The 72089-nt window shown below is 39.8% G+C and overlaps 2 protein-coding genes across 2 annotated transcripts in view; both read right to left on the bottom strand.

Moving 5' to 3' along the window:
* Positions 1-4953: 4953 nt before the first annotated feature.
* Positions 4954-55800, bottom strand: mtnr1bb (melatonin receptor 1Bb). Its single transcript, XM_085363804.1, has 4 exons — positions 55593-55800; positions 7062-7180; positions 6606-6950; positions 4954-5376 (listed from the first exon to the last, which is right to left on the bottom strand). The coding sequence occupies exons 1-4, from the start codon at positions 55798-55800 to the stop codon at positions 4954-4956; spliced, it is 1095 nt and encodes a 364-aa protein (XP_085219930.1).
* A 14805-nt stretch (positions 55801-70605) lies between these two features.
* fat3b (FAT atypical cadherin 3b) overlaps positions 70606-72089 on the bottom strand; it is a 66472-nt gene continuing 64988 nt past the window's right edge. The window contains exon 52 of the mRNA XM_085364519.1: positions 70606-71363. Within this exon, the coding sequence (XP_085220645.1) occupies positions 70606-71363 (758 nt within the window). The remainder of the gene's footprint in view (positions 71364-72089) is intronic.

Here is a 72089-nt window from a genome sequence, read left to right on the forward strand (position 1 = left end):
GTGGGATAAGTGGGTGCACCACCTCCCCCTGTTTTACAACCCTGGGCCTAATGTCACCATTGATGAGCAGCTGATGTCATTTAGTTGTGAAACATGTTGCTTCACGTGTAAATGTGTTGTGTCTTTCCACTCACTTCACTTGATTATAACTGATTTATTTTTTTATAACATTTTATAAAACAAAAACAAAAAACGAGAAGCACATTAATTCATAAATGTGATCTAACAAAGGTAAAGGGAAAAAATTAACCATGTTTGCTGTTCATATGGCTTGTAATTGGGATGAAGTAAACATCTGTTGAGTAATTTAACATAAAATTGTTTGATAGAGTTAATTTGGAAAGCCAAAACTCTAGCGGGTCCACCAGACCCATGAACACTGGCTGAGTAACAAAAATATGAACACCACACAAGGGTTAATATAAGGACCTCTAGGAATAGCTGTGCATTCAAGATAGTTATCTGTTACCATGCCAATGTAAAAACTCATCTTACAATTTACATGATTTAAGAGGATTGATGAATCACCTTGCTGCCATGTGGTAAAGCCCGATGAGAAACTGCAGTATGGTGGCTGGTTTTAAAAGTAAAGCTGGTGAGGGTGTGCTGTAGGTGATGGAAAACAGCATTTTAATTACAGCAAACCATTAATTTATCAAGGAATGTGTAATATTTGGTGGCATGGAGAAATAGGCCCACACTGCGAGCGCAGGGAACATAAATGAACAAAGCTACATAATTTTGCCCTAGTGTATACAAGACAAAGACACAAAGGAAAAAAAAAAAAAGATAACACTTGTTCTTGTGTTTCAGCAATTTAGTCTCCTGCCTGAGGTCTGCATATGAACTTATGTGCAATGCTGCAGAGAAAACTTTCTATAGACAGCTGTCCTGAATACATAAAAAGAAGCAGTATGGAGGCAAACCAGGTTTGCTGAATGGGTTCATTATTAATAGACACTATGGCACTTGCCGTATAATATTTAAAAGTTTGACATGATTGTATTAACTATAAGGCAGTAGTTTTAAATTGAAGAAAAAACAAAAAGAAAAACTTTAGGGACTGAAGGTATTCTAAAAATGTCCCCCAGCAACATCATGATAAAGTGTATGTGCACATAACCCCCTTCACCTACATCCATTTCTTTGGTTTGAACTGAAGTCTTTAGCTCCCTCCAAGTGCATCTAAAACACTCTCCAGATTAGTTTTCTCTGTCAATACCAGCATCGCCTTTCTAGTTGTTGTTTTTACAACTTTCTCTTCCCTCCAGTGACCTGGGCACCACTTCTGCTTCCCTGATGGGGAAGTGACCTTCCCAATTCCTCTGTTCCCAAAGAAGCCGCACAGTCCCTCCATATGTTTTCCTTTCAAACACAAAATAATAAACCACTACTATTCTTCCCCGCCTTCCCTTTTCTGCACCACATATTTCAGTGTTTGCTTTGAAATATTCCCTCTCTGTCTGTTAGGTTTACACTTCTGTCTTTGTGGTATAACTTTGAGCTCGGCATCTGTGAGCGTCTGGCTTTGCACACGTCAGCCTGTATAGGAACACATGAATGTGCACCAACAGTGCATTTAAATGTCAGAGAAAAGCAGAAAAACAAATCTGTTACATTTTAATGCACATCTTAAAGTTTTTCCAGTCCTATTTGAATAATAGGAGTTTTTCTGTTCACCTTGGTGAACTGTCATCTCCCAGAGCTCCTTTAACCTGTGGCGTACCTCAGGGGTCCATACTAGGCCCCCTGTTGTTTATTCTGTACTTGCTCCCTCTGGGCGATGTGCTCCGTAAACATAATGTGTCCTTCCACATCTTTGCCGATGATATTCAGATCTACCTCCCTCTGAGGTTGAACTGCAATGTTTCTTTGCAGCCGCTACTCTCCTGCTTGTCTGACATTAAGACTTGGATGACTCTTAACTTCTTACACCTTAATGAAAGCAAAACTGAAGTCATTGTGTTTGGGCTTCCTAAAGATCCCAACTTCTCTCTTGACTTTTTGGGACCCCTAACCTCCGATTGCACTTCTTCCATTAAGAGTCTTGGTGTTATTTTTGACAATGCTTTTAAACTTGATAAACAAATCAGCTCTGTAGTTAAGGGATCTTTTTATCATTTGCGGATTTTAGCCAAAGTCAAGTCTTACCTTTGCAGGAACGATCTAGAAAGAGTGGTCCATGCTTTTATTACTTCATGGCTAGACTACTGCAATTCCCTCTATGCTGGCCTAGATCGTTCCTGTCTACATCGCCTTCAACTGGTGCAGAACGCTGCCGCTCGCCTGTTGACCGGTTCAAAAAAAAGAGAACACATCACTCCGGTTCTCTGCTCTCTCCACTGGCTCCCAGTTGCCTTTAGGATTGATTTTAAAATCTTATTGCTGGCTTTTAAGGTTTTAAATGGCACTGCACCTTCTTACCTGTCAGAACTCCTTAGTACTTATCGCCCCAGGAGATCTTTGAGGTCAGCCGACCTGATGCTTTTAGATGTTCCCAGGTATAAATTAAAGACAAAGGGAGAGAGGGCGTTTGCTGTGGCTGCACCCAGACTGTGGAACAGTTTACCTCCTCACGTCAGACTCTCCAAAAGCCTAGAAACTTTTAAAACCGCTCTTAAAACTCACCTCTTTTCATTGGCTTTTAGAAAGGTTTAATTTATTTGTTTTATATATTTTTATTTTATTTTTATCAGCGAGGTGTTATTACGAAATTGTGTTCTATTGTATTTTTATCTGTATTTACTGTACAGCACTTTGGTCAGCCTTGGTTGTTTTTAAATGTGCTCTATAAATAAACTTGACTTGACTTGACTTGACCATTCTTAGAATTTTTTAGTGATGCAATGTTCGTGTCAGTTACCTTAGAGGTTGTTTTAGATGCACTATAATGGGGTTAATGGGAAGAGATGATAAAAGTAATCCAATAATATAGTTATTATATGGGGTTGTTGAGTTTCAAATATACATAAAAAACACATTTTAATACATCTCTGATAACATCATAGCACAGGTAAAAACAACACTAACACTAATTTACAAAATATCCCTTTGAAATGTCTTCGGACTCCCTCGTAAGGTAGCTAATGAACTGCAAATGTTTTGGACAACAAAACATATCACAAGAAAAATGTTCAGTAGGCACCCTGAGATGGGAAAACGGATATGAACAGAACTTACTCGGACATCTACGATGTATAAAACACTGTTTACTGATAAGAGGCAATGAGTGTCATCCTCCTGTCAAATTTAATACAAGCAAGTGACCCGCTCCTTACATTTCACTAATGTACTCTCATTGCTTCTCTTTTTTTACTTTCCACAATGAAAGCATCGACGTGTATCCATGGTGAATTCAGCTTTTTTTTAAATAAAAAATTATCACGAACAGCATTAATAAACAAAGATACTAAATTACCTATTAAATGAAAAGCTAAAGCTTTGCATAAGTATTTCAGCATAAATAAACATATCACCACTACATCGTACTGCACAGCATATGATGTAGGAGGCAGAGGAACCTGAGCCCAGTCTAAACTGCTTGCTGCATTCGCAGGGCTTTAGCAGTGAAAGGAGAACAGCTTCATGAACTTGTTGTGTGTCTCAGTCTTTTTGTTATTATGCGGTCTAGAGAGCAGCAGTGCGGCAAATCAGAAATATACCATGACATCTTCTTGAAATATGGACCTGCTAAGGTTAGGAACTAGCTGAGTTAACTTAATACTGTTTTCAGATGCAACTTATGTTGGAGAACTTGGATTGGAGCGCACAGTGTGTTTTGAATTGCATAGGAAAGTGTCCACAGGGAACTGTCCATTTGCTGCACTTGGATATTTGATGAAACTGAATAAGTTATTGCATTGCACTTTTATTTCTGTAGATTCAGATGGATTTAATGCTGTGTGTACTGAGTTTCTACCTTAGCAAAAGTACAAAAGGTTCACTATAACATAATACCTGTAGTATCAAAACTGATTATGATGCAAAATGACCATTTCTGGTCACCTTATGTAATTTTTTTAAATAAGTTTTATTTCACATTTATAGAACTTATAGAAATTTCTCTAATTTACAAGTATATGTTTGGGTCTTTTCTTCGGTATTACAAGAAGCCTAGATAGCCATATCACACCAACTATAGCAGATATGAAGCATAGCTTATTTGTTGAGTGACTGATTGGTTGAGCAGCATCAGCAGACACACAGGTATCCTCCACAAGCTACATCATGTGCACTAAAATAAAACAGATATGTCAATTAGCACATATTACATGGTTTGATGCTAGTTTTTCTCTCAACTTGTTTTGTGCCATCCATCACCTGAATTAATTTGTCATGTTTATTACTAAGATTTTGTTTCCTGTTGTTCGCAGTGCAAGAAAGTCAAACCAGGCAGTATTAAGTATTATGCTACTGCAGCATTTAGGCTTAGCACTTTCACCATATAAAACTCTATCAAACTGATATTATACTGTATATTATCAACAGTGAGACATCATTTCCTCTTGTACTAATCTGACGTTCAGGTGAGGCGAGTTTTACGATTTGAGGCTTCTGAAGTTACTAAAGACAAGTGTGTGGTTACCATTGCCACCCAGTTTGGTGAATTATGTCTTAAAGTCTACAGCAGCAGACATTAAAGGATATCACATTTTAGTAATGTGTCATTCAGATTGTTAGAGTAATAACAACATGAAACTGCAATACATGGCTTAGCTGTCAGATATAATCTCTAAAGGGTTTGCTCCATTGACGCAAATCACAGTTATTAAAACCTATCACTGGTAAAAACTCTGAGTTTAAATGATAGAATTCTTCATATCTTGATAAACTACAAGAAAACAAAGCCATGTCTTTCAGTTTCATTCATTACTTAATACTCTTTAGCTGCACAACTACCTGGATGTAACACAAAACAGGAATTAGCATTTAATAGGCTCATGAATTCAGACTTCATTCTTTGTTTGTGCGATCTCTGACTGACTCGTTGTTATTGAGCGGCGGAGGCGGCGATTGCTTGCTCCTCATGCTCCTTCCGTCCGTGACGGCTCGTGAAGTCTCCGTCACGAAGAGCCGAGTCACCCAGACGGAGGTGACAATGCGTTTGTACTCATTCCTGAAATTTCGGTTCAGTAAGCCATAGATTATGGCGTTCAGACAGCTGTTGAAGTAGGCCATAAAGTAGCTGACTACAAAAAGCCACTCAGGGATACGAGGAGCCACGCGGGATGGATCAATCGCCACCGCCAAGCCAATCAGGTTAAGTGGAGCCCAGCAAATGGCAAACAACACAAATACCACAAACATGGTGATGAAATTCCGCAAGTCACTCGGTCTCAGGCGAGGGCTTTCTTCTGTCTTCACTTTACGACGCACCTGGACATGAAGAAAACATATTGGACATAATTGTAAATGATGTGAATGAAAAATTCTTTGCTGAGAATGCATTTTTATGAAGTGAGCTTTTTGAAGTGCAGACTTCCAGCTTTTATTCAAAGGGCTGTAACAAAAATATTGCATTAACAGATTAGTATTTACAGCCAATTTTATACAAGGTACCCCATTTTCAGAGGCTCAAAAGTAACTGGACAAACTAACATGATCTTAAAAGGAAGGATTATTTTTATTGCTCTATTGGGCTGAGATCAGGTGACCGACTTGGCCACTTAGAATATGCAATTTCTTTGCCAGACATCTCTATACCATACTGTGGTATGTTTCAGGTCATGAGCGCTTCCTTTCCTTCTCAATAGTATACATCTTATTATTATTCTGGCACAAGTTAACCTTTCTATGCAGATGTTTTGTGGCCGTCTAATCTAGCATTCTTGTTCTGGAGTGTAATAAGTAGTTTGCATTTTGCTGTAAACCCTCCGTATTTACATTTATGACAGTGTATTTTGATCACGGTTTGGAAGTGCTGCATCAAACTCTTTCTTGAGTCGGTTAGATATTATGAAGTTCTTCAATCATTCTATTTAAGTATGTGTCACATTGTTGATTTTTAACTGGTTTATTTATTTATTTTTATTTTTATTTATTTATTTATTTTTTTGGGGGGGGACTACAAAAATGGCTATGATTCATAAATAGTTGATGCAGTCCTTTTGTTAAACTATTTTGAATTCAAGCTGAAGGTCACATTTCAATCATATTTTGACTGTTTGATTTAAAGTCTAATGCAGTGGTTTACAGCAACAAAATTACAAAAATTTCGGCGCAGTATTTTTATTGACTGTACATTCACTAACCCACACAGAAACACAAATACGCACTAACCTTGTTTTTTGTAGCTTTAATTAAAAAAAAAAAAAAATTGCTCTAATCATTAATTGAAATTTAAATGTCAACCAAGGATTTTATGGACTGTGATGAGTCTTTCAGTACATGAAACTATTTATAATGTACACTCAGCAAGTAATGGGTCAATTATCCAGGGTTTAAACATAAAATCATCACATTTTTCTATTCTACTCTTGGTGTTTCTGTATTATTTACAGCTGGTATTGTATTTACTGGTTTTGTTGGTGGTATTGCTTTGTTCTAAAAGCTTTAATATAATTTTTGAGACTGTAAATATTAATGTAGAGAGCCTGGAAACTCACCTGAATAACAAGTACCCAAATGCGTAAATAACAAAAGGTAACCACAGCAATGGGAACCAGAAAGTGAACCACCACTACTGCCACTGTGTAGGAACTGCTGACATTCTGGGCGAAGGTGCAGGAGTAAACTCGCGGGTCATAACGCAGGGAACCAACGAAGAAATTCGGGACAATGGCCACTACGGTGAGCAGCCAAATTAAGGCAACAAACATCAAAGTGTTGCGATAGCTGTATAGCCGACTGTATGCGAATGAGTGGCAGATATAGCAGTATCTGTTCACCGCAATTCCAGTGATGTTGAAAATGGAACCGATGACACTGAGCCCCATAAGGAAACCACTGACCTGAACAGAAAGAAAGAGAGTGAAGTGTTTTTGTCAGACTGTGCTGGGAGTATGCTTATTGCTGCTGTAGTGGTGGTAAACTGAAACAAGCTGAAAGCTCTGTGGTCTTACCATGCATTGTGTGTTTCCCAGAGCCCATCCATCATGGAAAAGAGCGTAGAGAACCAGAGGGTAGGGGTAGAAGGCTACCACAAGGTCAGCAAATGCCAGACTCACCACAAACACATTACCTGTAGAGGAAGATATAAGGAGACGCTGTCATTTCTATGATATACATTTGCAGAAATGTGCTCTCCGATCATGTGTTGACTCGCATCACAAACACCATAACTGCTGCTCTCTTAGCACTAGCCTGACCCTCAAATGTGAGCATGATGAATTCAGCTGTCATCTTCTCTTTCTAAACGTTTGCCTGCAAATGCTCAGTCTTTAGTGTCAGTCACTGTACTGACAACTCTGCAGTACATCTAGAAAATGGAATAAAACCATTACCAAAACTATATATATCCTCATTTCCATTGTTGTCACTAGTCACTTAGGATGATCACCATGCAAAAGGACCCTTGTTGAAACTATTTTAATAATGGAGTTTTGTCTTGCACTGAACATTGTCCACCTTGACCAGTTACTGACTACTACATGGGATGCACTTTTCAGTGAACTAGGACCCTATCTCAGCAGGTCCAGCATGGTGTGCTTGTTGGCTGTGAAGACAGAGATTACAAACGGTTTCTACCCTCTGCCCACAGCTGATTGCCTCATCCCAGACAAAGTTTTATCACAAATGGCAGAGTCACTGTTTTGACAGAGTAGAAGGGCAGGAGTGTGGACACAGCTCTTGGGGCATCCAAGTCTTTTTTTGGCTTTTTTCTGGCTAGTCCCCTGCCCAATTCAAAGAATGGTACGGTCGCTATATCTCAATGATATAGCTACAGCCAGATTGGCGTCTCAGAATAGGTTGTGTGATTAATTCTAAGTCAAATATCTTTTGCTTGAAACAAAACATAAACAAACAAAAAGGAGAAAATGGAAACGATGAGAAAAATTGAAGAAGATTTGGAGGAGATTAAGGAGGAGGAGGTCTGGTGGAGATGAGCCCCCGGTGGAGGAGCAACAAACATTAGACCGTCAGGTAGTGGAGTTTTTTGCGAATAAAAAACTTCCCCTGCATAGCAACAACATCGCGGCGTGTTATACCCTCCCCAGAAAGAATGCCAGCGCACCTCCAGCAATAGTAGTAAAATTTGTGAATCGAAAACACAAAATTGAGCTACTGAGGCAGTCTAGACAACTGAAAGGGAGTGTGTGTTACTTTCGATTATAAAATGACACGAAAGGAGGAAGTGTGTGCGGACAGATATATAAGAATTAGAAATGATGATGCAATAAATGAGTTCAGGCAAGATCTTATGAAAGAAGATTGGAATGAGGTTTATGTAAATGACGTCAATGCTGCATACGAGACATTCTTAAATACTTATCTGGTTTTGTATGAAAATCACTGTCCACTGGTATTATATAAGCAGAAGAAAAAGAAAACTACTGGTAAACCATGGATAACAAAAGGATTAGAAAATGCATGTAAAAAGAAAAATAAACTGTATAGAGATTATATAAAACTTAGAACAAAGCCTGCTGAAATGAAATATAAAGTTTATAAAAAATAAGTTAGTATTAATGATCAGAAAGGCTAAGAAAGAGTATTATAATAAATTATTTTACAAAAACAAAAATAATGTTAAGGGTACGCGAAATATCTTAAAAACATATTGGGTAATAAATATACATCTTTAAATTTACCTTTAATAAGAAAAATAAGGTCATAAGTGATATGAATTAAGTGGTAAATTAATTTAATTCTTTTTTGTAAATATTTGGCCTAACCTGGCAAACGTAATTAGAAAACAGGATGATTCAGAATGGAGTGACGAATGGAAAGGAGATAGCAGAGTGGTACAGTCTATGTTTTTAGGGGAAATCACTGAAAAAGAAATCATAGCTATTGTAGCAAAATCTAAAAACAAGACATCGAGAGACTGTGATGGGTTAGACATGGTCATCGGAAAAAAGACTTTGGATTGTATAATCAAACCTCTCTGTTAAATTTTTAATCTCTCATTTTATACGGGTGTATTTCCTGACCGAATGAAAGTGGCAAAAGTTACTCCCCTTTATAAATCAGGAGACAGTCATAGTTTTAATAATTATAGACCAGTATCATTGCTATCACAGTTTTCTAAAGTGCTTGAAAAACTCTTTGCACAAAGATTTGATAGTTTCATTGAAAAACATCAACTGTTAAGCGAAAGTCAGTACGGATTTCGACGGAACAGATCAACAGCAATAGGATTAGTGAATACTATTGAAGACATTTCATCAGCAGCACATAATAATAAATATTCTATAGGGGTATTCATTGATTGAAAAAAAGCTTTTGACACTCTGCAACACTCCATGTTGATTTCTAAGTTAAGTACTTATGGTGTGAGAGGAATAGTATTGAACTGGTTAAGCAGTTATTTAGATAATAGGTTTCAGTATGTGCAGTGTTTAGGCAATTCATCTGATAGAATGAAAACAGAATGTGGGGTCCCTCAAGGTTCTGTTTTAGGACCAAAACTTTTTAATTTATATATAAATGACATTTGTGATGTGTCAAAAATGTTACATTTTGTTTTGTTTGCAGACGATACAAATTTTTATTGTTCCGGAGAAAACTTGAAAGAATTGGTTAAAATTATGGTTACTGAAATGAAAAAAATAAAAAAATGGTTTGATGTAAATAAGTTATCGCTGAAAGTTTATGATATTCGGAAACTGTGTAAAGGAGGAAAAGTATTAATTGAAAGAGTGACAGAATTCTGTTTTCTGGGTGTAATAGTGGATGACAAGTTAACATGGAAACCTCATATTGAACATAAAAAAAAAATTTGCTAAAAGTATTTATATCCTGGGTAATGTAAGATATATATTAGATTACAAGACAATGAGAATAATATATTTTTCATTGTTTCTACCCTATCTGAGTTATTGTGTTGAAGTATGGGGGAATACATACTTGACTAATATGAAACTATTATATTTATTACAGAAGAGAGCGCTTCGAATTATGCATAATGTTAAATATAGAGAACACACTAATAGTTTGTTTATAAAATCTAAATTATTAAAACTAGAAGATATAGTGAAATTACAGACATTAATTATTATGTTTAGTGCAAAAAATAAAACACTACCTCTTAAGTTACAAAGTTTATTTGTATTGTGTTCAGAAAATGGGGACGGCAGAAGGAAGTTTTATTTTAAGCATCGGTTTGCTCAAACCACACAAAGGCAAATGTGTCCAACAGTCATAGGCATAAGAAACTGGAATTCTCTCAATGATCATCTTAAGTGTTGTACAAATGTTTCTCAATTTAAAATCTGCTATAAGAATAAAATGATAAACCAGTATGAAGAAGTTGAAAATAATAGAATTTAATTGTAGAAAAAATGATCCTTTTAGTTTGATATTTAGTGGTATTGCTCATTGTTGAGTATATTGTTCTGTTGGTTTTGTTTTGTTATGTGCAGAATATTCTCAGAGTGTAATTTTGGTTGCCTACTTGTATTGTCACAGATAAGGGGCAGGTGTCAATAAGAATTTATTCTTCTTACTGCTCCTTTTCATGCATGGAAAGTGTTACTTTAATTGAAAGGAAGGTTGTGTATGGGAAATGAATTACTGCTGTACCATGTGTGAAGCAAAATAAATAAATGAAATGAAATGATGCACAAGAAAAAGACAATGCATTGATGTTACCCCAGCTGCTGATTTGAATTGTTTTCATCCATGTTTTTAGCTGGAAAGTTGTTGGGACATTCTTTGGCAGAAATATCTGCAAACAGATGTGAAACTGAATCTCAGCCCATGCGTGCAATCAGATCTAAATTAAATGTTAAAATAGTCTCTAAATCTGTAGTGGATTTGCTATTCAGAGCAGGGAATGTGTCAACACAGGCCCCTTTCAGTTGGAGGTCTTTTTACACGTAATTTTTTTGCTACGCTTTTAGAGTTGTGCCACGGTAGATTTGCAAACACCTGTGGCGATTTGCAAATGTGTGCTGAGATATTTTTTTTTCTCTTTTTTAAATCAGGGTTTTGTTTGCCCTGAGCTCAGACTCACAGGCTCCCGCTGTCAGACGGTGTACTGCTCTGCCTGCACATATCTAATCTAAAATGCAGTTCATTCCATACTATTCTCCATTTTGCGCTAAGCTTTAGGTATTGTTGATTATACTAAGTCTCCATGTTCATGTATGCATGTTAAGTTGGGATTAGTTCTCTCAACAGAATCCTCACTCCTGGATTCTTTAACAGCTCACTTAAAGTGCAGAGTTGTTTCATGCAAGCTCAACTTAATAACCATTTTCCATGAATAATCATCAGTTATACAAAAAGTGGGAACCAAAGACACTAGTAGGTGCATTACTTGGAGATGTTGTACTTATTTCAAAGACGTTTGCCCCCCAAAAAGAAACGAAAACAACACAAATGTCCAGATAAACATGGCAGAGCTTCACCAGGTCTTACTGTCTTTCACCTTCTACTTTTCATATTTTTGGCTCGCCCAGTATTTCATCTGCTGACACCTACAGAGGTGATTTGAAAGACAACTTTTGTGCTCATGAGGTGAAACAACTACTGATCATTCCCATTCCTTGTCAGTGGTGATGACAAAGGACAAAGGCCTCTTGCGTGGCAAATTCGCAGACATATCTCAAAGGGATTGTGGGAGCTTACTGTGTCTCATATAACTGTCAAACCATGTCAAAAGTACATGATGCACAGCACACCAGAAATGTATTTCTAGCTAAACCATGTACACATGGATTCTTTTGTGCGCTCCCATGTGGCTTCGGTGTGTGTCCATCAGCCCAGCGCTGTCACTGTGCACTTCAACTGACAAGGAGAAATAAGTTATTCAGCTTGGATGGACATCAATCATTTTGATATTCCAGTTATATCCCAACCAGCCCCGTGTGACCAGATTGTCACAGATGGCTTATAGACTTCAAATGTAAATGTCAATGATGAACACCACTTTTCTAAACATGCAGGGGATGTTTTCTTGCACAAAATGTCATCATCTTATAATTGAGATCACTTACCAGTGTTCCAGTCTGGGGTTGTTTTTATATTTGGACTTTAAATCGATTTTATATTACTTGAAAGATTAGCTGCAAATTAATATTAGTTTTAATTCAAGGAGTGCACAACAGAAACACAGATTGTTATACACTGGTTTTCACCAGGGAATTCCACAGTCACTGTAATCATTTCAGTCATTTAACACGATTAACACTTGTAACTGTTGTGTGTGCTGTGCGTATGTGACAGCATACATCAGTCACGAACCACAAATATAAGAAAAATGTCTATGGACAGCAAGATTTTTGTGGCAAATGCAGCATGACATCTTCAATTATGGACTGATAAGATTTTGTAATCTAATACTGTTCATTTCTTCTAGTGGATATAAATATAAATTGGATGTGCATATGTGTGACTCTTTTGTACAGTTCCCCAATGTTCTGACAAAGCACAAATTATCTGTGGATAGATTAATGTTCATTACTGACAGGTGTGTTTGTATAGGCGCGCATTTCCCACATTGCAGTGCCTAATTTAACTGTTAGAGTGATGCATAGAGCATGGATAAACATGCACACAGAGATTTACACTGATCAGGTCCAACATTAAAATCACTGACAGGTGAAATGAATACCATTTATCATTTCATTACTATGCAATATTCTGCCGGTAAACCTTTGGTCCTGCAATTGCTTTACTGTGATTGATTGTTGAAGTCCAACAGAAAAAGGCTCTCGTCAGTGGCCGTTATTGGCATGACAAAGCAAAAAGGAGATTTCAAGTTTCTTTCTGATGGAACTTCCTTTTTATGAGAAGCCATAGTGTCTAAAATCCCTGTAAACTAAGTTCTTTTTACTTTGGGTACATGCAAACATGACAGTTTTTCAACTTCAGAAAGGTCATGCATGCCTTATTTTATCTACTCTTTACTGTTGTAACAGTCTTTATTCAGCTGTCAGCCTGTCATTGATCGGTTCACTGCAGCTGGTCCAAAATATCGCAGCTCAGCTCTTAACTGGCACATGCAAGTGAGACAACACGTTCCTCCTCTCAGCTTCCATACAACTGGCTACCAGTCTGTTTTAGACCTGATTTTAAGATTTCAGTGTTTGTTTTTAAGATGCTGCATGGGTTGGCATCTTTTTGCATCTCTGATCTTTTTACTTTGCACACTCTCTGTAGATCACTGAGGTCTACAAAGCAAAAATTCGCAGTTGTCCCAATTTCAGATTAAACATAGGCATGATTGGGAAGTTTGCAGGAACTGCCGCTGAACTGTGGAATAAACTGCCTGCTCATGCCAGGACCCCCTAAACATTGGACCCTTTTAAAACCCATTTCATTTGGTTTTTAAACCAGAATGAGTTCTCATGCCTTTTTATTACCTCCACCCAGGAGGTTATGTATTTGGTAGCGTGTGATAGGGTGAAAGGTTTTGAATGAATTCTAATAAAACTTTGTAGTTGTGTAGAGTGGGGTCTTTTTAACAATCCATCTAAAATTTTGGCATACACCCAATAAGGCATTCAAGGTCAACTTAAAATAACATGTAGCATTTGACCTTTGACCTCACCTTCAAGGTTAACAGAGTGATCTGAAGGTGAAAGAACTAATAATGCTCTATAGAGCTATTTATTATGGCAATGGGTTTTTAGACTGACATGTTGGCATGGGATACGTTTTAAATTTACTTTACTTTAATTTTGTTGTCATTTTGTTATGTACATGACAGTAACAGGTTATAAATGCATAACAATATGAATATATTGTAAAGTGTTCCTGAATTAAATAGGAACTAAACAACGAAATGAATGCTACACATGCACTATATCCATATAAATTAAAAAAATTAAATTGTACCGAAAATTATGTCAAGTAATTAAAAGGTGCAAATAACAAAAGTCTGCAGTTTGCACCACAAACCTCTTGTTTATGCTGCTTTATTTGATTATTTATGCTTAAAAAAAATCTGTATTTTGTTTTATTGCATTCTTTTTGCTATACAATATTTCACCTACTGTTTATAATTGTCTTTATGAATCTTGAAACTTACTTTACAATTTGTGTTATTTCTACTCGGTCGTTGTTAATTTCCCTGCTACATATGTAACTGTCTGCCCCTCCTTCGTTAGCACCTGCTATCTGTCTGCTACAACTGTTCTCAGTCAGCCAGCATATATATAGCACACCTGTGGGATTGTCTTGAAAATCAAACCTTAGCAGTACTAGTGTTCCTTTGTGGTTTCCTTTGTGTTGCCATTTAATCTTCTCATGTAATAACTTTTGGAACTGTTTTATGAACTTTGACCCTGGTGTGCTCCTCACCTGTTTTGTTTGCCATGCTACCTGCACCTGCTCAACCACTGTTTTTGGAATAATGTTTTACATTTTAGACTATATCCAGGGCTCATGCGTCTTGTGTTTGGGTCCTCTCTCGTGTGAAACCATTTAAGATACTTAGGAATGGCCAAAGCCTGTGTTCATGAACTAATGGAACAAGTGAAATATATGTCTTATTAAGAATTACTAAAAATTCTTTATGCAACACTTGGAGTACCAAGTAAATGTAATAATTTTAATCACACTCATTATGACAACAGAATGTCAAACATTTAGTGGCCTATAAGTGTTTGAGGAAAAGTAATGAACCATCAAGTAATCAAGATTCAACCAAGTAGAAGTAGAAATAAAGCTGACTTTTTGCTAAATGTTTTTAAAGAAGTGTCTTTTCATATGGCTCGTCATTATTTCGAAGTTATCATCTTGTCCTCAAACATCAAACCAGCATTTTTGCAAGGTTTTTATTGCAGTCAGACATATAAATACATTTTATGATTAGTGTGGGAATTTCATTTTCAGTTTACTGTTGGACTGAATCACATCCAATACAGAAAATAGTTTTTATTTTGAATAGTGGTAGTTCAGCAACAATATGAATATGAACAATATGAATGCTTGAAATCGCAGTACGATTTCAAGCATTCATATTATTTTAATAAACGAGTTACATCATGGGACTGTTATGCTGAATGAAAAACATAATTATTTAAGTATGTTAACAACAGAAATGAATGTACTAGTTTGTTTCTTTTATACATACAGTAGCTAGCTCCTCTAAGACTAGATAAACAGCCACATGCTACGTGAGCACTGTGTTGGCATGGACATAGAAATTTGGATTTGGTTTTGTGAGAGAGCTGGCTGCTTCATTTCCTCTGTCATCAGATAGCAGCAACAAAGCAGCAAACAAGTGTCCCACATGTGTGAGCACACATGCTGAGAAGCCTGGGGGAATTTGTGAGAACCATCTGGTTGCTAAGCTATAGTGTCACGGCTGGCGGAGGGAGCCGTGTGGTGTGGAGGAAAAGGAGGACCCAAGATGCAGCAAACTGATGATACGAGTGATGTTTTATTTACAAAGGTGGTGGTGACAAAAACAGGCAACAAGGTATGAGTACTTTACAAACGGAAACCTAAACTGGGAGAAACTAAATAGCAAACCTGAGACCGTACAAAGGGGGTGCGGGGCAGAGGGACGCAGAGACAGGACACCATGGAACGCAGATGAATGCAGAGATACGCAGAAATACACGGATGAGTGCAGTGATACATGGATGAACGCAGACGAGCCGACGAGGAGCACAGGCAGACACCAACTATAAATACACACACCAGGTAATGAGGAAATGGCACACAGGAGGGGACACAGCTGGAACTTAATGGGCATAACGAGACACAGACCTACAAAGTAAAACAGGAAATCTAGAACCCGAACCGGACACAAGGGGGGAGGACACAGAATAACTAGAACAGAGGGAAATAGTCACAAAACACAAAACGCTGGGTCAACGACCCAGGACCATGACAGTACCCCCCCTCCAAGGGCTGGCTCCAGACAGCCCAAAACAAAAACAGACGACCAACCCAGGGCGGGCGGCGGGGGCCCAGGACGGAGGGACCAACACCGAACAAAACAAGCTCCAGCGGACCGAGGGAATTGTCCAAAACAAAAAACACACATGCTGGAGTACTAGGACAAAACACAGTTCAGGAGGCCGGCCCAGAGGCTCACAGCTCAGAAGTCCAGGACAGTTTATCTTCTGAGGCCGGCCACGTCGGCGACACAGCTCCGAAAGCCGACCGAGTGGAAGGCAGCGGTGGCGGAGCGGAGGCAGTTCAGGGGGCCGACCGTGCACACGGCAGCGGCGGCGACGAGGAAACCGTTCAGGCAGCCGACCGTGCGGACAGCAACGGCGGTGTCTAGGAGGTCGTCCATAGTGACGATGACGCTCCACCAGCGGCCTGGCAGATGACCGCCGATGTCGAGGCGGCAGTTTGGGACCCGAAGGTGGCGTGGCCGTCGCAGCACCAGACGAGACCGAAGCAGAGGCTGGACCAGACAAGGCAGCTGATGAGGATGCTGAAGCAGAGGCCGGACCAGGCGAAGCTGAAGCAGAAGCCGGACCAGGCGAAGCTGAAGCAGAAGCCGGACCAGGCGATGCTGACGAGGATGCTGGAGCCGGGCCAGGCGATGCTGAAGACACGAAGGCTGGAGCCGGACCAGGCGAGGATGAAGCAGAAGCAGAGGCTGGACCAGACGAGACTGAAGCAGAAGCAGAGGCTGGGCCAGGCGTGGGTGAAGACACAGAGGCCGCAGCTGGCGAGGATGGAGACACAGAGGCTGCAGCTGGTGGCGATGATGGGTCTTGGGGCTGGACGGGCTCCTCGGGCCCCCCAGCAGGCGAAGCAGGAGGCTGGACGGGCTCCTCGGGCCCCCCAGCGAAAACAGTCTCTGGACCAGTGGGCACCGGGGCCCCTGGAACACACAGGTCAGAACCAGCAGGCGCACGGGCCTCTGGCAGGCACGGGTCAGAACCAGCAGGCACACGGGCCTCTGGCAAACACAAGGCAGACTGCAGCTGCACAGAGCATTGACCCAGCTCGGGCAGCGACAGCCGGATACAGTCCTCAGCTGGCTTCTTAATCTCCAGGGGTCCAGAGTCGGCCGGGGGCTGGGACCCAGCCTCTGGGGAGGCCCTGGAGTGCGTCACAGTCTCTGGGCTGGCCAGCTGTTGCGGACTGACAACTGCGTTATGTGGTGTGTCTCTCTGCTTGACATGAACAGGTGAAATACAGTGCTTTTCCGGTTGGATGGACTCGACTTGTAATACAGGCGGAGCTGGTGAAGATGGTGGCTGAATAGGTGGCTGAGCTGATAATAAAGCTGATGAGTCTCTTGCCAACAGAGCTATTGACTGAGCTATGGATTGTAACCAAGTGTCTAATAGGTCTGGCTGTGACTGTAATGGAGGTGGCGATTGAGTGGCTAACAGAGCTAGTGGCTGCTGGGCAGCTGGCTCAACAAACACAGCCCCGGAATAAACAGTCATTCGAGCTGGCGAAACAGACGGAGTGTCTTTTCCACTCACCACAGCCGGCAGTTCCGAAGTCCTACTCTCCGGCTGTGGGGCGACGCGCCGGCGGCGCGATCGTCGCTTCCTCCCGGGCCGGGCAAAACCTCCGGCGGGCCGGGCTGGGTTGGGAAGCGGTAGCGGCTGGAGGGCGAAGGTGCAGCTCATGAAGGAGGAAGTCCCGTGCCAGCGGGTGAAGCGAGTCTAGCAGCCAGGAGTGTGCAGAGAGTAGCTGCTGTAGCCTGGCTTCTACAGCGCGGTGGAACTCTTCTTCCTCCTGCTCGAGCCACAGGTTTACCAACCTTGCGACCGTGTCGGTTACCTCCTCCCGAAACTCCTGGGTAGGTGCGAATGCTGCTGGGTCCATGTTGGTCGGCTCGTACTGTCACGGCTGGCGGAGGGAGCCGTGTGGTGTGGAGGAAAAGGAGGACCCAAGATGCAGCAAACTGATGATACGAGTGATGTTTTATTTACAAAAGGTGGTGGTGACAAAAACAGGCAACAAGGTATGAGTACTTTACAAACGGAAACCTAAACTGGGAGAAACTAAATAGCAAACCTGAGACCGTACAAAGGGGGTGCGGGGCAGAGGGACGCAGAGACAGGACACCATGGAACGCAGATGAATGCAGAGATACGCAGAAATACACGGATGAGTGCAGTGATACATGGATGAACGCCGACGAGGAGCACAGGCAGACACCAACTATAAATACACACACCAGGTAATGAGGAAATGGCACACAGGAGGGGACACAGCTGGAACTTAATGGGCATAACGAGACACAGACCTACAAAGTAAAACAGGAAATCTAGAACCCGAACCGGACACAAGGGGGGAGGACACAGAATAACTAGAACAGAGGGAAATAGTCACAAAACACAAAACGCTGGGTCAACGACCCAGGACCATGACATATAGATTATGATGATGATCACATTTCATCATTATTCACTGAAGAAACTCGCACTTAACTTGGTTTTCCTGTTTTGTGGTTTAGTGCAATGTAAAGAGCAATTACATTACACTAGGGCAATTCTTCAAATTTTAATATTGATCATGTATTTGTGTCCCCACAATTATATGAGCATGATTGAGCCATATTTGAAATGCATGCTCTCCCAGTTAAAACAGAAAGCAAAAGCAAACTGAGCGTTCTCTAAATCAGTGCCTCGCCAGATGCCTGCATACAACAGTCACAGCTGTTCCCTGCACACGGCAGCAGGAAGTTTTCTGGACTAGTACTGTACTATACTGCATATTTTGGTATCAATCCAATACCATGTAAACACAAGGCCAGTGGTGCTGATGACAATATCGTTACCAATACTTTTTACTTGTAAAGGCAGCTTATTTCTATTGTCCCTTATCTGTGTTTTTGCTGGGGTGAACCTGTAAAGCACTTAAATGTACTATACAAATAAAGTTGAAGTAATTTATGATATGAATCATCATCAATTTGAACATTTGTAATGACTATTAATCACTGTGATTTTTAATTTCCACGATAATCAGCGCAACAAAACACACCTTTCAGTTTTTCATGTGTTTTAAAGCAGGACTTTTTGGAGACCCTGAAATTTAATATGTCTGTCTCTGAAGCACTTTGGGTCATCTTGTGTTGTTTATATATAAAATGGACCTGGCAGTCAACACAAAAAGGTTCAGACATTTTTCTTTCTGCATGTTTGAGGTATATTTTTTTCATTTCCAAAAATTGATTTATTTAATACAATTCAGTGGGCTACATATTAAACGTAGAGAATAAAAACAGTATTGAAGTATCAATCCTATGTGCTATGTGCCAGTAGCGATCTGATACCAATACCAAAGTTGGTATCGAGACTATCGATATTTAGCTCGCACCACAAGAATCAAACATAGCAGAGGGTTAAAAACAAAAAACTACACAACAAAACTAACTTATTCAACTGCCTGGAAAAACACCACAAAACACAGTATTATGAATGCAAGAAGGCTTCGAAAAACAGAACAATGGTGGCTAACATGAAACGTCCAACATCAACTCAGACATCCATGAAAGCAAGCCTTTGTGCGTGTCAGTGTATCCATCCAGCTCACAAAGACACACTGAAATCATCAGCGCAATCACATTCCATTTGGCCAGAGATGCATGTCCATTAAACACGGTGAGTAAAATGGTCAACTTACTGGACAAAAGATGCGTTATCCCCCCAAGCAATTATTTTTCCAAACTGGCAAAACCTGTGCTGTATTCAAAACACTGAAGGGGAAATAGAGGGCTCTCACAGCTGTTTGAACACTTTGTTGTGAGTTTTAGTCACATCCATCATGCAGGTAGAATGAATGGAGGGAAAGATTTTATACAGTTTGTCTGCAAAGATTAATCTATGAGGATTCATTTACAATGCCCCTGTGATTTCATTTTGTGTCAGGCTTTGGTGCAAAATATACAAATATTTTTCATAATTCTTAGATTTCTACAGATGTGAATGTGTTACATCAGTGTCCTTTTTACACGACTGTTAGATTTGTATTGTTTATTGTCATTTATGCTTAAAAATATTTAACCATATATGCTTAGAGGTGTATAATTGATTGTGTAGTGATAGGATGTGTGATCCTTAATAGTCTGCAAAGGCTTTGTGTGCATTCCAGAGTGTTCTGGCATTCACACCTACATCCTGGGAGCATGGGAAGAGGTCGTACCTTGTCTTATTGTTTTATGGTAGGATAAACGTAGCTATGTCAGTTTTAGGCTAAGAGCCTTTTGTTTAGATGGACCCTGTGAAGACTCCTGGCACCAGCTTTGGGGAGTCTTCACAGGGTCACATCTTGACTTACGCAACGCACAGGCAAGGTACTCTTTGTGTGTATGAAGACGTCATATGTTAATGAACCTATGTATATTCATGTGAGCTCAATAAAAGGAGTGCTATGGGGAACCTGGCTGAGAGTCTGACGGAGGTCAAGTGGGTGGAACGACACTTGGCTCCAGACAGGTCTCCCTCATGCATGAGTAACACGAAGAAGTTTGCCTACTTGGTGTTCAATGCTTTTGCTGTGTAATTAAATTATCCTGAAAGTTCCAGCGAATAGGTTTAAGCTACAAACCTATCAACGACGGTGCAATAAAAACATTTTTTGTTTCTAAAATTAATGAATGATCATGACAAACAATCGTGACCTCAGTATAGGACTGTATTTGTGATTAGCATTTTTGCCATAATCATTGCATTACATTACATCGTCATTGGATTTTTCACATTTCCACAAGAAACACATATACACAGTCCGAAGTCATTATGATATATATGCACTGAAGAGGAAACACACAAGCATAAACATGTCAAAGAATTATTCTTATTATTACTTTGCTTTTTTAAATTTTTCTAATTTTTATGCTTAATGAGTGGAAAATATGTTGCTAAATTTAAATTTTCGGCCACACATGTGCATAATTACATATTGAGCTGTTGACAGAAATGTGATGCTCTTTGATAAAAAGAAATCATGAGCCTTAAATGACTATAACAAACAATATAGAATCAAAAATCATTTCATGCATTTTTCCTTAACGACTATATAAGAAATGCCTTTTGGAAGGAAATTGCAATGATTTTTTTTCTTTCATTTATCCTTTTTCCACATCATTCCTGTGGGAGGACATGCAAGGCTGTTTTGCCTTTTTTGCATTTAAAGTTGTTTTTAGTGAAGGAATGGGGACAAGGAATAGATGCCAATAGAAAGATGAGAGAATTGGAGGCTGAGTCCAGAAGGGAGTGATGTGGAAGCCGAAGTGGTCAGGTGTGATAAAAATTGCATTTTCATGAGGAAATGCTAAAAGTAAAAAGTGAGAAGTCAGCAAAGGTGGGTAAATAATGTAATTCCCACATGACGTGGACGTGTACCATCAGGTGCCCTGGTAAATCATATGTGAAAATTATGCAAGAGGAATAAGTATATTCTCTCGCTAAGTCTGCAGAGATGAATGAATAAATCGATTAGCAGAAAACATAAAATTAGGAAGATAGGAAAACATGAAAGAAAAATAAAGGTCACCAGAGAATAATATTGTTAGCAGTGAAGGGACCTAATTCGTTTTTATATTTATCTAATTATTCATTATTAGTTGTGTAAAATTACTGTGCCGTTTAATGTTTTAACAGACCAACCAGAAGCTGCCCTCCTAATTTCGTATTTTGCACAGTGCAATGTCAATAAAGCCTTTTTATTCTTCTTTTCCGAGGTAAAGATACGTTCACTAGGCCCTTTACCTTACGTAGTACTGGACTGGACACCATTCTTTACTTCACACACATTCAACAAGGTGTTGGAAACATGTCTCGCAGATGTTGGACCATATTGACATGATAGCGTCACACAGTTGCTTGAGATTTGTGGACATGATTTTCACTCATCCTACTAGATCCCAAAGGATGGTACACTGTTGCAATAAATGGATGAGCATGGTCAGCAACAATACTGTGGCATTTAAATGGTTTAAACAATTTATTTGCCTTTTCTTTTGCTTCTTCCTCTTCTATAAAAACACTCATGTAGATGCTTTTTTTTGTCAGTGGTGACACCTATTGTTGAGGAGAAAACCGCAGCAGTTATGTGCACCATTACAGCAATGTGGCTGTGTAGTAACGTATATCGGCTGTGCACGGAGCAGCGGGTATACACCACCACCACTACCACTAGCCTGAACCACTGATATGCGGCAGGAAGGATCCATGTTTTAATGCTGTTTACGTCAGACAGGGGCGTAATTTTCCAGGGGGGTTATGACCCCCCTCCAATAACCAGACCCAACCAATATAACCCCCCCAACAAAATTATGAATTATCTTGCATAAATAGGCTGTTGATTTTCTTTACTCATTTCAGTTATTAGCAGCAAAATAGTTGCATGTTTAATCATCTGGGAATTTACCCAGATTTATTTATTTATTTAGACAGAGATCTTAACACCCCCAATGTTCAGCACAGTTTCGCCAATAACGCCAGACCCTAAAATTCTGATGTTGTAGCAAAAATTTAAACACGCCAGACCAAGCAACTTTCTTCCAATCTTGTGTGGTAGCCCCACTATTTAGGTGTAGTTACCAGCCACACTTCTAACCTTAACAATCTTTCACTTTGTAACCAGCTTTTGCTGTTTAAAACTGCTAGTCCAATGGAAGCTAACAAGCTATTGCTGGTTACGTGGTGGAAAAATTGTGCTAATATCAACTCGCTATGCTGTACGGTAAAGTCAGTGGAACCACGCTAATGTGGTCCTCTGAACATACTGTATCATAACCTTCTCACCAAGATTAGTGCCGAAGGGGTGTCAAATTTTTAGCAATTTTGCAATGTAACAAGTTTTTTTTAAGAAGCATTATAGAGCTGTGTGGGTTATTCATACAACTTTTTATAATACCACTCTGGGGAGAGTTGCTGAAACAGTGCACAAGATGGATGAGTAATACCAGTTTTCTCATAATTTTATAGGCACGTTGTAGGCAAGCAATAAACAATCTTGTCATCACTACCATACATCATGCATCATCAGCGCATGTGCCAGAAGCTTAATCACTCTACTACTCTGCCTACTGCCTGGTCATACATATCAATTGCAGTCTGGATCCTTTTCTGTCACTCCTCCACTGTCTGCTCTTTATTTTATTAATTCACTTTGCTGCTCTTCGAATTTCTCAGCTAGCGAGTGTTACTTTTGAACGAAGTGACCCATTAATCATCTTTCATCGCTCTCAAGTAATCCTGGTTTTTATACCTTAAAAACGTGTTTTTCTCTGAGCTGAAGAAAAAACACACTTTAATTTCAACACACTCTCAAGGGAGCCAACAAAGTCTGGAATATCCCTGGATTATCAGAATCCCCACTTTCATCATGGCCACACGAAGGCAACTCAAAGGCTCCACAAAACTTCACACAGTCTATGATTCTAGACAGAATGTGCTGGTTTTTTGTCACCTCTTTGCTTTCTTTTGCCAATTCAATTGCCTTCATCCAGCTGTTCTACTTTGCAAAGCCTGCCAAAACAGCTTGTCCAGCTACTTGGACATGATATTGTCCAAGTAGCTACAATTACTATTGTGTCTTCTGCACTCTTCTTTTAAGTGTGATACACCTGTGGTGGTCCACCACAACTTTTCCGTAGGTCCGTGCATACGCTCTCCCATGATCTGTGGACTGCTGCTGAATATTATGGACGGTCGGGTCAGTGATGCACAAATTGTGGCCAGAGGGGTGAAATCCAAGCTCCAGTTGAAACTCTGCCTCAGACCCTCATGAGTGCAAAACTTTGGGTCTGTCCATAGACTCCCATTCGGCCGACATCCATACAAGGAAGATGATACATAATTATATTCTGCGTAAGAACTTAACGCATTATGTAATTATAATGTAAAAGTTTGACCACAAAATGGATCCTGGAAGGCACGTAGGCTGTATTAGCAAACTGTTCTTATTTGCAATGTGTGTCGCAGTTTTGTAGTTAATTGTATGTGATGGATTTTTTTCAATCGATATACATACACACTCAAACACACAGAGATACAGGATTGTGTCAGCCATGTCACAAGTCTAAAGTCGATTTAAAGCCAGTCTGAATACTACAATATAATGAAAATAACCCTAGAAGTGCCCTTTAAACACTTGGAATATTATTTATATTGCATAACTTCACAGACGACACACAAAGCTTGACTCTTTGACTCTGCCACCAAAGTTTAAATTACAGATGCCATGCATGAATACTGGTGATCACCTAAAGTTAGTTAAACTCTCAGAAGCTTACTGCAGCAGCAAGGACAAACACAGCCTACAGTACAATTCCTATTTTATCTGTGGCTTACCAAGTTTTCTACTCACATTTGGCTTGAGACACACGCACACACTTATTTGACCCTGCAGTTATTTCTGTCAAAAGTCAGCCTGCTTAAGTTAATTGGTATAAACATTCCTGAGGTCATATTTTAATTAGAAATGTGCAGCAATTTAACCAGTAAGATGTGACAAGTCCTCTTGATTTGACTATCCAAATTCACCTGGAAATTACTAGTGGACTCAAACACATCAAAGAGCAACACGCATATTTGGATGGGCAGTAGATCTATTAAAATATATATATATATATATATATATATATATATATATATATATATATATATATATATATATATATATATATATATATATATATATATATATATATAGGGGAATGCCGCATTATTTAAAACACCAAGCACAAAGATTAAAGTGTAAAAACCAGCGTACTTTTTAAAGACAAAGTCAAGCATTTAGGGGTTCAAAATCATCAGTCAGTGATGATGTCCTTCCCTGTCATTAGGGGACATGATGAAAAGTGTAGTCACTCGGGGATTTTACTGTGCAATTACATCACACTGCATCTACCTGACTAATAAAATGCAAGTGGCTACTTTGGTGGAGAGGTCTGTAGTTTCAATTACAGATAATAAAATGGTCCAGAAAGCCTAATTTTAATAGGAGATTCATAAGTTGGAAGCTTTACAGACAGTAAAAAACAGCACAGCACAGAAGTTTATAATTTTTTGAGACAGGATTATGTAACTCTGGAAAGTAATCATGATGACAGTTCTGCATAAGCAGCTCCTTGCTGGATAATGCCACTTTATGGTCCAGCCAGGGGTGAGCCTTTTAATTTTATTTATTAATTTTTTTACTTAGCAGCAGCCGGCTGGCATTCCAGTTGCACTGAGCAGGTGGCAAGTAGTTACTCTCATCACCACGAGAGGTTGCATATACTGTAAGGTAAATGTAAACATTTAAACAACGGTCATATAAAGCTTGCAGAGGACAACCTGAGTTCACATGTCTGCCTCCATCTTAAAAGAACAAGCTGAAATGCAGTTTCAGGCACTTGCACCTCTGATCCCCCACCCTGCCACAACATCACCTCTAGCTCAGCTACATTAGTGCTGCACTTCAAGCCTTTGGAGGTCAGCAAATATTCTTAAGCTGGTGTTAAGTTACTGTGAGAGCTGCAAAGTTGAAAACACTCACTTGTGGAAAGTGTGTAGGAACTGGCTACTGAATGTTTCAGTGAATATGATTCAGCTGCTGGTCGGCTGCTGCTTTGAACCCAGGTTTCCAAAGAAGCTCTGCTTTTAGCTGCCGCCCTCAGGTCTCTCTCTGTTTGCCTTTGTCGCCTCCTTTTAAATTGCACCAACGCGGATTGTTTACAGTGTAAACAATGTGCGACACTCAATACAAAGCCTCTTCAGAAAAATACATTAACCTTAAGTAACCACAGGCAATCATTGTTATGGTACAGAGTTACGAAAGTAGCGGAGCGATAGCTAATGCAACATGATGTAATAAGTAATACACAGCTTTCACAGTGGTGCATAAATAATTCTCAAAAACACTATGAAAAATGCCCAAATCTGAGAGCACATCACAAAAATCTGCATTTTTTTCCAAGTTGTTCCAGCTGGAGATATTCTGAGAATTCTGCTCCCCTATAGAAAGGTTCATCTGAACAGTATGGCCATTTTTTTTCTTCTGGAAAAGCCAGTGATGTGACATCCCTTTGCTTTTGCTTTTATGCCGTGTTTATGAATAACAAAATAATACAATGAATGCAAAACCAAACAAAACCCTCATACATTACACTAATTAAATGAGAAGCAATTAAATGCCTCGTAGCGCAACCCTGGTTTCGGGCAAACCACTACAACTGCTGAGTAAATCACCTTCATAATAATGAAGAACAACTTAAATCATGCTCAGTCAGGCACAAAGAAAGAAAGAAGGCACAGAGGGGAAAGGGTACTGAAAGAAATGAAATGCAATGATTATGTACGTTGACAAAATCGCTCATTAAAGAGGGGCTTGCTCACAGTTGTAGAATAACAGCAACAGCAGTGACATTGGTAATAGGAGTGGATTAAGTCTAACAGTGTGCAACATTTCAATAAAGCGATACTTTATCGTGAAAAATGTGAGCAGTGTTTTCTAAACATTTTTGTAGTTTTTTTGTATGATCTGTTTGCCTGAGCCCACAGATAATTTACATATTAAACTAGAATCAATAGTTCTACACAGGGTCACGGGGGGGTCACTCTTCTGGCCTTTCTGCTGTCATATAAGTTAGCAAATAACCAAACTTCTCCAAGTCATTCATCCTCTCAAGTGAGCATCAATACATGCAGCTGCACATTCATCAGAATACCACTCTTACATGTTGTTCCAGTGGACCTTATGGTGTGCATTAGCACACCTGTATAAACTGCTTAGACATGAGGAAATTGTACCTTTAGAATGCATACAATGAATTATTCAGTATGTCATCTGCTATCTGGCGTGTGGGGGGAAAGAGACACTTCTCTGGTATTAGGCTGTAACCAACTGGGATGTTTCTCCACACGCAACAGAAAATTGACGGAGCTATTCCCTGTAATAGAAAAGGTAGATGACCAAAGAGCTTATTCCAAAGTTCCTGCTCAATTATTATGACCACGCTGAAAAGAAATTCCACAGTATGATACATGTGATACACAACCCAGTAGTTTATACTATATTATATTGGCTGTGCTGAAGTTAGGAAGCAAAAGTACAGCAATTTCAATACGATGAAAGATGTCAGCGAGAGAATAATATGTGTAGCTGTAGCATATGGAACTGGTCAGCCAATAAGGAAAACCAAACACTTACAGGAAGGAGGCTCTATTCACACAATTTGTAAAAATTAATCAGAAAAGACTTAAATCTGATAGACTACAACTACAATGACTTTTTTTCAGTCTATGCAGCAAACATTATCCAGTTATCATGTGACAACTGAAAAACATGGCTCGCTTCCCGTACATGAAGTCATGGAATTACAAAGTAAAACCTCTCGGTTTTGAGGTCTGCACTGTATTATATTTATCAAATCAAATATCTCAGTGGCAAATATCACAGCACTGAACTGCTCCCCCGTCTGCAAGCACAATAATGAGAGTGAGTATACTAAATAGTGTCTGGCCTTTGCAAATAATTAGTGCTGCCAAGTGCATATGGCTGTTTTGTGTTCAGGCACGTGTTTTGAGCAGGTCTAGGCTTTGCCACCGCAGCGCTCGTGCTGCAAGAGACTTACCATATGGACAGCATTTGGGTTATGAGGTAATACAAAGCATGTCAGGTGGAGGGATGAGTTATGGGATGAGATTTAGAGCTGGTGGTTGTATTTCACGCTCGGATATTCAAAACTTCCAAGACCTTTCATGCAATGTATTTATTTGTGATTGTGTGTCATCATTGCACTCTGTGAATAGGTTTCTTGTGCATGAAACATTTAACTCAGCTTGACTTCTTGTTGCCCATTGCCTTGTTAAAAAATTCTATATTAGAGGTAGAAAGCCATGAACTCTGACCTTGGTTAAAAGCAAACTGCGTTTACATCACTGTTAAATTAAACAACATGAATTATTCCTTAACAGCATGATAAAGGACCTGCATATATGTGGTTTGTGACATATACATGTGTGTCATAGGTTATTGGATCAAGGGAAGAAACAAACACTGCTGTGTCACGGATGGATCACATGACATGAACTGTAAAGCAAAGATGCAATAATCGCTGTGCAGTTGTACTACCCTGTGTTACCCAGTGAATGCAATGTCTTTTGTCACATATTGTTAATGCCCTTTATGAGAGAAGGGGGGGTCGCCACAACAGAGCACCAGAATAACCAGAAAAGCTGCTGAATGTTGTGCCTTTGTTTAAAAAAAATAAAAATAACATGAACTATAAAAAAATACATTGTTGTAACAGAAATTGATGGACAGAAACTGAGACGATGCTTTGCCTGAACTGCTTAAGAGCAGGATAACGGCACGCGGACATTTAACACTGGTGAGACATATAGCCAGTAACCTGGTCGCAAACTAATAATCTGGAATTTAACTGGACACTGTGAAAGACAGAGAGCGAGGAGCAGAGCGAGAGAGGGAAATTAGAATTTCTTCTTTTAAAAAATGTGTGAAATCCAGCAGTTGAGATTTCGTATTGATCAGTCGCTGAAGGAACATCAGAAGTTTCAAGGACTTGGCACTGGAAAGTTTAAGTTCATCGATTACACAAGTCATGCACACCAACTTGCAAGGAAGGAAGCTGAAGTTTATCACTAGCTCACTCTAAAATCTCCACACTACTCTTACCTTTGTGATGTAGTGAAGGAGACCTGCACTTAGTTAGCATCAATCTGAGACTGAAGCAGGTCTTTGAGGCTCACCATGAATGTGAAATAAGAGGGTGCTTAAACGTACACTTAGACAAGCATCTTAAAAGCATCAGTATTTCACGACACACCTTTGTCCGTTTTTATTTGGTAATAGGAAGAGTGAACAAAGGTCTACATAAAATCTGTTCAAAATCCATATGAATTTGTTTGACTTCATTTTACTTTATGTAATGCATCATAAAACTGACTGCTGCTCCAAATGAGTCTGTTCTCACTAGGTGTGTATAATATAATTTAGGATTGGTCTTTTTTAGGCTTTAAGGCTCTCACACTGGAAGAAGATAAATGTGCTTCCATTCCAGTGGGGCTTTTGCCCAGGACTAGGAAGTGTACTGTATCCGATAAGACAAGAAAGCCCCGAGGAGGAGCCATATTTTCAGCAGCTGTAAGTGTGAGCTCATATTGTTTCTACCTACTGAATAAAAGTGTTTCTGGTTGACTTCTTTAGCACTTGACACTTATTTATTCTCTCAGTCTATTTTTTTCAGCAAAGTTTCAAAGCCTCCACGGTCTAACATTTTGATGCTTTTCTCTTTGTGCTTAGATTCGTGCATAGTCCAAAAAGAATTACAGGTCATGGTGAAATTCAAAGCAACACAGGTGATCTACATTATGTTTACTTGGGAACGGTAAATACTGCCAGTCAGCTCTGCCTGCTGGTTCCCGAACGTTCAGTCCTCATCAACTTTGCTGAAGGCCCTTCAGGCCCCCCAACAGCTAGGCTGCTATCTAAATCCAAGCTGCAGTATTATCAGCTGCATGCTTCTCCACCCCCACCCCCCCTATGTTGAATTATTTTTGCAGGAGTGTTATGGAAAGCGTATTACACTAAACAAAAACTACACCAACATAGAGTTCAAAGTTGACTTTAGTAAGAAAAAAGAAAATGCCTGTTAATTTTAGATGCTTTAAATGGAAACGTTGAGTCGATTCACTAGAATACGTCTGAGAAGCACTGTGTTTTGTGGTCTTAAAGAAAGTCTGACCCAGCTATATTTAAAGTAAAGGGATCCCCAAGAACTTACTTACTCTATTAATATTTTGATCTTCTAAAAGTTCTTCTTCATACGTTTGATGTTTCCTCCCTCAGATATACAGGGAGTGCAGAATTATTAGGCAAATGAGTATTTTGTCCACATAGAATAGAATAGAATAGAATTCAACTTTATTGTCATTGCACATGCACAGGTACAGGGCAACGAAATGCAGGGCAACATCATCCTCTTCATGCATGTTGTCTTACTCCAAGCTGTATAGGCTCGAAAGCCTACTACCAATTAAGCATATTAGGTGATGTGCATCTCTGTAATGAGAAGGGGTGTGGTCTAATGACATCAACACCCTATATCAGGTGTGCATAATTATTAGGCAACGTCCTTTCCTTTGGCAAAATGGGTCAAAAGAAGGACTTGACAGGCTCAGAAAAGTCAAAAATAGTGAGATATCTTGCAGAGGGATGCAGCAGTCTCAAAATTGCAAAGCTTCTGAAGCATGATCATCCAACAATCAAGCGTTTCATTCAAAATAGTCAACAGGGTCGCAAGAAGCGTGTGGAAAAACCAAGGCGCAAAATAACTGCCCATGAACTGAGAAAAGTCAAGCGTGCAGCTGCCAAGATGCCACTTGCCACCAGTTTGGCCATATTTCAGAGCTGCAACATCACTGGAATGCCCAAAAGCACAAGGTGTGCAATACTCAGAGACATGGCCAAGGTAAGAAAGGCTGAAAGACGACCACCACTGAACAAGACACACAAGCTGAAACGTCAAGACTGGGCCAAGAAATATCTCAAGACTGATTTTTCTGAGGTTTTATGGACTGATGAAATGAGAGTGAGTCTTGATGGGCCAGATGGATGGGCCCGTGGCTGGATTGGTAAAGGGCAGAGAGCCCCAGTCCGACTCAGACGCCAGCAAGGTGGAGGTGGAGTACTGGTTTGGGCTGGTATCATCAAAGATGAGCTTGTGGGGCCTTTTCGGGTTGAGGATGGAGTCAAGCTCAACTCCCAGTCCTACTGCCAGTTTCTGGAAGACACCTTCTTCAAGCAGTGGTACAGGAAGAAGTCTGCATCCTTCAAGAAAAACATGATTTTCATGCAGGACAATGCTCCATCACACGCGTCCAAGTACTCCACAGCGTGGCTGGCAAGAAAGGGTATAAAAGAAGAAAAACTAATGACATGGCCACCTTGTTCACCTGATCTGAACCCCATTGAGAACCTGTGGTCCATCATCAAATGTGAGATTTACAAGGAGGGAAAACAGTACACCTCTCTGAACAGTGTCTGGGAGGCTGTGGTTGCTGCTGCACGCAATGTTGATGGTGAACAGATCAAAACACTGACAGAATCCATGGATGGCAGGCTTTTGAGTGTCCTTGCAAAGAAAGGTGGCTATATTGGTCGCTGATTTGTTTTTGTTTTGTTTTTGAATGTCAGAAATGTATATTTGTGAATGTGGAGATGTTATATTGGTTTCACTGGTAAAAATAAATAATTGAAATGGGTATATATTTGTTTTTTGTTAAGTTGCCTAATAATTATGCACAGTAATACTCACCTGCACACACAGATATCCCCCTAAAATAGCTAAAACTAAAAACTACTTCCAAAAACATTCAGCTTTGATATTAATGAGTTTTTTGGGTTCATTGAGAACATGGTTGTTGTTCAATAATAAAATTATTCCTCAAAAATACAACTTGCCTAATAATTCTGCACTCCATATACAGTAACTATTTACCATTTTGCAAATGCAACATCTATTTTTAATCCTACCCCTAATGGGTAACAGCCAAAATGATGTAAGGTTGGTGTATAATACTTTTGACTTTAAACATGTTACATTTTCTTTCAGCTTAGTTGGAGGCTGCAGAATGTGTGTGTAAATACAAATTGACATATTATGCAGTGAAGGGGAATTCATTACCAGCTATTTACCATGTCCACATACTTGACCAGCAGTTACAAAGAAATATCACTGTGGCACAAACATGCAATGTTCCCTGCTTTCAGCTCTTTTTTGGTCTCTACCAGCTCACCACTGTGATTCCCAGTTGCTGTGTTCCTTGACTTTTTTAAAATCTGCTGACTTAAAGTAAAGCTGAAAGCTGGAAAACCAAAAACAGCAAGCTTAATATTAACCAAGGTTATTTCTATTGCCTCCACCTTCTGCTGCTGCTGTCAAATGAAAGTATAATCCAACCCCTCCTGTAACACTTTGTCACCATGATGAAAGTATCCAACAAAAAATTTCAACAGCATTAGACACACTGCCAACACATCACTGGTCTCCTTACACCTCCAACCTCACCTCTTACACCTCAGCAACAGAGCGTCATGCACTTACCGTTGCGCTTTACACCCCCTCAATCACCCCTTTAGTAACTTCCGTTTAGTGAGCAACACAGTACTTTTAAAGTCTAGTATGACACAATAGCCCTACACAAGTTATGTGTGTACGTAAGTGCTTATGTGATTTTGTTGTTTTTTGTGCTCTTCCCCTGTGTATGCTTCTTCTTTGCTTCCTGTCAGACATATCCAGTGTTTTCTGAATTACTTTAACAGTCTCTCACATCGCTGTGGAGGAATTCTGCCCAATTTTGTTTTCCAACAATGTTTCAGTTCATTGAGGTTTGCAGACATTCATTTATGCAGAGCTCTCTTAAAGTCCCGCCACAGCATCTTAATCAGTTTGCAGTCTGGACTTTGACTGGGCCACTGACACGTTGATTCTTTTCTTTTTCAGTCATTCTGTGTGTAAATTTGCTGTTGTGCTTGGGATCGTTGTTCTTTTGTATTACCCAATTTCTGCCATGTTGTCAGACAGATGGTTTCACATCTCTCTCTAGAATACTTAGTTCCAGGTGCTGTGGCTCAAGAAAAGTCCAAATCATCACCACACCACTAATTTGTTTAACAACTGCTAAGAGGGGCCCAAACCACTTCACTTTGGTCTTGTCTAACCAAAGGACACTATTACAAATTTCTTATGGTTTCCAGGAAACCCCCCAAAATGGTTTACTGTCCTGAACTTTCACATTTAGCATCTTAACTGAGCCTCAGTCTCTTCCATGTAGTTATTGAGATTTCTCTGTGCATGCATGGTCGAACCATTGGATGAATTTACTAGGACCTCCACCTCCCAGAAGACTGGCATCTGTCTTGAATGTTTTCCACTTTTGAAAATTTGTTTTTACAGTAGAATAAATCTACATTGATTGCTTCTTTAAGACCATTGCTGATGTTGTTCCTCTTTGCCCTTGTGTTAACACACAAAAGACCTACAAACCACCAAAACCTATGTTTTTATATAGGTGCTCACACTTGCTGATGATCAGTTAATCAAGTGGTTTTGATAAGCAGAAACTCACTGCCACTTACCCTCTTAACTACTACAGAAGCAGTAACAATGTCCTTCACAGGATTGTACACGCAAAAGTTTTGGGACACCAAGGTCTATCAAGCACAGACCATGTATCTTTGTAATTGGTGCAAAAAGAGAAAAACATGCTGTAAATCATAAAAAAATAATATCCCATTTGAATGTTTGTTTGTTTTGTTTTTTTGAGAAATGTTGCTAGCTAAATAGTTGAAAAACAATTTTTTTTTTCTTTTTTATGCTCTCTGTGGCCCCGTGGTTGCTTTGGTACCATAAGCAGCCACTTAGTTCAGTCATGCCTCAGGCTAACTGAAACTGTCGACATTAAAATGTGTCACCACTCTGAGTAATATGGGAACAATGTGGAAAAGATTAAAGGTTCATGTTTTGATATCAACATCCCACTTCATTACAATCTTAATAGGGGGTTTGACGCCTCCTTTATTCTTATGGACCTTAAAGTGTTAAGTTTTCCACCAAGTGTAACTGAAAAGTATAATCAGGCGTTAATCTGCTAGTCATATCAGCATTTCTTTTCCTTCCTGTTCGAACATCTTCAAGCATCAAAATTTTAATATGCAGCATGAATGGTTTATGTCTTTTTTTCCACTTCATTGTCAGTGACTTTCAATTTGTAACTTTTGTACCTTTCATGCATGCCACATTAGTGATGCTACTCTGGTTTCTAGACTGACCTTAAGTTAGAGTGAAGCAAAATAAGTTTTCAAAAATGTATACATTTTTTTCATGGACAATAATTCCCCTTAACATGCCATTTATATAAATGAAAAATTATATATAAAATATAGAAGTGTATCTCATTTCAAACATTAATAAAATCCACTTTAGGAGGAAGAATTCAAGGGATTTACACAAATACCACTGGAGTGTGAATCCCACAAGAAACTTTCAGTATAAAATTGCAGTAATTTTATATTGAAATTGTTTACATAGAATTTCTATTAAGTATGTTTAATACATGTTAAACAGCTCAGCTGTCTTAGCGCTGGTCTAAAAAAATATTGACTCCAGAAAACTTGAACTGACTGTCAGAAGAAAAAGGAAAATTGATGTCCACATACACAACAAACAAATCTCATTCTGTGACTAATTCACAAATTGTCTTGAGACCAACACAAAAAGATCTGTCAGTACACTCTATTGCTGGATTTCTTAGTACAAGTTTTTTTTTTCTCACCTATAATTACTTTTCTTGCTTCCCCAACATGCACAAGTGTCACATATAGTTATGCATGTGCTTAGTGGGAGCCGGCATCTTTTTGTTGTAATTGATGTATTCTGAAACAGAACAACAGACCCCTGAGCTGAAGCTTCAGTCTGGTTCAGCAAGTGCTTTGATGGGCCTGGTTGTACTTCCCATTACTTTCATGAGACAAACAGGCGACACTACACAGAATATAAAGCACTATAACATTAGAAAACACATTTGCACTCACTGGCTACTCTTATGGATGCACCTCTTCAACTGCATTTGCCAATCATATGGCAGCATTTCAGTTCATTTAGGCATCTAGACATGGTTAGGACAGCCTGTTAAGTTCAAATCAAGCATCAAAATAGGAAGGAAAGGTGATGTAAGTGACTTTGAACATGATATGGGTGTTGGTCCCAGACGGCATTACAGAAACTGCTGACCTACTGGGATTTTCTCACACAACAACAATCTCTAGGACTTACAGGGAATGGTCAGATAAAAGAGAAAATATCCAGTAAGTGTGAAATCGCTGAGTGCTAGAGCTCAGAAGACAATAGCCACACTGCTTCAAGCTGATAGGAATGCAACAGCAATTTAAATAACCACTCTTTATAACCAAGATAGTCAGAAAGGCATCTATGAATGCACAACACATCAAAATTTGACCACACTGAGAGTTACTCCTGTCATCTAAGAAGAAAAGCCTAAAGCTACATTTCAAATGGATTCACCAAAACTGGACTATAGTAGATTACAAAAATGCTTTGTATGATGTATCTCAATTTCTGCTGCAAAATTCGAATGGTAGGGTCAGAATTCTGCAGAATAACATGAAAGCATCAATTCACCCTACCACGTATCAGCAGTTCAGGCTGGTGGTTGTGTAGTAGTGTTGGGAATATTTTCTTGGCACACTTTGGTCCCGTTAGTACCACCTGAGGATCATTTAAATACCACAGCTTGTTCCTGACCATGCCCATGACCCTTTATACCCACAGTGTACCCCTGTTCCAGTGGGTACTTCCACCAGGATAACGTGCCATGTCACAAAGGTCAAACGGATTTCTTGAACATGACAATGAGTTCATTGTACTAAACTGTTTCAACAGTCAACAGATCTCAGTACAACAGAGAACTGTTTGGATGTGGTGGAACTGGAGATTCACACCATGGATGTGCAGATGATGCATCTGCAGCAAAATTGGTGATGGCATCATGTCAATAAGAACCAAAGTCCCTTTTTTTAATCTGTGCCATGAAGCAAAAGGAGGTCCAATCCATTACTGCCAAGGTTTATCTAGAAAAGAAGTTGCCAGTGACCGTATTAAGAATTTAATGATCTTAGCAGGGTTGAAAAAAAAAAACATTTTCCCACTGCGCAAAGTGGCATCAGAGTGCCGTCTTTTATATGTATATTGGTGGACGTCCAATTTTGGTCCACTGAAAAGGTTGTTTTGTAATGCCAGATGACGTTTTGTTACATCTATCAATAGACCTCCATGTCTATTTATAGTCCAAATGTAGTCGTCTTTCAACGTCAAATTTAGACTCACTTCTGTGGTACCAATTTTTCCAGAGGGTGGAGGATGTGTTTTCTATATGCTACCAGTTAATTTTTCTGTAGCTATGTTTTTCACCTTTGTATGCATTTCCAGTTATCATTTGATAAAATGACATTATTAGAAAATGATCTGGAACAGTATCCCACCTTCTGATATGGGACTAAATAATAAGAGTTACGTGTGAAGGAATGTAAAGTGATCAGCAGACAACTCCAAGTTTGCAAAATGCGCACAATGACAAAGGCTGTCAAGCAGATAGTCGAGTTCATACATACGCATTTGCACAAACTTCTCGTACTTTCCGTTGCAACTTCTCTCAGTCCAGCTACTGATCACAACCACACGTCGTCTTACAATCATGAGCTCGTCACACTAAAACAGGATACTAGTAAAGCTGAACACATATCATGCAAATGCTCTTTTAAACTTATTAAACCCATTGCACTCCTATCAAAATACTTTAACCATTATTATTTACATTTTATCATGGATTTCAATGTTTTAAATATTTCAATACATTTTAATTAGTGACCGTTTTAAACTTGTTACTTCAAATAAGTTGATTAACTGGAATAAATAAACCAGTTAAAGAAAAACCAGAAAATCAACCTTTATTAATCATGTAAATTCCCTGCACCTGTCATTAGATGTCCACATCATGTCCAAAAGAATTACCCAGTCCAAAGTTCAAATGTTGAACATCATATGTCATGGCTGGACACCCAAATTGTGGACCTAGTTTGGACGTCGTATAGATGTGCAGAATTGGTCATGGACTGATGGATTCATTATAGACACTAGAGATGGACCGATCCGATATTACGTATCGGTATCGGTCTGATACTGACCTAAATTACTGGATCGGATATCGGAGAAAAATAAAAAATGTAATCCGATCCATTAAATATCACGAAAGCACCTCACAAAACTTGCAACACGCCGTAACTCACCTCAGAACGTTAGCACGTTGGAGCAGTATGCATCACGTGATAGAGCGGCTGTGGCATGCGGGACCTGTCGGTGCTCTGGATAGCATTTGGAGCTTCGCTAGCAACCCGGCATTTCATCTCCGACAAAGTTATCCCCGAGAGAAGTAAAGCAAGTGTGTAAGTCCATCTCTGAATGTTTGTAAAGCATTCCTGCGTTAAGCTTAACAAACGATATATGGAGCGACTGCCTCTTCTTGCTGCTACTTCAATCATGAAACTGCTTAATGATCAGCTGATCAGCTTTTCTGTCGCGAGTCCGTCTCTCTTGTTTGTTTTTGGTCCACTTTGCACCAGAAAGAGGAAACCAGCGGCTGAACAACAGAAGCACGTTTAAGCTTGATCAGCTGTTGTTAGAATGTATTTAATATTACTTTCTACTCGAGGATCTTTTTCTACGTAGCTGACGGCTGGTAACTGTGCAGGGGCGGATCTAGCAAAGTTTAGCCAGGGGGGCCGATAGGGCATTAACAGGGAAAAGGGGGCACAAAGACATACTTTTCTTTCTTATTCTCATTTAAAATGTCAAGCTTTTAATAAATAATTATCTGACACCCAAAGTTTTAATTTGATGCAAAATGAATAGAAGTCCATTACTGTATATAGTAACTATTAAGTCTAATATATATACCCTAGTAAGCTATAGTACTTTTTCCTTTGGGAAGGTACCATCTGTGCAGTCTGCAATTTTGTTGAAGAAAGATGTTGAATCTATTTAATATTTCTTGAAAAATAATTGATTTCTGTGCATTTTTTTCACACTGCATCAAATTAAGGTTGATTACGTCGATTAAGCATCATGAGGTGGAGCGTGAGGGGTGGTTCCCTATTTTTTATTTATTTATTTTTGTTGTTGCTGGGAGTTGGAACCCTGTTAGTTAGGTTGCTTAATATTTATGCTAAGTACTCTTTAAAATACCAGAATAGGGAGGATGGTGTAGGTTTAAGTTTATTAGATTGATCAGTATTGCTGAACTATGAAACATTTTTTTTGCATACAGGTATAACAGAATAGCTTTAGTGTAGTTGTTGTTTTAAACTTGAGTATGAACTTATACAAAATGCAGCAAGATATTTAAAAAACAGTTTTGTTGATTAAAAAACACTATATCGGATTCATATCGGTATCGGCAGATATCCAAATTTATGATATCGGTATCGGTATCGGACATAAAAAAGTGGTATCGTGCCATCTCTAAAGACACAACCTGCACGTCTAACCAACGTCCAGTGTTAAGTAGGTAACTATTACTGTTTACTATGTGACTGCCACTTCAAATATTACATTTTCAAAATATTCAACATATTGGTTGTTTCTATTTATTAATCGTATTGCAACTTTTCCTGTCCCGGAAACCAAATCTGAAGAGCTTAGTTAGAACTACTACTGTTGTTTATTCACAGACATGACAGAGACATGTTTCAGTAAGTATTGCTGGCTATTAGTCTCCTCTATAAAGAAAAAAATATATGACGTAAAAAACAGAACATGTAACATGTCAGAGGCTAGGGGAGCAGACATGTAGCTGCCAACTGTTTTGCAAAACCGTCAATCCAGCTCAAGGCAGATAAAATCTTACTGTTAAGTTGTACAGTGAATGGCATATGAAGAACTCATAGCACATGTCCCAAGCCTACAAATAATGTGTGTATTAGATAGTTTTTGCTATCCATTGGTAAGCTTTTGTTTGAATGTGGAGATGAACTCAGATCAGGACAATTCACATTCAATATGCACTTTGCGGACGTTTTGCCTCAGGCAAACCAAACCCTTCTTACCTCCTACCCCCTGCATTTCAAATGCACAACACAGACCCTCGTCCATTCCTCCCTCTATTCCTTCACATTAAAAATGCTGCTGTGCTCGGTCTAGTGGCACATGCTGCCAGGCTTGCCGTGCAGTGAGGTTTAACAGCAAATACACTTCACTCTTCCACTAAATTCATGCGGCGTTTGCAATAGTTTATTGTAGAGTTTGGAAATCAACAATGGAGGCAGTGGGATGGGAAAAATCTTCAAATTAGACTGTTATATAGGATTATACTTATATGTATCACAAACACAAAGCTACGGTGGGGGAAAAAAGCATTTACCTTCCAGAAGAGTAGATTCTAAGTACAACACTATACCTGTGATTTAGTACATTTACATAGTGGACCCACATATTGCTGCGATTCTGTGGCTTAGTGGCTTTTCTCCTGAGTCCAGCACACAGACATTAAGTCTGGTTAGTCCTAGCAGATTGACCTTTGAAGTGCACATTGAACTGTAAAGCAAAGCAGATGATTAAATCAGAAAGCTGTCTTAGCTTATCATTATAACAGTGAACACAGAGAAAATAAAAATCAGGATTACCGCTGCACTGCACACATGGAGAAATGCCTATTGACATTATTGATTATGAAACCACAAAAGAGAGTCTTTAAGGCACAGCCTCTTTCATTATGTAAAATATTGCCTTTGTCTCTTCACATCATTACTTACAGGATTACATCCAGTTGACTGACTGTAGCCTTTGAAGGGCTTTAATTTCTCTGGGCACTTTTGTGTTTGATCAGAAAACTTGGCATTTTGGATACCCAGCATCTGAGTACTCGAACTGTCTTGTAGCAGCTGCCAAGACATACCCGAGCTGCGAACATACTCTGATCATAAATTGTGGAATGGAGGGGGGATAAACATGAGAGGACATGAAAAGCGATGCTTGTTGTTGTTTCAAATAATGGCTTAAAATACCCTTGATGCTCAACTGTGTCCGTAATGTGATTTAAGTGAGATGCAAAAGGCCTGAGGGCAGCCTGACGTGCCCTGGCAAATACATGTTTGAAACTTGTTTAAGTGGACACAATAGAACAACAATTACCTGAGTGAACAAATGTCTTGTTCGCTCAAGCTCTCGAGTCCATTCAGCTGCAAATGTGAAAAGGAGAAAGTTGAACAACTTTAAAAAGGTGAACATGACGAAAAATGAATTTATGTATGAAATGAGATATTCACATTATAACTCTGGAACCTTGAGAATCTTTAACTAGAGTTTGAAAAAGACTAAACTATGCATGAGTTAAAATCAATGAGTTTTGATTTAGTATTCAGTTCTCGGTATTTGAAATCAATCAGAAACAGTTTCAGCTTTCTTTACACATACCTCTTTAATCAGTGCTTTCTTTCAGGAAGAGGCTGATTATATGACCTCCTCTAACAAGATATATCAGAACCGCCGCACTGTATTAAACATGACTTCAGGGTTTAATGAAGAGAAAACGGGTTAAATAAAAAACACTTTTCCTTTTAAAATTTTGTTTGTAGCAAAGCACTCTGTATCATAAATACCAGCACCGGGGTTTACTGCTTTGGAAACGGGTAGATGTAATACATTTTAATTTGTGCATTTTGCTATGATACAAGTTGTGCTATTAGGGATTTTAGTTATTTTTTTAATTTAAAAAAAATTACCACTTTTATATGGACACAAACTTTTAAGCTTTTATGTACACTGACCATGTTTATCTTATTCTCTGTAGGGCTGCTTCGACGTGCGGATTAGAAAGAGGCGTCAGTCCCCCTCCACTGTCTCCTTTGCTGCCACAAACAAACATTTTGCCTGTCTTGTTTTGAAGTTGCTTGCATGAATACAGTTCTGCACATCCCTGTAACACCTCCCTCCTTTATCCTATTCTCATTTTCTCATCCTAGATTGCCCTTGATTTTTCAGGGCTTCTCTGTTTCACCTCCCTCCTCTTTTCGCTTCCTTTCTCCTCCTTCTCTTGCAGCAAATCCCTTGCTTCTTCCACCTCTTCACCCACTGCTGCCTGAAGGTTTTGAGAAATTGTTACATAATGCACTTCAAATTATCACAATGCATGCATTATGGATACGGGTGGGGTGGGGGGTAGTGATACGGCAGACACTACAGGATTTGATAAGGAGTAAAGCAATGAAATTACCAATCACTTGCTTTGCAGATTAAATGGGTCAACCTATCATGTTCATGGTTATTGAGATTAAAGGAGATTGTTCTGTCAGTTGCTGCGTGCGCGTGCGCGCGTTCATGCAAACTACTGAATCATCCCCCATCTCAGCACCAAAGTACTGATAACAGCTGGGTGATTCTGATGACACATGACAGTAGTTCTTACATTGTCTTGGCTGCGCCTGTGAAACACAACATCACTCTCCTACTTTCCATAGCAAGGGATTTCAGTCCTGTTTGTCTCTTATATAAACACTGGGCTGTCTTTCTGTATTTCATAGTCCGTGTCCTTATAATTTTTCTGTTTTTGAGCTCTTTCTAAACCGCTCTTTCCTTTCGCATCTCACTCTCTTGCTTTCTGTCTGCTTGCTGCTCTCCATCTAGATGGTCTGAGGTCCTCCTGTTTCCTTTATCCAGCTGTCTGCGTTCAAGGGAATTATGGAATTCATGCTTCACCCAAAAGAGACAGGACAGTGCCTGGGCACAGCTCTGGCAGAAGTAGATTCCCAGAGCACTTAATGCTGCAGAAAACATCCCCAGCAGTCATGTCCAACCTTCGCTTCTGCCTAAATACTCACTGAGTCGGACAAAAAAAAAGAAAAAAAGAGAAACAGAGAATCCGAATGATGAAAGAATTATATGCCAAAGCCCAGCACACATACAGAAAATCCCCCGAAGCCCCATAGGCACTCTTTTTCTGTGCATTATAGATCAGTGGTAACTCAGCTCCCTTATGGATTCTACTTGAAATTACATGAGGAACTAGGCTTAGTGGCTAATATTTGTCACAATGGGATGTAAGATGCATGTTTCCAGTTAATATTAATATAAAGTTAATATAAAATAAACAAATTGTTGCAAATAAAACTAGCAACAGGGCTTTGCACCTAAAATCTTCCTTTAATCATTTTGAGCTACAGTTTAACATTGCCCCATTTTCATCTCTGTTATCGCTACCTCTCTGCCTGTTTTTCACCATCTCCTCTGTTGTACAGGTTCCATTAGGGTGGTTGGGAAAATGCTATGAATCTACCTTCATCTGTCTGCCTTTTCAGAACTTTCTTTTTTTTCTTCTTTTTTTTAAATCTGTACTCCAGAAAGCTGAGAAAGCTTTTCAGGATTAAACAAAATCTGACTGAACTGACAACCTGTTCAGCTTGCTTATCTCCTGTTTTGATTTTAATGAATTAAAATCAAACACCCAAGTGCCCCCATGGCAAAAAACCTTGGTTGGATGCATAAATTATGAGAGGAACGAAAATGAACCAAGGATCTAAAGATGCCTACTGGGTCTTGTTGGAAAAGATGGGCCTAACTACTGTATTTTTTTTAAAGCAACGAATGGAATATTAAAATCTATATAATCTAACAAGAGATGAGATGCTGGACCAGAGTAAGGGAAGTTTTAAGTAGCTAAAATTTTAGGATAGAAGTTAAACTGCATACTTTTGTACGTTTGCTATTTCCCTGGAGTGTAACTTGACCATCAGGCTTTTATATTATTGTTGCACTTTATATTACAGCTTGGTAATGATGTGGTAGTAGTGGAAGCAATATTTGTTATAATATTTGTAAGTTATTACCACTTACCCTTGCCTAAGAAGCCCCACATCACCGGCCTGAATGACTACAGACCGGTGGCACTCACCCCAGTGGTAATGAAATGCTTTGAGAAGCTGGTCCGCAGACACATCACAGCAGCCCTGCCCCGCAGCCTGGATCCACACCAGTTTGCCTACAGAGCAAACCGATCCACGGAAGACGCTGTAGCCACAGCACTCCATGCTGCATTAACTCACCTGGAAGAGCATGGTAGCTATGTGCGGATGCTCTTCGTGGATTACTGCTCAGCTTTTAACACCATCCTTCCACACAAACTGGTGGCCAAGCTACAAGACCTGGGGCTTCCATACAGCACCTGCATGTGGATCAATAGCTTCCTCTCGGGCCGTAGACAGAGAGTCAGAGTTGGCCATCACACATCCTCAGCCCTGAGTCTCAGCACTGGCTCACCCCAGGGCTGTGTGCTCAGTCCACTGCTCTACTCTCTCTACACACACGACTGCACTCCTCGCCACCACAGCAACATCTTTGTGAAATTTGCAGATGACACCACAGTGGTGGGGCTCATTTCCAAGGGAGACGAGTCTACGTACAGAGACGAGGTGGAGCAGCTGACGTCATGGTGTAAGGCCAATAACCTCCTCCTCAACACTTCAAAAACCAAAGAACTCATAATAGACTTCAGAAGGAAAAAGGCAGAGATCCAACCACTATTCATAAATGGGGACTGTGTAGAAAGGGTGGCAAGCTTCCGCTTCCTGGGAGTCAATATAGAGGAGAACCTTTCCTGGAGTGTGAACACCTCCGAGCTGCTGAAAAAGGCCCAACAGAGACTGTACTTCCTGAGAATTCTCAGGAGGAATAACATCACACAGAAACTGCTGGTGTCCTTCTACAGAGCCACCATTGAGAGTGTTCTAACTTACTGCATATGCATCTGGTACACTAGCTGCACAGGGGCTCAGAGGAAAGCACTCCAAGGGATCATTAACACCGCCCAAAAGATCACTGGCTGCCCTCTCCCCACACTGGAAGTTCTACACAACGCCCACTGTTTTAAAAAGGCCCAAAACATCATAAAAGACACCTCACATCCTGGCCACTCCCTGTTCGAACTGTTGCCCTCAGGCAGACGGTACAGGGCAATCAGAGCAAGGACTAATAGACTCAAACACAGCTGTTATCCAACTGCAATAACACATCTGAATACTACAAAAAAATGTCCATCACGCCACTCTTGTGTTAATCTATGCACGGCCTGAAGCATGTGTGTGGGAATGTATGTGAATGTTTTACTGTTACATCTTATTAGTATTTTAAGTATTCTATCTATTTTATTTATTGAATTTTATTGTTTTATTTATATTTTGATATTGCTAGGGATGATGCAATGATCGGGGACCATTCTTCATTTCGTTGTTCTCATGACAATGACAATAAAGTTTCTGATTCTGATTCTGATTCTGAAATACCAATATATATAATAACCAAATAATGACGAAGTAATAGTAAATCTAGTTTAACATGGTGAGCATTTTGTGGCTAACTGAATCTTTTAAGCTGGAGGAAGGAAGAATTGTTTATGTAATTAGCAGAAAATTAACCATATATACATTCACAGATGCTTAAATTCAATTTATCACTCAGTAACACTTATATTATGTACCCTGATTACTTTTAGAGGGAGACTGCACATTTACAATGTTAGTTTTCTACCAAAGGTCTTCCAGGTAACAAGCTTCATGGTAATAAGCCACAGCATTAATTATAATATTTAAACTGTTATGCTCAAATTGAAAGGTTACTGGGGACAAAATGCAGTATTAATTTCAACATTAAAATGTGGTAACACAATACAATTTTTTAATCATCGATTATTACTTTGATATTACAACTTTATTACATACATAAATTCTAACTGACATCGCTCTTTATTGCTTTATTAAATAAACATACATTTGTTTCAACATTATTTCTCTAGGTTCTGACCCTGTATCACTCAATTAAATAATCTTCTATGTAATATTATTCTATTAAAACCATTTTTGTTATAACTTATTTCCATGTTATTACCTTCTTGTTTCCACCTTATAACCCCACTAATAGCACATCATTGCTGGGCTGTAACAGAAAGTGTTACCTATCTATGGGTGACATTATACATTGTTACCTTGGCCTTAATAGCTGAGTTAGTTATTATATGTGATCAGAGGCATCACAAGTTCAAAATGGCAAACATTTCAGTTCATTACCAAAAAGCTTGCTGTGTGTGAGGTGAGACCTCTACCATGTCCAAGTTTCCACTCTACACAAGTAAGAATGTACATAGTGTTCTTCACAAAAGTCTGCTAACATGAGTGTGGAAGCAGTAGGTTATGGTTAAGAAACAAATGAAGCAGGAAATAAGGGTTATAATGAAGGGTCAAGCAAGTGTGTGTGTGTGCGTGTGCGTGTGTGTGTGTGTGTGTGTGCCTGCAGTTATTCAAAAATGGTTATATTACATTTTCATATCTATTCTAAGTTGGATGATTTATTTTGAAAATAACTGAATGCGTCACTGTGTGTTCATATATCTTAGCCTAATTCTCAGCATTTATCAAACAAATCACTTGTGAATGCATAATGGAACTCTTTTACTTTCTTCTTTGTACAAAAAGGAGGGATGTCAGTCTCAGTTCTCTTAAAATCACCGTATGCCATAGCTGTTAATAGCCTATTGCTCAGATTGACATTAAATGCTCATCTGGTAACAATTACCAGTATAGACAGGACAGCAGGACAGAGTTAATATTCAGAGAGATTGTCTGCAATAGTCTGCCAACAGCTGTATGTCCTGTCAAAATGTCTTTGCACAAGACAAAGAAATCCCCCATACTTATTCAGTGGGACACACTCTGGATTAAAGTGTCAGCTGAATGCCTAAAAATGTAAAGATGTGGAGTGTAGACTTGGGAACTGTCCAATAAATTAAAAAGCTGAGGTTGTCCATTAGCAGCTTAACAGAAGTTCTCTCTCTGTCTCTCATCTCATTTCCTACGTCATTCATGCAGACCTATTTGCAAACTTCTCGGACAACTCATAATCACTACATAGAGCATCTGCGCACCCATTTGTAGCCAAGTCCCTAACCATGGCCACAAAAACCAGTCAGCTCCAATGTCAGGAAGACATTTGCCTTTGCAATCAAATTGTCTTAAGAAGTGTCTGAGCTTTCAAAAGTATCTCACAAGAGTAATTGTAAATTTACAGGCTTGACATTTCTCTCTCTCTCTGTTAAAGTCATTCCTTAATCATCTTTTTCATGTCTTATCACTGTGAAAACAGCCAACTACATCAAAGCTATGACAGAGAAGTAGTATAATTAAGAATAAGAGTAGATCCAACACAGACAAACAGAAAGGCATAGAGTATATTGAGAGGTGGTTTGAATGCTTTAGCACCATTAAGAGCGGAGGGGACCAAAAGACCCAAGGCCATTCTCAGTATGGTGTATGCCAAGTTCAGACTGGCATTCTTGGAACTTCAAGCTTGATGAGTTCAGCTTGGGAGTCCAGACTCCCAACAACATAGTGGTGAAGTACTCTATATGCAGTTGGAACAGCAGTGCTCTCGCTGACATTTCTGGCTCAGATGGGAGGCACTAGACTGCACTGCACAATTTGTTCCCAAGCTTTCATCCTTTTATTTCCTTAATATTATTTACATCTGGGTTTTTATTTCAGTAAAAATTCTATTCTTCATGGCCACGGATCAACCTTGCATAAATCTGTAGATTTGTTTCCGCACATAATATTTTTCAGCTCTTATAATACATTAAAATCAGGAGACATACTTGGCCAGCTCACAGTTTTTTCATGTGTGGTACAGTGTTTGAAATCATTGTAATGTTGGAAAATGTTTTCTTATTTCAGGATTTGTAGTTCATCTTCATTCATTCAGTATTCAGGTATACAAACTTGCAAACCACAGTGCCATTTATAAATGTAATTGCACATATAGCCTTTGTATTCATGCATCCCTTAGCAGCACGCCCGAACTTCCCTGTTTCACCATCAGCATTATGCAGTCACTGTGGTAGTCCTGGCCAGACCCATGCCAGAAATCCTGCACAATTCATTTTGGTTTCATATTGCCAAAAGTGTGTTGCCAATATTCATCAGGCTTCCTTTTATGTGCCCTTTGTGCCATTTTGTAAACAATGGCTTTCTTCTTGGGCACTGAGTATAGAGGTTGACTTCACACAGTGTCGACAAAATACCAATTCCCACAGTCCGAAGCACCTGCCCATGAATTTTTTGGATTCAGGGTTGTGTAAGCAGCAAATTGTGTGTGACAGCATTTTTAGTGAACAGCCTCGGCACCTTCTGGTAGCATGGCTGTTCTGGCTTCTGGTATCTGGCTCCCTGATAAGTCACCTTAGGTGACTGTGGATCTCAGGAGCTGTCCAACCATTGGCAGAGGCAACCATGATGTGATGTTGGAAAATCTCTAATTTTTTCACGACTGATATTCCATCTTAATTTTATTCAGTATTCAGGTATACAAACCCGTATACCACAGTGCCACTGAAAAATGGAATTGCATGCATGTCACACATGGACAAAACATCCTCACACTTTGCTGATGCATTTATTATTTTTAAAGCCATTATCATATGAGCTACTAATTCAGTGATACAGTAAATATGTGGAATCAAATTGCAACATTTATAAGCTGTACTTACAGAATAGCAGGCTCCATATTAGTTCATTCTTTCATATGTAACACATGTTAATGTATGAGTTATGAGTATGCTGTGACCATAGCAGACAACTTTCCTTTTCAGCATCTGATTTACTGTTTATAATTCTGCTTTTTCAAAAAGCATCTAGACTGCTGTCATGCTGTCTGTACTCTTACTTGACTGCTGTGCAAAGGTAAATAAAACTCATAAAGGTAACCTGCCTGTGTTCACCTACATTCATTTCAGATTTCCACAGCAGCCATTAGTTTATAGTGGGATACCTGTCTACTCTGGATACGGAGGTTTTAATCTAACCTGGATACAGCTGCAAAATAAGAGCACCTCATTCATACATTGATTTGGACTGTACTTACATGTGCACACTTTTAAATGGACACTGAAAAAAGTTCACAGGAGCACAATTTCAGACAAAAACACAGATTTAGACAGAATACAACTGGTTTTCACAGTTCGCTTCGATGTTTAGAGGTAGACTGAAAGCAAATTGTGTAAAACTTCACTGGGTAAAGGGTGTTTTCTTCCCCCAAGTATTAACTAAGGAATACTTAAGCATTATATTTGTGCAAGCAGTGAGTTTTAGAACGTAGCAAGAGAGGGAATGAGAGAAGCAGGAGGAGATATGATGTAAATAAAGTCTCTTTGAAGAGAGTCTCTGTAATGTGTGATCCTGTCTAACACTCTTTGAAGGCTTGCAACACCTAAGTGCCTTCAAAGACAAATCTCAGGCGACAAAAGCCTCTGCCCCACACAAGTACAGCAGGCGCTTTTCCGTGCAAACACACACATTCCTACAAAACTGCACAATATTACAGTTGCATTTCTAGTTAACTGTATTTTCCTGAACAAGTGATTTCATATGAATAAAAACTTTTGTTTTACTGGCTTGTGATTGTGTGCCTGTGGCACCTGCTTGTCCATACACAATAGCCAATGATGAGAGGGAGAAACTTTAACATGGAGGTGCCTGAACAGACAAGACACAGAGATAATTGACAGGAAAGAAGTTAATGCGCAATCACTTCGCATTCCACACACGGACTGGTTGCATGAACAATGTGCTTCCAAGTTCTGATTTGTATGAATAGCCGATATCTTGATGCCTTTTCAGCCAAAGAATAATGAGTCTCTACTATTCAATTTTCTATGGGGATGCATACATCATATACGTGGGTTGGTGAGAGCTAGTCGTCAATCATCAACCAAGCATCTTATGAAAAATTACTCTCAGCTGTCAGTATACTTTGTTCACTGCCACAGGGGAGACTTATGCAAAGCCATGACAACAATGGTGAGCAATCGTGCGCTACCCTCCTGCTCCTGCTGTGGCTGTGAATATACCACTGTTAGGTCAGGTGTTTTCCCATCTAAACTGTCGAGTGGGTTATTTCAATCTACAGGAGCCATCCTTCGAGTTCACCATCGTGGGTTCAGTGTGGTTTTTGAACTGCTGAGTGGGCTGTCTCAGTTGAGAGAGATCAGCTTTAAGGCAGAAATATGCACATGCGAGTGGCCAAAAAGAAGAAGAAGAAAACAAAAATATATGGGAAGACTAACCACTACCATCCAAGTACATCTTGAATAGAAATTAGAGATGGCACGATACCACTTTTTTATGTCCGATACCGATACCGATACCATAAATTTGGATATCTGCTGATACCGATATGAATCCGATATAGTGTATTTTTTAATCAATAAAACAGTTTTTTTAATATCTTGCTGCTTTTTGTATAAGTTCATACTCAAGTTAAAAAACAAACAAACACTAAAGCTATTCTGTTATACCCAGTGTTGGTCAAGTTACTTGAAAAAAGTAATCAGTAACTAATTACTGATTACTTCCCCAAAAAAGTAATCCCATTACTTTACTGATTACTTATTTTCAAAAGTAATTAATTACTTAGTTACTTAGTTACTTTTTAAAAACACGATTTACAACCTGAAGAGGTGATAAAGCGATAGATCTTTCAGCCCAATTCTACTTTTTCTACATAATCCGTCATACAAAATGTAATCAAATGGAAAAGTGTATTTTTTTAACTTGTTTTATTAGTTTTAATCTTTTAACTTTATGCATCAAGCAAAAATTTAATTGTATGCAACATTCTCTGACTTGAATAAATTAGTTTAACATTTAAACCTATTTTCTACACATTCCAGCACATAAAATAAAATATTTTTTGTGTTTACACTCACTCTTTCAAATAGATGCAAGTAAAACACAGCAGAAAATAAATAAAGTCAAAGACTCAGCGGTCCTGTTGCTCTATTTTCACCTGTAAAGCAGGACTTCGGTAGGCGGAGGGTTACCCTGGTGCAGGTGTGCCGCGGTCAGTTGAAGAATCCGCGAGTTTCTCTGTGAGTTTCCCATTACGTCGTTGCGCACTCGGTGCTTGCTTGGAAGTTTAGGGGGTTTTTTCGCTGTAAAAAGAAGTTTTCTTCCCACGCACGATGGACACTAATGTTTTTGTCACTTTTTATGGAATCAAACTCAAAGTAAGGTCAGTACTTCCACGCTTTAAATGCTGCACGCTCATACTCTCTCCCACAATCGATATGTGATCCACTGTTGATCTGCACACAGCTGTTGTCACTAACGGCGCACTCGCTTACGTCACTGTCATGAGACATTCTCGCACAGCGGGAGGTGAAACGCTGCCTGAGGGAAGCAAAGGACACCTACAGGAGGAAGGTGGAGCAGAAGTTGGAGAGGAACAACATGAGGGAGGTCTGGAATGGTGTGAAAACCATCACAGGCCACAACACCAAGAAAAGCACAGTGGGGGGGACTGTGGAGAAGGCAAACGAACTTAACAACTTCTTCAACAGGTTTGACCAGCCCACAACCCCCCCACCCTCACCTTCACTACAGAGTCCAATCCCCACTCTCCTACCTCCCTCGCTTCCCCCCCTTCCTGACACCATGACACCCCCCTCCTCCAATCCCTCTCTCAGCAGCAAGACATCTCCCCCCCTCCCCTCCTCCCAAACATCTCCCAGTGTCACAGTGGATCAGGTCAGGAGACAACTGAGGAAGCTTCGCCCCAGAAAGGCAGCAGGCCCAGACAAGGTGTGTCCTAGGATGCTAAAGGCGTGTGCTGCTGAACTTGGGGAGCCGCTACAACGAGTCTTCAACCTCAGTCTGCGACTGGGGAGAGTGCCCGCCCTATGGAAGACATCCTGCATCGTCCCAGTCCCCAAAAAGAACCGGCCCAATGAGCTGAATGACTTCCGACCGGTGGCACTGACGTCACATCTTATGAAGACTCTAGAGCGGCTCTTCCTCAACCTCCTCCGACCACAGGTACAACATGCCCAGGACCCACTACAGTTTGCATACAAGGCGGGTGTCGGAGTGGAGGATGCCATCCTGTACCTCCTACACAGAGCCCACTCACACCTGGATGGGGGAAAAGGCACGGTCAGGATCCTGTTTCTTGACTTTTCCAGTGCCTTTAATACCATCCGGCCCTGTATGCTTCAAGAAAAACTGAACAGGATGGAGGTGGACCCCTGCCTGGTGGCTTGGATCTCCGACTACCTCACCGACAGACCACAGTACGTCAGGCTGAAGGACATCACGTCTGACACAGTGGTCAGCAGCACAGGAGCACCACAGGGAACTGTGCTGTCCCCTCTTCTCTTCACCCTGTACACCTCTGACTTCTGCTACAACTCTGAATTATGCCACATTCAGAAGTTTGCAGACGACACAGCCATCATGGGGTGTATCTGGGATGATCAGGAAGAGGAGTACAGAAGTCTGGTGAGGAACTTTGTCGCATGGAGTCACACAAACCACCTGCAACTCAACACCTCAAAGACTAAGGAACTGGTTGTGGACTTCGGGAGGTCTAGAGCAGGTCCACTGCCGGTTCAGATAGAGGGGGAGGAGGTGGAGGTGGTCAACAAGTACAAGTACCTTGGGCTGTGGGTGGACAATAAACTGGACTGGTCATGCAACACAGAGCACCTGTATAAAAAAGCCCAAAGCCGACTGTACTTCCTCAGGAGGCTGAGGTCTTTTAACATCTGCAGGAAGCTCCTGAGGATGTTTTACCAGTCGGTGGTTGCTGGAGTACTTTTCTATGCTGTGGTGTGCTGGGGGAGCAGCACAGCAAAGAAGGACTCATCCAGGCTGGAGAAACTGATCAGGAGGGCTAGCTCTGTGGTCGGCATGAAGCTGGACACTCTGGTGACAGTGGCAGAGAAAAGGACATTAAAGAAACTGATGGACATTATGGACAATGCCAGGCATCCTCTGCACACGGCCATTAACAACCAGAAGAGTCTGTTCAGTGACAGGTTGCTTCTCCCCAAGACAAGAACTAACAGACTTAAAAACTCCTTTGTCCCACACGCCATCAGACTGTTTAACTCCTCCCTGGAGGGGAGAGGGAGGGGAAACAGGAGGACAAAGGAGGGGGGAACAACTAAGCTGTAGTGCCTCTTCACCTCACTGTGCAATACCTTTTGTGCAATACTTTTGTAAATAGTCAACGGTGCAATAGACTCAATACTTGAAATGTGCAATTCACTTGTATTTTTATTTTTATTCCTATTTATTCTATTTATCCCCTTCATATATTTTATTTATATTGTCTCTGTATTTATATATATATATATATGTGTGTGTGTGTGTGTGTGTATTATATATATATATATATATATATATATATATATATATATATATATATATATATATATATATATATATATAATATTCTGTAACTCTGTAACTTCTGTCGGTGCTGTGCTTTTTTGGAAATCGAATTTCCCAGAGGAACCCACCCGAGGGATTAATAAAGTTCTATCTAATCTAATCTAATCTAATCTAAAAAATCACGGTTTTAGTAACGCAGTAACGCAGCGTTACTACGGGAAAGTAACGGTAATCTAATTACCGTTTTTGCAATAGTAATCCCTTACTTTACTCGTTACTTGAAAAAAGTAATCAGATTACAGTAACGCGTTACTGCCCATCTCTGGTTATACCTGTATGCAAAAAATACACTGCACCCAAAATATTTCATAGTTCAGCAATACTGATCAATCTAATAAACTTAAACCTACACCATCCTCCCTATTCTGGTATTTTAAAGAGTACTTAGCAGAAATATTAAGCAACCTAACTAATAGGGTTCTAAAACTCCCAGCAAAAAAAATAAAAAATAGGGAACCACCCACCCTCCACCTCATGATGCTTAATTGACGTAATCAACTATAATTTGATGCAGTGTGGAAAAAAAATACACAGAAATCAGTTATTTTTCAAGAATAATTAAATAGATTCAACATCTTTCTTCAACAGAATTGTAGATTGAACAAATGGTATCTTCCCAAAGGAAATAGTACTATAGCTTACTAGGGTATATTGGACTTAATAGTTACTATATACAGTAATAGACTTCTATACATTTTACATCAGATTAAAACTTTGGGTGTAAGATTCGGATAATTATTTATTAAAAGCTAGACATTTTAAATGAGAATAAGAAAGAAAAGTATGTCTTTGTGCCCCCCTTTTCCCTGTTAATGCCCTATCGGCCCCCCTGGCTAAACTTTGCTAGATCCGCCCCTGCACAGTTACCAGCCGTCAGCTACATAGAAAAGGATCCTGGTCTAGAAAGTAATAATAAATAGATTCTAACAACAGCTTATCAAGCTTAAACGTGCTGCTGTTGTTCAGCCGCTGGTTTCCTCTTTCTGGCGCGAAGTGAGCAATAAACAAACAAGAGAGACGGACTCGTGACAGAAAAGCCGATCAGCTGATCATTGATCAGTTTCGATTGAAGTAGCAGCAGGAGAGGGAGGGAGAGAAGAGGCAGTCGCTCCATATATGGGTTGTTAAGCTTAACGCTGGAATGCTTTACAAACATTCAGAGATGAACTTACACACTTGCTTTACTTCTCTCTGGGATCACTTCCTTGGAGATGAAATGCCGGATTGCTAGCGAGGCTACAAATACACACAGCCGCTCTATCACGTGACCCGTACTGCTGCGATGTGCTACGGTTATGATCCGAGTTACGCCATGTCGCAAGTTTTGTGAGGTGCTTTTTTGATATTTAATGGATCGATTACATTTTTTTATTTTTCTCCGATATCCGATCCAGTAATTTACGTCAGTATCGGACCGATACCGATACGTAACATTGGATCGGTCCATCTCTAATAGAAATTAAGCAATTTTTAATCAAGCGTTTGATATATTGTCTTATGCTAATGGGTGTATATGGGGAAATTGCTGGCATGTGATTAATCACAAGATGTGCTGATTGTCCTTGTACAAGCAGTTGTTGTTGTTGGAATTGTAGATGCGCATTTTATACAATTAAAAATTGATCCATTTGGTGGGATCATGCCTCCTAATCCCCCTTTTCCAGAAGATCCAAGCCATTTGAAAGCCTATATGAGAGATTTCCACTGGACAAATGACAGTTAATGTTTTATTCTCACTGGGGGCACTTGACTGCATGCACTCACTGCAGATTTTCTCCTAAGTGTACACCAAAGACTGATCATGCTTTATATTCAAAAGGGTTCCATCAAAGTAATGCCTGAGTCACTGTGGGAAAACAGCAGAGATGAAGATATCCAACGTTTTCTGTGGTTACAGCAGCAGCCAACCTTTTCTTTAATAGGCTATAATCTCTGTTTTATTCTCTCAACAAGTGGGAAGCCTTCTTTTTGATTATCTAAATCCTCTGAATGCTGCTGTCACTGTGTGTAAAGTTTAATAACATAATGATTATGAGGATATCTATAGGTCATGTCTTGCTAAAAGAAATGATTCATGCTGGCACCCGACTTGTTACTTCTTAATTTTCTGAATTCTGCTTCTTGATAGCTTCAATAAATAAATAACCTTGATTAGATTTAGCGCTATGAATCCAATGAACCTAACCTAAACCTCTATTTAAAAAAATTGAACCTGAAGACAGGGTTGCATTCAAATGCTCCAGTGATCACTGTGTATATCTGAGTGAAAGAGAATACACCCAAATGGAATAAAAAACGTCTTCATGAGAAGCCCTCATATCCACTCGTGGATGTGAGGGCAACTTCATTACGTGCTTCAATGAAAGTTTGTAGTTGCTTTGATAAATCCTAAGGGTTTTTTTCCTATTGACTAATAAGGGGGAAATGAGTCCTGGTTGCTTCCTACTGGCTGAAAAATAGTTGCTGATTTACAGATTATGCAAATAAATGCATACTTCCTGCCCTAATTGTTGCCTGATAAAGCACAAAATTGCCAGTCAGCACTGTGTGGCAGACTTCACTGCATAAAATATCCATCTTGGCAAGTTTTTAATCTCAGTCTCGTTCTTAAGCATTTTTTAAAATTTCCATTAGAATAAAATATTAGTTTTCAGTTCACAAAAGAAGCATCTCAAGCTTGTAATAAATATGGAGAATTAGGGAGAAACCCAGTCACATTAAAAGTTTGAATGAGTCACTAAAAATTTGTAGTTATTCATTTCATTTATAATTGGATGAATTAGAGGTCCAAGAGTACTTTTGTCCTGCATGCAGAGGCGCCTACATTCACAACAAAATAAGTTCATCAACACCATTATAGCAAGCTTTTCAGAGGGACTCCTCTGCTTATTAACCAGCCCTTTCATAGTAAGTGTGACTCAGAGTGCCGGTGAACTTTACTAGTAGAGCGTGTAAGTGTGGGAAAAGTGGGATGCCAGACTGTCAGAGTAGCTTTAACAGTGCAAGCTATCAATAAGAGCTCCAGTGGCAGCTTAATTCATCTTACACGACATTTACTTGAACACACTATTCCCTAACTTGAAGCACAGGTGAAATCTGTGCCTGTATCATTTCTGTGCCCATCTGCACCTACTGTAAGCATCCTGTCCATGTGCCTGGCAGCTTTTAATCAGCATCAATGTATTAACTGAGCTTTACCAAGATGTTTAATTTGAAATCAAGTTAAAAATCCAAAAGAATCAGGTTAAATTGGACAGTACCTAATGTGAGTTCAGTTTAGTCACTGATTTTTTATATTTTTCCTCAAGGTAAGGCACATAAAATGCACAGTTTACTAGAGTAATTTCTTTTGTTGTTGCTCTGATGACAGTGGCACGGAAAGGCTAAGTGCGCTCTGAGGTCAATATGTTAAAGAAATGCGCAGAAGCAGCCCGAGATTAAGAAACGTGCGGGGTGAAACAAAAACAAGATTTTATATAACCAGTGTTCACCCCCGAGCAGATGTCACACTCAGCATTGCCTACGTAACCTACATCATTATGCAAACTCTCGCTAGACTCCAGTAAGTTGTATCTTTTCCATCTGGGTTAATGGCGAAGTATTGTTAGTTCTGTGATCACTGATCATGTGGTTTGACTTTGTCCGACCTTTGCGTCCTTTCAGACTATCGGAATTGGGGGAAAAACTCCTACCCGCGTTCCTCAGCTTGCGGTTCCTGAACACCGAGATGATCACCAGCAGGTTCCCCAGCACGTCAACCACCGTGGTGAAGATCAAAACACTGGCCAGGATTGCAATGACCCAGGCGGGGCGGGCGGTCCCCTCTGTGGCCAGGGTGCGATCTAGCTGCCCCAGCCGTGGCTCTGTCCGGTTCTTTACAAGTGTTAATGTGTCCGGCATCACTGGCCCACAGCCCGAGCTGCTTTTGAATCGCCGCTGTAAATTTATGTCCCGCAGGTACCGTCGGTACCGGCGTGTCCTAAACGAAACATTAAGCGCACCCTTTCGAGTTCCACAAGAGCCCAACGAGAGTCTGCCACTTAAAGGCGATGGGAATGAATTGCCGGGCTATTGTGCGGGAATCACGTGTGGCATATAAAGTTACACGTACTCTCGGCTCTTTCTTATGTTCGCACAAAAGTCATCCATCCACGTGCCACGGGCAGCTCGGACACGCGACGGTTGCCACACCTTCTCTCTGGCAATGAATGCAAATTATTTGTCGTTCAGAAAATAGTCCTCCAGATAAGGTCCAGTCCATTCATATTTTAAATCTCCATCCTCGTCAAGTGTCCCCGGGTTGCTGGCTGGCATCTCCAAGTCTCCTCCTGCATGTGCCCACGCGGGAAAGAAGAAGGCTATTTCTTCAGAGATATATATATATATATATATATATATTTAAAAAAAATGCCAAATCATCGCACCGCCGGCGGAAACCTCATTTAATTTGCTGTTCTGGGAACACACGCGTGAACAAATTGCCTTCCCTGACCGTTTGTGTTGTCCTTGCCATGCTCTGAACTACGACGCAAACGGCGCTGTCCGTGGCGAGGCGGCACTGTGGCAAAACATCAAATCCACAGACTGAGCACGAGGAAGACACGGCTTCACGGCTTCACAAACAACGTTTGTGCCTTCCACTGGGCTTTATGCGCATCTCCATTTCTCACACCTCTTGCCGTCTTTGACTTTCACTCTTCATCTCCTAACCTACTTTGCCGAGGCATGCGTGCAAACAAAGATTTTCCCTCATTTTCCCCTCTGCCTATCCCCAGCGTGACATCCCAGAATCTGTCTTTGATCTCAGCACAAAGCTTGGTTATGCTCTAAGTGTACACACAGCGGTGGGTCGGCATGGGAAGTCCAGTCAGCACACACAGACTTGTGTGAGGCATGCGTCGTAGGCAAACGACAAATTTGAAAATGTAATGATTGTTTTTTCTTTGTCCGAAGTTATTCGTGTGCAAGTACAAATATGCTGTTGGCTTTTGAGGTATTACAATTAGCATTTCCATGCAGCTGGAGCCAGGCTATATAATTGAAGCCTTTCATTTGCAAATACGGTGCACTATTGATTGAACCAATGTCCTTTAGTAGTGTCTCTACTGAGTGCCACTTATGGACTAAGCTATAATTCACTTTGTGCACAGTGCAGTAACAGTAAATGGAGGTTGCAGGCTAAACCCATTCATCCTTAATAACACGGGTAACAGTGCAGTCAGTCTCTCCATCAGATCTGGTGGATTCATATGTCATCAATACTTGTGGTGACACATTGAGGACAGTGCCATTCCACTTGTTTAACTCTTCACTGCTGGGCGAATGGATGACCCTGATGTCCTCAAGCACAGCAGCAGGAACAGATTAGAGCAGCCCAGTGTCATCCTCAAAGCAGTATGATGAGTTCCACATGAGCCTGATGTGATGACCAGGAGACAGACAGCTCTGGCAAGTGAGGTCAGGGCACACAATCATACGCTTTGAGTATGTGAATAAACTCGATAGAAGGGACAGTGACTGAATGAATTTATAATATTACTCACACCAGGAAAAGAAAATCTATAGTCTTGATGGTACAGACCACAAAACATCTAAATCTGCTAATTGAAACTGCAAATCCCCGATAAGACTGCGCTGACTGTGCTTCACAGACTTCGGAATCTCAAGCTAATGTATTACAGTGCTCGTCTGCTTTGAAGGAACTTTTGATAATCTTAAGCACTTAAAAAATAATAATAAAAAAAAACTTCAAGGCATTCTTAATTACAAGGAAATCTCCTTTATCAGCACAGCACGGTGATGTGTAACCTTAAACCTCTGAGTTTTGTCATATAAGCCTTTGAGTAAAGAAAACACTAAGAAAGGCTTTTAAGGTAAAAATAAAAATAATAAATCCAGGATTATTAAAGAAGCAAGAAAGAAAGAAAAAAATGCAAGTACCCTACAATTTATAACCCTATCTGAATCCATAAATGGTCCTATTTTGATATATACTCTTTAGAAAAAAAAGATTTTTAGCACTTACTTATGGCAGTGTACCCTAATGTTATGGGAATAAGCGCAGAAATGAGGATGTAGATGAATAATGTACTGAGAATCTCATCAAAGAAAGTGGGTTTTAGCATAGCCCTCTAGAAGAGCCAGTAACATACAGTAGCGTCTCCATATGGCCGTGTTCTTTGTGCTGTACTCTACATGACAACATGGCTTATTAATATTGATAACGCAGTCTTTGCTAACACAAGCCACTGTTCCGCAGAGAGTTTTCTGGAAATTACCAGATGGTGCCATGAAAACAAGTGTCGGAGGTACCAGGTGTAAAGAAAAGAAAAGGCATAGAGTCTATACTTTATGTTGTTTTGAGAGTTATTTAAATAAATATAACAAGCGTAACCATAATTGGATTGTATTCATGAGTATAAACAATCTAATCTTTGAGTAACACAACTGACAACAGGTTTGCAGGAAGCGCTGCTACATTCATTTAACAACAGAAAACCAAAAATATATACACCAATATATATATATGGTTGTGTGTGAACGTGAACAAATGCAAAAGAAAAATGGAACATCACATTTTCATTTGCAGGGTTATGATGAAATGAACGTAATATACATGAAAATCAAGTGAAGAGAGATATATAATAAATCTCAATAATAAATCTTTAAAAAAAACGCAAACGCATAGTGAATTGCTGTATGTGTGACAAAGTTCTTGCAAAGTTTCATTGGCCCAAACAGTTCGGGTACATACAGATACTGAGCATACAAACATGTCATCATTATATTAGGATGGGACTGAAAGCTTTTTGTTGTTTCCAAAACATTTAAAGATGTGGGAACATAAAAATAGCCAAACTAGTCTTCAGTGTTTTTGAGAACAGATTTGGAGATATAAAATTTTGGACTCACACCTGTGGTCCCAGAGGATGAATTTCATCGATTTTGCAAAAAAAATTCAATTGGAATTTTCACTAATTTTTGACAATTATTAAATGCATAAATTAAATTTTAAGTTTTCACCTATCACTGAATTTGGTACAGGCAGTAATGGTCATTAAAAAAGACAAATATTCACAGGTGTGGCTGGTTATTATTATTATTTGTATTTTTCAACTATAATTCATAGGAAAGATCCCTCCAAAGACCTTTTAAAAAAAGAGCTATGGGCTCATAAGCTTAAAAATCCTGTATGAAATTTAGTGGAAACGGCTCCTGAGCCAAATAACACGTAAAGAGATTTTGGTACAATCTGGATTTGGAATTTATGCTGTTAGATTATCATTTTAAACCACAGCTTGAAAACTGGAACTGAGGCAAAGGTTAAACTGGAAGAGGTTGACGTTTTTACTTCACCATTATTAATAAGGTGTTAGCTCGCCTTTTGTCTTCTACACATGTTTCTGTGTTTATCTTATTGTGTTTTTATTGTTCTTACATTTGAATTGTCAGATGGACTGTAAAGGTTCCTAGCAAAGGCATTTCACGCTTTCATCGTTTAACAAGGGCCTAATAAAAGTCTTAAAGTTGCAGCAAAATCAGCAAATCTTGATGCTTATTCTGCTGGCATAAATAAAAACCCTGATGATCAAAGAACAACACAAGCCAGCCCTTTTTCTTAGCTAAATCAGATCTCAGCAATCTTAAAGGTGACAGTGTACCAATTCCTTAGAGCCAGAGAAGATAACAAGCTGAGCTCTGAAGCCCATGATGCAGCCATATTTCTCAGCAGCTGTTGATCCATCATTCTGTCTCACCTCTCTTTAAGGCAGCAGTTTTTTACAAGATCAGAACAAACTGAGAAGTGTTGTAATGCAGTCCAACAGCTTAACACTGAAGGCCCCTGCATATCAGCATATTAGGGCTCGAGCAAAGATGAATGAAGGGTAAAAAAAAAATATCCCGGATAATGGGATTCAGCTTTTTCTGTGGTCTTTGTGTAGTTTGCAGTAAGTGGCCAAGAGAGGGAAATCTTCCCCGCCAAAGAAATGTCCCAAAGTTTGAGGCAATTACTGTATTTTAATGTTGTGTAAATGTGACATAATCTGATGGTCTTTATACACTTTCATCACATAAGGAAATCCAATAAAGGACATGAAGCGCATGGTTAACATCCCTGTCTCGCACATAGCAGTTTTGCAGGCATATGCCAGCGGATTGCCTTGGTAATAATCTCTTAAAACAGCAGGGGGAGGGCAGTGATGGGATAGAGCTGGTAAACAGCTTCCTACACGGCCGAGAGCGGCTTTCTGATGTGAATTCGTATCCCCGCACATGTGCATAGACGTCACCTAGTCCCACTCCATTTCCCCTCTTCCCCTTGTTGCCTTGTTTTAAGCATGCAGGCATGTTCTGTCAGATCATACTCATATTATTAAAGTATATAAAATACATGAGATGAAATTGCTCCAGACACTGACTGCGTTTGTAATCACTGTGGTCACGGGTGGGTTTGCGTGCAGGTATGTGTCTGCATGCTGGTGTGCACACGTGTGTGTGTGTTGGTGCATGCGCAAGTGTGTTTGTGTCTCATCAGAGGCAGATGTTAGGCACATAGATTAGGTCTGGCCGGGTGTGTAATCCCGGTGTTACTGAGAAACAGCGTGGATTTATAATCACCCACACAGCTACCCCTCAATAAGCAAGAACTGGGGAATGGTAATCTCTCGTATTTTTCCCACTCCTCTACTCATCTCTTGCCTTTCTTACACGGTCTATCTTTCAATCCCTTTCTCCTTTATGTAACATCATTTAATCCTTCTGTCCATTTCTTCTCTTCCCTGCTGTGTCCAGAAAGATCATGAAGAAATTCATTGTTAAAAGAAAAGGAGCAGAAAGGAAAGGGAAGAAAAATAGGAAATGTTGGAGTAGAAAGCGGTTTTAAGTGGCTTAGCTGACTTTGTGGTATAAATGCCAGCTGGTCCAATGAAAAGCCAGCAGAGCTAAAGGGACTGGCAGGTCCTCATCAGTGTCCCCTGATGCACGATGAATAAACACAACAGTCACTTTTTGTTTATTTTTTTATGTCTTGTTTCCCTCACACCCCCTCATGTTTGCCTTTAGTTTGACCCCGTGCCTGTCACCAGCGTGCTTGGAATACGCTAAACAAGTGGGATGGTTATCAAACAAGTTTGTCAGAGAGACAGTGTAAGTTATTGGAACATGTTGCACAATCCTTTGTCACCATAATTTAATGAGCTCTAAATCTGGACGAATAAACTGCTTGCACTGTTTCGCCTCTCTTTTACCACAGCGCAGGGACATTTGTGGTGTGTGTTTATATTCCTGTTGTTTATTCTCAGTACCTCATACTGAGCGAGAGGCAGTAGTAATGTTGTGCAAGGTTATGCACATCAGGGTAATGTCCTGTGGGTAATCACCCCTAAATTTTTTCTTCTTCCAGTAAAGACCTAAATTGAAAACAGGAAATAATTCAGAAAAAGCTGACGTACCACTGCCCCTTTTTAGAGACACCTGGCTTTCTCACCTGAGAAATGTTTAGCATATTATGCTAACTGACAAAATCTTATTTTCTGTTTTGCCTTGTTACGACAGGCAGGGGTAATAGAGGAAACATAAATTCAGGTGTTGTGATCACATTAGGGAGCAAAACAGGCTGATTATTTTTAGGCTGTAAAGTTGGTAATAGAAGTTTTAGAATGTCTCCCACAGTGACAAGTTTCATCAAGTTTTATGAACACACTGTAGCGCATAAATTTTTCCTGGGCTGAGGAAAATAGAGATTTGTCTCCCTTGAGTTCTGCCTTGTACCTGTTTGAGTCTTTTGTGGTTCATGGTTCCTGCAGGGAGAGAAAACAGAGCTGGAACAAACCAGGCAGCATTTAACTATGAGCTATTTCCATCTATTGCACTGACACAAACTGGCATTCACTAAAAGATATATGAATTGTTTCACTCAAAAATGATATTCTCAGTAAAAAAAAAAAAAAACACTGGCAAAATGACTGCCTTCATGGAAACACTGCTATAGCTCTATATAGTAAAATGCACATGTTGCAAATACTCTTTCAAAGAAAACAATTTTAAGATACTCTTTCTTATTCTTCCAAACCTAAAGCACGCAGACATGCAGTCTTCCCAGATATTGTGCATAAAAGATGAATGTAGCTTTTGGGTCTGAAAAGTGAAGCCAGTGCAGAAGTGCCTTAAGCCTGCATTCTTTCTGTTAGCCAACACAGGGCTGGTTGTAAAAACTGAACGTCTTTTCCTAGCTCACAATGGGCCTTCGGTAGATGAGCATGCACAGCAATAAACATAACTGCATAAATTCTGCATGATAAAACACAGTGAGCAGTTGACCATCAGTGGAAATTGTATGTGATACATGGATTATAAGGTAAAACTTAAATTAACAATAAATAAAACAGCTGTACAATTTGATTAAATGTTAGAGTTATTTCACCAGGGACATCTGGCATCTGGTAAAACTGCCCTTAATGGGCTTATATTTATCTGGGGGGAAATATGTTTGCATTATTTAATGTACAAAACACACTGTTTTTCCCCCTCTGCATTGATGCAAGGATGTCCTTTCACCTTTATCCCTGAGTGGGCATTTAACATGTGAATCTTGCAAAATTCACACATCAGCCAAGACTTAAAGTGGTGTGAACGTTAATGTTGTCTGACAACTTAAATGTTGTAAAATCAGAACTTTAGCAGAAATGAGAAACTGACTGATATAAAAGTAAAGACATTTGTGGATCCCGTTTGTGTCACTCTTTCATGCCTGCACAGTCTAATGACAAGCAGAACAGGAAACTGTGTAATTGAGCACACAGTATAGGAGTTAAACAAACAGATGTTAACATTAGCTAGATTAGCTATGGTTGATACCTATGCTAAGCACATATTGGTGTCTTGGATGATGGGAGTGCTGAAATTGGACCTCTGCTGGTGCTGAGCTTAACATGATAAAATGCAGTGTATCACTTGGTTAAACAAATGAAATACAGTCTAGGAGAGTCTACATGATAACTGAGAGTTTCCTTCAGAGCAATCAGACCATGCATTTGTGGTCAGAAGGTTAAATACACTGATGATGGACATGAATATTATGAAAAATGTTTAACTTTTAATGATTAATTTGAACTGTTCTTTTTCCAGGGTGGAATATGTCTACAGCATACATCTTTAGTGACTGTAAAAAGCATTTGCATTACTGATGTGCGGATCGATACTGAAATATCTATTCCTCCGATACCAGTCATTTATGTTCTAGAATTGATTCTCACATTAAAATATCGATATTTTAGTAATGTAGAGTAAATTTGTAGCTTATCATTAACAGGAACAGAGTGGAAAGAAACTATATCATTTGGATTGTCTACATTGGAAGGAACTACTTCATCTTCCGCCTTTAATAGTCATGTGCGAAATACGGCTGTATAAATGTGTCGCAGCCCCTTGGCGTGCGCACTCACAACAATGGCTGGGCGTAAATGGAGTCATGTGCGGATGTATTTTACCTCCACAAACAGCCAAGATGCGGTTTGTGATACATGTGGCAAGAAAGTGAGGTGTTGTGGCGACACCATTTACCTCGTCAAACACCTCAGAGTAAATCATATCACAGAATATGACAAGCGTATGTTGAGGCGAACTAAAGACGAGGAGGGGGACAGGTGCTGCTAGGGCGAGACAAACGACTCTCGAGGAGTCCTTTAGTGCTGCAGGCAGGCAACATGCTCAAATGGCGCACAACTTCAGTTTTCTGTATGATAATTCTGCATTATTAAGTGATAAGAACAAGTAATCTGACGTCCTGTAATCATTATGAAGCTATAATTTGAGGTACAATAAAAGATACAGTAAAAAAAAAGGTTTTGTACAAAGTATCGGTATCAGATCAGTATCGCCGATGCCACCCTGAATTATACTTGGTATCGGACCGTAAAGCAAATCAGTGGTGTCGCACATCACTAATTTGCACTCATTTCATTGACCAATATTCAGAACAATTGGAAAATCAAAACTCACTGAAGTGAATCCAAGAAGAATAGCAGACTGAACCAGTGGTCAAATTCTCTGAATTCTTCAGCTTCACCTCAAACTTCATTCACCATGTCTTTATACAACAATTTGCATTCAAGCATGAGTTATTAATAATCTCCGGCCCTCTTCCACGGTGTGTCTTTTGTCCTCTCCTAATCTTGTATTTCTCTTCTCATCAGGGTGCCTGATGCCTCCTCAACACCTGACACGAACCTTGTTGATCACTTAGCATGGGTCTAGCCTCTAGCCCTACCCTAGCCTACCCTTAGGACCCTTACTGGACAGACACCGAACTTGCAATCCTCTGCTCCAAAGGCGTGTAGTCTAACCACTACTCTAGTCTCTACACTTCTCCTCTCCTTATCCCCAACCAGTCACGGCAAATGGCTGCCCCTCCTTGAGCCTGGTTCTGCTGAAGGTTTCTTCCTGTTAAAAGGAAGTTTTTCCTTCCTACTCAACACGTTCTCACTCCCTAAGTTCCTCGGGAACGCTGCTGGACGTGACAAAACGTCAGTATACTACGCCCCGGGAGTGAGAACGGGCTGTCCTACTGTTGTCAAGTGGTTGCTTATGGGGGTGTTGGGGGGTTGGGGTTTTGATTGTTGGGGTTTTCTATGTATTATTGTAAACCTTACAGTATAAAGCACTTTGATGCGACTGTTGTAATTAGGCACTATATAAATACAACTGAATTAAATTGAATCAACCACTGGACAGTTGAAACTTGGACACAACTGAGTGTCCCAACAAGACAATGATCTCAAACAAAATCTGCTCTAGGATTGGATAAAGCTTCTGGAATGGCCTTCCTCAAGCTCCGACCTCAATCCTATTTCATTCCAGGGTTAAAAGCTGTGTAGGTGCCAGGAAACCGACTTATTTAAATATCCAGCCAGAATTATGCCAGAAGCCTATTGATGGTTGCCAAAAGCATCTGGTGGAGATATAACTTTCTAAGGGATATTTAAACAAGTTTTAGTTATCATGTATGCATACATCTGAGCCTGTATGAATAGTTTTGACCCTGTAAAGATTGGAGAAAATCCCAAATTATTCCAAAATTGACTGATTGGTAAACATCAAAGACACCAAATTTTAAAGATCTTAATAAATAATTGGTATGGTATATTTAATTTTTAAGTTTAAGTGTTGCTGATTCAGCTGTTGTTTACATGTTAAACATGTTCACAGAGTGCTTGATTTGCTTTTTCCGCCTCAGTTACCATTTTGGCACTTGTAATGTTCCTACTATTTTCACGTATTAACATTAATTTAACTTTATAAATTCTGGTCTCCATGATAGTCACACAGGATGATAAAGCAGGGCAGGTTTTAGGCAATCCTCCCTTATGATTAACAACTGCAGTGTCCCTCAGTTTCTCAGTCAGATCGACCTCCACTCATCGTGTCTAATTTGCAAATACCAAGATGGTGACAGCCATAATTTTTTAGCTTGAGACTTGTAAATAGGACTTCACTAACCTGTGGGTGGCATCCATCTTTTATATACAGTCTGTGATGCTCCCTTTGTAACTTCACATTATCTCAGTGCATGCATACATAGCACCTACATATATATCTGTCACACATGAGTGGGTGAGTGGATAATCTTTTACTAAACAACTCTCTCCTGCGTGGCACTGCATCTAAAAATAAAAACATGCTATTTTTTTTGAGGTCATGTATATTGTGTTGAGCGACATGCAGGGGAAAAACATGCATTAATACTACAAAAAAAATGCACAGACACACATCCACAACCCTTAATTGGCCAAAATGTGTTGTATGTGCCAGAGAAAATAAAACACAATCGGGGGAATGCCTGGTTGCCATGGGAATGCTTTCTGGCAGGTAGTCAGCTTGGTGATGTTTATACGAGGAGGCTTGGATGGCAACAAGGAGAAAGTCTGTGTATCAACTCCGCGGGGGGTCGGGAGGATAATCAAAAACCGCAAAGATTCCTTTGTGTGTGTCCTTGTTAGTTAGGGCCACAGACTGGCTGCCTTCAACCTTTTTGTCAACAATCAAGAATTAATTTCTTACCTTTTAGTGATGCAATTAAAGCTACTAAGAAATGCCACTCTACTCAACAGTAGGAGACCTTGTGACATTAAAGTCGCACTAATTTGGATCTTGTGCAGATGTGCATTCCCAAATACCCGAGGCTCTTGATGTTTCCACGTGTCCAAACCTTGTTTACCTTGCACTGGGGCTTGGTAGAGCTCTCAGTTCATTCTCAACCTGAAACAACCTGCACTTTAGCTCCCTTTCCTCCAGCTGAGTGCCCCTAAAAACAAAAGGGTTGAAAACTCTAAATGAGCATTTGAGCAGTCTGAGACCTGAGATTATGGTTTACTTACACATAACCACACTTCATTATCCAAAACTTTGTTTTTCTGTGGCAACTCTGTAACAGTATCAAAACTAGGGGAAAGGGTAATAGGTCTTCTTTTAGGTGTTTCCCCGATTGCAAATGCCAGATGTTCATATTTGATAAAGGTTTTCATAAAAAACATACTTCATTTGCAGATGGTAACTGTAATATTACTATTTTTAAGTGCACAGTAAAATTTTAAAATATACCCTTGCAACAATTCCCTGGCTCTTGTGCAGTGCCACTTTTCATGTAATACCACCTGCATTAGTGCACAAGGAACTGCACAGAAGCCTGAAAATTGTGCCTAATATTTTCTGGGCGCATTTTTCAATGCCCGAGGAACAGGACTTAAAAAATCTCCATGCAGACAGCCAAAGGATTATCTAATCACAGATACATGCCTTTTAGAGATGCACCGTCTGCATAATTTCATCATCGCAATGGGTCAGAATGGAAATAAACTCCCAGGAACAAAGAGTACCACACAATAAGCTGGATCCATTTATTCAAGTCAGCAAATAATTCAGTTCCTGAGGTAAACAAAAAGGCATAATGCGAAGATTATGCTGAAATCTGCTCAACTGTTGACAGCCTATAGAGGCAAGGGAATCTAAGCCAAGATCCTAACAGCCTTTTCAAATCACCTCTGATGATTTCAGAATGAAATTTATTGTTTAACTGATCAAACACGTTGTGCACTTTACATTTTCAGGGGACATTATTATGCCTTCATGTCTTCCCAGGACATTGACAACTTTAAGCTCCGCTAAATGAATCTGCCAGATTCCGGTGGGGAGGGAAAGAAAAACATAAGAGGCATGACAAGACTGACTTGATAGGATTAAATATTTTATGGGGATTATTTATCTCACATAGTCTAGGTTGAGATCTAGCTAACCTGCTATAACACACCCATTACACATTCGCCCCGAGGACAAATGCCGTTCTCGTTCTCTCATTCTCGATAAAACGTGAATCTCCTTGATTGGGGAACATTCTTCAAGTCTTGTTAATGCGCAGCCACTCAAACACCCATGCAGCGCTGCGCTTCAGCATGTGAGTGACCTGAAATAACTTATGATCCTGTAGGAATGAATGGTAGTTTGCGAGATGATTCAACTGCAGTGGATGGCAATAAAGAATAAAAAGATGACAGCAAAGATGTCTCAGTTGCTGGCAGCGTTGATTCACAGCACTGAGGTTCTGGGTTGCAAACCTCTGCCTGTGGAAGCTGTTGTATTGAGTTTGAATGCTCTCACGGTATTCCTGTGGGTTTCCTTTAGGTGCCTCAGCTTTCTTCCACAGTCTGCAGACATGCAGGCCCGGTGAACTGGAAACTGTAAAGTGCCCACAGGTGTGAATGTGTTTATCCATGTTGTAGTCTGACCTGTCCGGTATGTTTCTTTGTGCAAGCTGTGGCACGCTTCAGCCCCCCAAATACAGAGTACATCTGAATAGGAATTGGATAGAGAGGATGAATAGATGGACGATGCTATTATAAGACACAAAATACATTAGGTGAAACTAAACCTGATCACAATAAGACATGTCAACTGGTATGTGTCTGTTACTGCTGGATGTTACGGTATTTCCAAAGAGTCCATCGGCACAGTATCTTTCAACTCTGTCAATGAAAACCACTTTTGCAACAACAAATGCGCTAATTTAACACAAAAGTGCGGCCTTGGATTCTCACTACATACTTAGAGACATAGACGGCTTGTATTTACTTTGTAGCATCTACTCTGTCTTTCAATTTGATGTACATATATTGTTTGCTGAGCATTTTCTCAAAGGCATGTTTACCAGATGAGATGATGAGCGTAGTAACTGTGACATGAAGGTGGCTTTTAGTTCTGACATGAGCCAGATGCATAAAAGTTTATGCAAATTTACGAGTGAATCTGTATTCCTCTACTCATATTTGGAAACCCGTGCCTACGCATGGTGCTCTTTTATAAATCTCAATCAAAGCGAAACTTTACACATGTGCATGATTTCCACTTAGAGCTTTCATAATGAATGATGTAAATCCTCCTTTATTCCTCATTTGCATATAAATCAAGCAGTGATTAGACATGACAATGATAAAAAAAAAAAAAAACAGCAAAGAACAAGTGCAATTTCCCCAAATCTGAGACTGAGACACTAATATGAGTCGTGGACTAATTAAAATGTGTATTTGGTGATCTCAGTTCTGGAATCATGAACATAAGAGAAACTAGTGATGGGAGAAAAAAAGCTTTCACCTCTGGAAGTTCAGGGCAGAGGATCCTGGCAGAAGTAAAAACAAAATAAGACAGAAAAAAAAAAACGGAGACTGCAAACAAGAGGCAACAAGTACATCAGATCACAGGAGGAAAGCAGGCCATCATATACAGCTAGCACCCACAATTATTACACCGAAAAAAATAACAATAATAAGAGGAAGATGATGAAGAAGATGAGAAAGAACAAGCAGAACATGGAAAGGTCTGATCAAGTTGAAATTTGTAAATGGTACATATACAGTTACTGTAGGTTCATAAGTATTTGGACATTGTTTCACTGTTTGCTTCTGTACACCATCACAGTGACTCTTTGAAGATCTGACAGAACATCTTCAGGGAGATAAAAGATCTAGAACTGAAAGCTGCTCGTGTTTCTTTTTTTACCTCCTTAATTTATAATAAAATGAACAGGAAACAGGTCTCATCTGGTCATAAAACTGCTTGTCAGTCAACCACCCAACTATATAGGCGATTGTCTATTAAAATGGCAGTAATTCCTAAACAATATTAATGGGACACTTTTGTTAAATCCCTTGAACTAAAGCTTAAAGTCTGCACTTCAATCACAGGTTGACTGGTTGATTTAAAATCCACTGTGGTGGTGTGCAGAGGCTAAGTTATTGATGATGCGTTTATGAGCTGGAAATATATATATTGATAACAGGGAATGCAAGCTCAGCCAAACTGGCTGTTTTTCTTCACTTCTGTCTCGGTTCATTTTTCATCTTCTCTCCATTCTGTCGGGCTTGCCTCACGATGGTCTGTCACGGTCTGGAGTACGAACACGGTCCACACATTCTTCCTTTACAAATACCAGTTTGTGCATGGGAAGAGGTGTGTGTATTTTTGTGCACACGGTGTGTCTTTTTAAAAAAAATCCACAAATGACCCGAACAGCTACCATGAATATGTTTATCTTTAATTACTCCTAGCCAACTAGGAGTCAACTAGGAATATTCTCAGAGAACAGCGCTGTTTCGAAGCTTCGTTACGTGGAGTTTATTTTCATTTGCATTCCCTTTGTTGTGTGTGAACTGGGAATGCAGCAGCATTTACACTGCGTTATCAGCGAGCCAACCATGAGCACATGTCCTGGGTGAGTGATTCTGTACTTCACGGTTGCATGTCCACACAATTCTCTAAGCCGTTCTGCACATAATGCCCCGAAATTCATTTCACATATTAACACCAGGTGTAAAGCGGGCTTCAGTCTGCCTGAAGCACTGCTAAAGCTTCAATATATTCAAATTACATTATGTACATATTGATTAAATTAATGTGTTTTAATAAGTAGCTCTGTGTCCTTCTACTCACTTAGAATAGCCGATTCAGTAAATAAAAAAATATATCCTTAGTCCTGTATTTAATCATATCTACACAGGCCAGGTAACTATAACACATGTGCTCATGAAGAGACTCATAAGCAAAGCTACAAATATGAATAAATAAATAAATCCACAAAGGAAAATTAAATCAACCACAACCTCTTAATACTCTCAGTGTCTGTGTGGGATGTGAGCGAAAAGCTCCCTGCAAAACAAACCTGAGTGCGCGTCAGTAAAAAATAATAAATGCATTAAGTATTGCACGGCTGAGTTAACAAAATAATTGTCTGCCAGTACATGTGCGATCTGACACAGCGATGAACGAAATACATGATTTGAAAATTTGCACATACAGGGGTACGCGATCTAAAACAAGCTCCAAATGTTCTTCTTCAGTGACTCTAAATAATACATGTAAAAGCACTGATTCAGAGCCAATGGCAGCCAAGGTGTAGCTGTGACGAGACACATATATTTCCTCTTATTCCTCCCGCTTACAAATGAGCCAGGGGATTGGTGGTGGATTAGTGCTTGTTTACACAAGGATAATAATGTCGGATAATAAAAGTGTGTATGTTAACATTCTTGTCCAATTTTTTTTTTTTAGGTGGTGGACCAGTGTTCGAGTAGATTATAAATGTGAACCGTAACCAGAGAGGATCACCGCCACTCTGTGATTTGCAAAGGAACAGAAAATCTTTTTGTTTTGAGCGTGAGCTCATTTCAGCCCATCCCAGCCTGCTGCAGGTTCAGATCTGGTAGAGGCTCTGTTTATTCGTGTGGCTCTCCTGGCTCTCAGTGACACCAGGTTCAGTAGTCTTTCTAACTCATCCCCAGAACCTGCCAGACTATTAGAGCCAAGCCCTCCATGGTCTTCCTGTGATCCCCTCCATTCCTCTGTCTGTAAGTCCCAGGCCCTGAGGGGGGGCATAAGTTGAGCTGGGTGCAGGTTTAGCCCTGGGGGACTGGACGGATATCCTTCATAGGCTCGCCGAGTTGGGGGTAGAATATCATAAAGGCTCTCCGTGTCTTCATTTTGTTCCGGATCATGTCTGGACTCTTGGTACTCTTCATACACGGGCGAGGAGCTGTCGTCACAGCTGTCTTGGTCCTGCAGCTGCTGATCTCCGTGGTCCTGGTGTCCCTCCATGTCCTTGGTCCTAATGTTCATATTCCTTCCTTCCTCCTTGTACCTTCTCTTTTCTTTTCTGTCCGGGGTGTGTTTTCTCTCCCACTCTCCAGACTGATTCCTCTCCCACTGAAAGGTCCTCCTCCCAGTTTCCTGTGTCCTCTCACGGCTTTTGTCCGCGTTGTAGCCCATCACCCTGTAGTCCAGCTGCAGAGAGTGCGTGCTGCCTCCGCGTCTGATGTTCTGCTGGGTGTCATTAAGCTCATAATGGGATCCTAACTCAGGTGGACGCAGTCGTGATGGCGACACCCAGCTTGAAGTCTGACAGGAAGACTCCCAGCGGTATGCTGAAAATACAGTTTGGCATAGTTTCAGTAATAAACAGCATGGATTTAAGGACAATCTAAGAAAGGAATGGAACTTAACATGGTGTAATAGCAACATATGTCTTTTTCCATGGAAAAATCTTTGCTTCTAAATCACTGGAAACATATAGTTTTACTGTAGTGTGCATTAGGGTGCACTACAGTGGTGGTCCCACCGGTGGGACACAGATCTACTGCAGTAAAATATGATTTATGTAGGAAAAGCACAGCGATGCTATCACGCAGACCTCATTCAGCTTGTATCATTTATTGTTGCTATTAACTGATAAAAAATCTGGAGCATGAACTTTTTTCAGCTGTTGCATACAAGTTAAAGAACCACAGTGTTACAGCACAGTGTGATGAAGACTCAGATCTAATCAGTCTAATAGGATCAGCCGGCGAAAGGTGTCCATCGGTAAATAAACTCCTCGTCTAAAACAGCAGTATCGCTGCAATCTTATCTCCAGCAGGTAGAGAGTGGTGACACCAGTAACTACACTTCTGTGCATCTGTTATAGGAGGACTGTTGTGATTCTTACAGCTGCACACACATTTCATTGTCACTTACGCTTCTACCGCTGCCCTTGTAAAAACAAAAAAAAAAACTAAAGACAAATAAAATAAATAAAATGAATGAAAAAAGCTTTCTCAAGGTGTAAAACCACCAACATCTGGAAAAAAGTTGCCAATTTTATTATCAATTTT

Source organism: Diplotaxodon limnothrissa, linkage group LG10, assembly GCF_057381915.1.
Source record: "Diplotaxodon limnothrissa isolate DT_005_m linkage group LG10, D_limnothrissa_male_GT1.1, whole genome shotgun sequence".
Taxonomy (NCBI): domain Eukaryota; kingdom Metazoa; phylum Chordata; class Actinopteri; order Cichliformes; family Cichlidae; genus Diplotaxodon; species Diplotaxodon limnothrissa.

Bases quoted from the DNA above. Each gene is read 5' to 3' on its own strand.
- mtnr1bb (XM_085363804.1), bottom strand. From the start codon at position 55,800: ATGCCGGACACATTAACACTTGTAAAGAACCGGACAGAGCCACGGCTG. The intron at 7,181-55,592 runs GTAGGAGTTTTT...CTTCCTCTACAG, and splicing joins CCGCAAGCTGAGGAACGCGG to GTAATGTGTTTGTGGTGAGT. The intron at 6,951-7,061 runs GTAAGACCACAG...CTTTCTGTTCAG, and splicing joins TGGGAAACACACAATGCATG to GTCAGTGGTTTCCTTATGGG.